Source organism: Carya illinoinensis, chromosome 13, assembly GCF_018687715.1.
Source record: "Carya illinoinensis cultivar Pawnee chromosome 13, C.illinoinensisPawnee_v1, whole genome shotgun sequence".
Classification (NCBI taxonomy): domain Eukaryota; kingdom Viridiplantae; phylum Streptophyta; class Magnoliopsida; order Fagales; family Juglandaceae; genus Carya; species Carya illinoinensis.
In genome coordinates, this window is record NC_056764.1 from 29,405,921 (window position 1) to 29,475,761 (window position 69,841).

Consider the following 69,841-nt stretch of genomic DNA (forward strand, 5'->3'; position numbering starts at 1 on the left):
TGTCGATCTGAACTGTCAATGTGTTGCAGATCATTTTGGGCTAGATCTACGCCAGTTGGAGTCTGATTGCGATGATCAAATGGTGATTACAAACTATTTGGATCATTCCGAACTCATCTGTACGGTGGGAATGTGGAGATTTGCCATCGGTACTGTCGATCTGAACTGTCGAGGTGTTGCAGATCATTTTGGGTTAGATCTGCCGGTTGGAGTTCAATTGTGATGATCAAATAGCACTGACAAACTATTTGCATCATTCTGTACTCATCTGTACGGTGGGAATGTTGAGATTCACCATTGGTACAGTCGATCTGAACTGTCGAGGTGTTGCAGATCATTTTGGGCTAAATCTACGCCGGTTGGAGTTCAATTGTGATGATCAAATAGCACTGACAAACTATTTGGATCATTCCGAACTCACCTGTACGGTGGGAATGTTGAGATTCACCATCGGTACAGTCGATCTGAACTGTCGAGGTGTTGCAGATCATTTTGGGCTAGATCTACGCCCGTTGGAGTTCAATTGTGATGATCAAATAGCACTGACAAACTATTTGGATCATTCCGAACTCATCTGTACGGTGGGAATGTGGAGATTTGCCATCGGTACTGTCGATCTGAACTGTCGAGGTGTTGCAGATCATTTTGGGCTAGATCTGCCGGTTGGAGTTCAATTGTGATGATCAAATAGCACTGACAAACTATTTGGATCATTCCGAACTCATCTGTACGGTGGGAATGTTGAGATTCGCCATCGGTACAGTCGATCTGAATTGTCGAGGTGTTGCAGATCATTTTGGGCTAGATCTACGCCGGTTGGAGTTCAATTGTGATGATCAAATAGCACTGACAAACTATTTGGATCATTCCGAACTCATCTGTAAGGTGGGAATGTGGAGATTCGCCATCGGTACTATCAATCTGAACTGTCGAGGTGTTGCAGATCATTTTGGGCTAGATCTGCCGGTTGGAGTTCAATTGTGATGATCAAATAGCGCTGACAAACTATTTAGATCATTCCGGACTCATCCATACAGTGGGAATGTTGTGATTCGCCATTAGTATATTCGATCTGAACCGTTTACGTGTTGCAGATCATTTTGGGCTAGATCTATGCTAGTTGGAGTTCCATTGTAATGATCAAATAGTGCTGACAAACTATTTAGATCATTCCGGACTCATCGGTACGGTGGGAATGTTGAGATTCGCCATCGGTACTTTCGATCTGAACCGTTCATAGTTGCAGATCAGTTGTGAGTTTGATCGTAACCAGTTGGAGTCATGACGGACTCATTTGCTGTGGGCTTGATCGTAGCCAGTTGGAGTCGAGATAGACTCAGTCCATTTGGGCTTGATTTAAGCCAGTTGGGATCGTGAAATTTAATGGGGCAAATTTCAGATCATTGGACGATGCTGATTAACTTGTTATATCAGTAGGTTTTGGTAGTCATACAACTCATGGAGCATAATGTTATTAAGAGGAGAACCACAACGGATCTCACTGTGGCTTTCTTTGAAAAGCCAATTGCAAATAACAAAGTGTAGATGAAGTTTTGGTGTGGTAGTATGGATACGTACAGTCTAAGGAGGTTCTGTCTAGGAGATTGAAAATTTTAAGTGTGTCCATTGTGACCCTCCAATCTTTCCTGGGAACTGACTTAGTGAGGTACTATTCATTTATACGGTAAATTCATTAAAGCAATGTCAGGAACTAAGGCTTCAAATCTTGTCAGATTTGAGGTGGAGAAACGGTTCAATTTCAGATAAGGCAGAAGGTACTATTGTTGCCCAATAGCATTTGGCGTTGTGATCAAAAGGTTGGGAGGTCATGAGAATGGCTATGAGTAATTCTACAAAGAAGTCGAAGTTGAAATTTCTCAATGTAAGAGATCTTATCCTAGATGAGGAGGTGCGCAGAAGAAATTCTGGCAAGATCTCGAGTTTGTGGCAAGACAGACCACAAGAGACTGCTAAAATCAGGAGAAAACTGAGAATGATGCTGTGAATATGGTGACTGAAGAAATACATGGCGTTGCATTTCTTGCAGTGCACAATGCTGTTAAAGACAGCTTGAAGACAGCAGTCATTCAGTAGTGTTTTCTCAAAAAGGCATGGAAGGTCACGAATGATTCATTGGTCTTGGCTCGTGGTAATGGTCGTGTGAATTAGATGAGAAAGTAAAAGGAACCCAGTTTTACTTTTCTAAAGAAATCTCCCTAGAACACGACATGAAGTACAGGTGTGAAAGATGGGAACAAAACGTCAGATGTTCTAGGGATATCTACACCTAAAGTTGATGATCACATGACTGCCAAGATGATCAGACCTCCATGGTGGTTACTACCTTGAAATATATCCTGCTGAATGAAGGTAGTGAACTACAGTATGAAGAAAAATTTTGCAAGAATGGAGATTATGCAAGTCGGAGACTGCACACAAGATGGGCACATGCGACTGAAGATAGCAGCAGGATGAAGGGTCAGTCACCCAGATCAGAGATGGAGACCTCAGCAACAGGTTATCTGATATGTGTCAAGGTCCGTGCGAGACCATTGATTCCCAGTGCAGTGGGAGATGTGTTGCCCTATATAGATGTATTGATTAAGGGCATTGTACGTGATAAACTAAAGTTATGCATCACTTTAGTTAGTCTTCTAACTTGAAGACATGAGCTGTAAAATTGTAAAAATGATAAGGGATCATGCTGGAAATAGAGGCTGGCATGTTGAGAACCAGTCTCCAAGTTGGAGATTGGTGTGATTGTAGGATTATGGAGCCTGGTTTGAAAGCTGTAAAAGCACCAGGCAGATTGTTTGCTCGGATGTGGCTAGAGCGAAGCTCATTTTGCTCAAGGTGTACATGAGTACGGACTCATGGACTCGAGCAAAAGAAAGAATCCTAGAGAGTTGAGATTGTGCAGTTAGGCACTTGTAAATCTCCTCTGAAGAAAATCCCTTGCAAGCTCCGTGGGTGTAGACGATGCTAATGCATTTGAAGATGCATTTGGAGAAGCATCTGGACATCCATTTGAAGACGTACCTGCAGATGCATTTGATAGCGGATCTCTCATGGCTGACAAGTATTCCAATGAAGGAGTGCAATCATTTGAAGAATGAATCAGTTTGCAAGCAGCCTGGTATGGCACACTTGGGTGGAGGGGGTGATTGTTGAAGTCAACCCAAGTGTGCTCACCCACCCACTGTCTGCAGCCACCACCCACCATCTGCAGCCACCATTTCACCCACCCACTCACTATGATGCAAAGTCATAGAAGGCTGCACCTAATGCATAGATGGTAGGCTGCTCTCTCCTATAAATAGGAGAGAACTCAGTTGCAGAGGGGGTGATTGTTGAAGTCAACCCAAGTGTGCTCACACACCCACTGTCTGCAGCCACCACCCACCATCTGCAGCCACCATTTCACCCACCCACTCACTATGATGCAAAGTCATAGAAGGCTGCACCTAATGCATAGATGGTAGGCTGCTCTCTCCTATAAATAGGAGAGAACTCAGTTGCAGAAAAATTCATCCTCACTGAGGTGAGAGATCGAGGCAGAGGCTTGGGGCGAAATTTGGATTCTGGGGAAACCCAGAACGGAGGCCATTTGAGAGAGATAGAGAGTTATTGATGAGTGTTTGTAAAATTATACAAACATATTGAAAAATTGAATTTCCACTTCAGTGGACGTAGGCAAGTTGCCGAACCACTTAAATACTGTCTTTATCTATTGTGGGTGTGATTTCTGGGCGGCTCGGAGGCGCAACACGTGGCTGCCGCTGCTACCGCCACCTTCACCGTTCGATCCCTACTCGCACTATCTCCATCCTCCTCAACCCTCTGATCCTCACTCCCGCACTTCTCCGCCAAATGTCCCACTGCGCACGAGCACGGGCTCACCTCCTTCTCCTCCCCATCCCACGTCCCTCCGGTCCCCACCTCTCCCACCACCAACAGCCGCGATCTCAGCACCATCCCCGACCGCTGTTGATCACGTAGTTGAGAGGCAGCCGCGAAATATCTGCCGACCGTGATGACTGCTGCAACCATATCGACCGGTCCAAATCGCGCGCACCGGCGATTATCCGGCGACAATATAAAGCCATAATTTGTAATTTTCAACAATTTATGGAACAGGTTTAGAAACTTTTCTCTACGCAAAGAGGGGGAGGGGAGCGAAGGGAGAGAGCCAAAAAATATGCAACGATGTCTCCATAATTTGAGTCTCTTATGGTTATGGTGTCACGTTTGGAGATCAGATGCGCCCAGTTCTAGCGGGAGTGCCGATTCGACGGAAGTTGGGCACTTGCTTGAAAACCAATCAGGTGGCGCAGATTGATGCACACGTGCCGGGATGATGGAGCTCATTTGGTTAAAGAATTTATAAGAAGTTAGGTAGAAGTCAACATAAATTTTGCATAAAACTTTTTATAAAAAAAATTTAATTTTTATATATTTTATGGTGAAATCTACATTTTTTCTAATGGTCTTTATAAAATTTTCATATTTGAAATTTATATATATGAAATTACCAAAATATTCTAAAACATTCAAATATCTATAAATTCTGTACGTCGATCAATTTATTAATTAATATTCATGCAAGGGTGCTACTGGGAACCACTGTAGTGCACAAATCGCACGAATAGCGATGAGATGGATAAGTATAGAAAAATAAAATAAAAAAGTAAAGCAAAACAAGAAAAAATAAAAACGGAATCTTCTTTATGAATTGTTGCATTTCCTCTTTAAAAAATTTAGTTACAAACACAATTATGTACTAATATATATTAATTTAATGTGATTGATCAAAAAATAGATCTTATTGAAAATAATATTAATTTATATTTTAAATATGAAAGAATTAGTATTGATATACAGATTAGTACGTAACTTTATTTGTACATAGCAAAACTCTTTCTCCCTCCTTTTGTACACCTCTTTCATCCTCCCATCCAAGTCCATGAAAACAAATTAAAAAAAAAAAAAAACTTTCTGTCTTGCACTAACGATTCGTCTATCCTCCCACAACATTTTGCACGTTTAAGAGAAGATAATCAGCTCTCTCCCTCTCCCCGATCTGTGTAATACGTGTGTAAGGGAAGGAATTTGTAAACATAATTTTTTAGGTAAAATACGTGTATAAGTGATTTGTAAGCATATATTTTTTAAACAATCCGAGATTACCCCTTTGCATTTTATCTTTATTTGTATATGTACTTAATGATTTTTAACTAAATTTCATTTGTATGTCATGTATACTTCAGGCCTTCTCTTAAAAAATTTGAAAAAAAAAAATGCAGAGCAGCACCCATTACCAAAGTTGACTTGATGGTTTTTGGTTGTGTGGATTTGGTGTGAAATTGGAAAGAAGGAGAAAAAACAGATTTTAGACCAATAGATTAGATAAAAATATATTTCATTTTAGTTTGATAGTGGATAGAGAAAATGTGTTTTATGGATTGGTCTCTAACTTGTAGCGTTATTGGTTATATGATTGTATGAAATAAATGACTAGATTAGTGAGGAGGAGTATTTTTAGTTGAATAGCTCTCTGGGTGAAGAGGATGATAAGACGCAGGAGTATTCGTGTGCTGTTCGAACGTATGTCCTTAGATCGAACGGTGACTAACACCGTTTGAACGTTATGTTAGTCAGTGTTAAAATAATTAATACTTTAAATGCAGGAATTGAATTAAAAATTAATTATTTATAATCTACATTTAATAATAGTTAAATACTTAAAATATTAAAGTAATCAAATAAGAATGAATTAAATTACAAATCATCTAAGATTTAATAATACTTAAATATTTAATAGTTGAATTATTCAACTATAGGTTAATACAGATAGTTTTGTTTTAATAACACAAAAATACTTAATCTTTGAATTAATAAAATGAATTTTAAATAAAATACAAAAATTTAGATTTAATAATACTTAAATACTTAAAAGTTAAAAGTAATCAAATGAATTTGAATTAAAATATAAATTCTGAATTATAATTAATAAAATGAATGTTAATTACAATACAAATAGTTATAATTATTAACTAAAATGTTAATTACAATACAAATAGTTATAATTATTAACTAAAATGTTAATTAAAATACAAATAGTTATAATTAATAAAATATTTTGAAAGATATAAAACAACTATCTAATTATTTAATAATATAAATACCTAATTAACATATCTTGTATTGTTTGTTTGATACATGTTATATTAAAGAATTGGTTGCAAAACAACAAGAGTTAGAGGCTCAATTGGCGAGACAAGGAGACATGGAGATGCCCCTCAAACAACATGAAGAAGAACAAGCAGAGTTCAGGAGAGATATGCAACTCCAAACGCAACAGCTTATGCAACAGTACAAGCCTCCAACCAATTTATGGTTTTTTACGTCTAGCTTATGACATTATCTAATTATGTATGAACAATGCTAGTATCATGGTTATTTATTTCTTCGCACTTATTATAAAACTTTTGTGAGTAATTAAACAGTTCCTAATTTATGTTTTTCAAATATTATGGATGTCTATTTAGTTTTTTTATAATTATTGGTTTTAATAAAAATAATATCCGTTCGAACGACCGTGTCACGTTCGAATATTAATGGGTAGGCCGTTCAAACGATAATGTACCGTTTAAACATTAATGACCAAACCGTTCGAACGATACCAGATGCTCAAAAAACGTTCAAACGCAGGTCATTACCATAACGTTCGAACATTGATCAGCATCGTTCAATCTCTTCTACCGTTCGATCTGTTCCTTTAACGTTCGAACGTAATTCTATTGATCGTTTGAACGTATCTTGATAACCATTCAAAAGATACATTAACGTTCGAACGGTAACTGAGAAGCATTCGAACGCCATTCTGGAACGAATTTTAACCGTGACAAAAAAGGTCATCGTTCGAACGGTATCGATCGGTCAATTTCAAAATCGTTCCAAAAGATATATTTTGGGACGAAATTGTGATTTTCGTCCGAATGTATCTTCTGGGACAGTGATGTTGGGACGAAAAAATTTCGTCCTAAAAAATCTTTTGGAACGAAATCTATATATTTTGGGATGAAAATTTTCGTCCCAAAAAATATTTTTTGTTGTAGTGTAATGACCCGTCAAATATACCCTTGACAAATTGTTTAAGTTCTATGAAGGTAATGGCTTGGTTTAGATTTCTTTTGTGAACCTTATTTTTGTTATTGTTGAAAAACTGAAATTAATTATCTACATTTTTAAATAATCATTAATTTTTATAAAATTAATTTTATAATTTTTATATATTTTATGGTGGAATCTACTTTTTTCTTTTTTTTTAAGTGATCTTTATAAAATTTTCATATTTGAAATTTATATATATGAAATTATCAAAATATTCTAAAACTTTCAAATATCTATAATTTCTGTTAATCAATTTATTAATTAATATTCACGCAAGAGTGCTACTGGGAACCTTGTAGTGCACAAATCGCACGAATAGTGACGAGGTGAATGAGTACAGAAAAAACAAAATAAGAAAAAAAATCAAAATGGAAGCTTCTTCTGTGACTTCTCACATGATTTCTCTCTCCTTTTGTACAGCTCTTTCGTCCTCCCAGGTTCACGAAAACAAACTAATAATAATAAAAAAAAAATCCTTCTCTCTTGCATTAACGATTTGTCCATCCTCTCACAGCATTTCGCGCGTTTAAGAGAAGATAATCACCTCTCTCTCTCTCTCTCTCTCTCTCTCTCTCTCTCTCTCTCTCTCTCTCTCTCTCTCTCTCCTCGATCTGTATAATACATGTGTAAGGGAAGGAATTTGTAAATATATTTTTTTTAGATAAAATATGTGTATAAGTGATCTGTAAATATACCTTTTTTAGACAATTCGAGATTACGCTCTCTGTATTTTATCTTCATTTGTACGTATACTTAGTAATTTTTAACTAAATTGATATTATCGATTTTATTTTCATTTGTATGTATATACTTTAGGCCTTCTACAATTTAAAAATGTTTTTTTAAAAATATGTAGAGCAGCAGCCATGACCAAGATTTGCAGTATTTTTTTCTTAAAGAAATCCTTGTTATGTACATCCTTGAATTTCAAAGTTGACTTGATGGTTTCTGGTTGTATGGATTTGGTGTGAAATTGGAAGGAATGGTAAAAAACAAATTTTAGACCAATGGATTAGATAAAAATATATTTGATTTTAGTTTGGTTTTGGATAGAAAAAATGTGTTTTATGGATTGGTCTCTAACTTGTAGCGTTGTTGGTTATCTAATTGTATGAAATAAATGACTAGAGCACTAAGGAGGAGTATTTTTGGTTAAATAGCTCTCTGGGTGAAGAGAATGATAAGGCGCATGAATATAATGACCCGTCAAGTATACCTTTGACAGATTGTTTGAGCTCTATGAAAGTGATGGCTTAGTTTAGATTTCTTTAGTGAACCTTATTTTTGTTATTGTTGAAAAACTGAAATTAATGCTTTTGCTTTTTATTTAGGCTCATTATGATGTTATGTCAACACAATTTGTTTCACCATTTGTTGGGACACAACCTCCATATGCTCCACCAACTCTTAATGCCCATCCAAATCCCTAGCCTTCCCCTACAAACCCTAATGCCCATCAAAGTCCATATCCTCATCCAACTCCTTGTCCTCCCCATCTTACCCTAATAGGTCCTCCACCCCTCCCCCCGGTGTGCACGACCCCTCCAACTCCTAATGCCCATCCAAATCTCTATCCTTATCCAAGTCCCCACCCTCCCCCTCCAAACCCATATGCTACTCAAAATCCATACACTAATTACAATTTCTGCACGCAACCAAATCCCTATGCTCCACCTCCAAATCCATGTGCTATTCCTATAAATTATAATGCTCTGTTCGCAAGCACACATTACCCCTATATATGGGGTTGTTAGGTGAATATAATACCTTCTTTTATATTATACATTATGCATAAAGTTAATTAATTTATTACCTTCTGTCCATTTTGTAGCCCCCAATTATCCAACTATTTGGTTCATATTGCACGGGTACATCCAAATCCCTGTCCTCAAACATGGTGGACCATTTACTCAATGTCAAAGACCAAGGTCGTGACTTAATGTGTGATCCAAGGCCTTCAAAACAAATAGTTTCCACTAATAGAAGTGTAGAAAAAGGTAAAAAAAAAAAGTCCTCAATCTGATTGTTGTGAGAAGTAAAGGAAGGCTACTAACATGGCAGAAAGTTTCCACGGTTCAAAAGTGTGTAAAAAAGAAGAAAAATAATAGCAAGAAACAAAAAGTTTGAAGCTTTCTTTATGGTTTTTAATTTACTTTGTTACTAGTGTATAGATTTTGTTATATTGACACTTTTGATTTATACCAACCCATCCAATTAAGAGATTGTTTGGATAGTGAGATGAGATGAAATAGTTTTAGATAAAAGTTGAAAGTTGAAGAAAATATTTTTAAAATATTATTTTTTAATATTATTATTATTATTTTGAGATTTAAAAAGTTAAAATGTTTATTATATTTTATGTGAAAATTTGAAAAAGTTGTAATAATAAAATGAGATGAAATAAGATAAATTGAGAGTATTTTTCAATCCAAACGGCCTCTAAGTGGATTAAATGAAATACGACCAACCCCTCCAACTCAAGGTAGCATAGTTTATACGGTATGCTTTTCTATGTTTTTGTACTCCTTACCAACAAATTTTTCCCGTCAACTATATATGTAGGAAGAATGTTCAACGGACTCAACACCCACCAGTGCCTAGTGGAGTAGGTTCTATATTTTTTCCTTCAATTAGTAAAAAATGCTTATTTTAAAAATGCTTATTTTTCACCTGTTAGGCTGGATTCTGAGTTCATAAATTGAACACAAAATTGCAAGGACGGCTATATGGACGAAAACAACTGTGTTCTACATTGTTGACTCCAAAGAAAATTTCTTTGTTTTTTAAGGTTGAGCCTACCTCTAAGGGTCAAGCTCTTGTTGATGATTATGACGTCAAGTTTTTGAAACTGTAAGTGGGCAACAGGCAGTCAAGACATGGAGGAGATTTTCTTCTTAATAGCAAGGGATATTAAGCGCAGGCTTGTAGTTCGAATTTGGATTATGTACTTCATTTCATTAATTAAATATTTTACATGTTGGACGCATTTATATTTGAGGATGAGTACTCTAGTCCACACGAAAGGAAAAGTGTTAATTAATATATAAAATTAATTATAGGTATGTATAAATCTATATATTCCTATCAGCTTATAAAACGTTTGAGATAAGTAATTACTTCACAAATTCCCTCTCTAAAAAATAACTATCTTTAGGTCGTGATCCCAAATCCGGCCACGGCCTTGCTTTGCCTACCGTTTTATTCTTTTTATTATGTTTCTTGCAAGCATCCATAAGCATGTTCCTCTCAAAGAACATTTCTGCATGTCCGGTATGCAAATTTCTTTACGAACCACATCAGATAACTGAGAAGGCAAACATTGCAAGATATTCCATCATTGTGCACGTCTTTATTGTTCATAGGATAGCAGCACACAACAAAAATTACAATGTCAATGGAGAGCAGAGGTTTCTTTGACCAATTTCTGTAAAACTGTAAAAAGATATGGATGATCAGCAAGTAGCCAAAGCCAATAAAATCCAACCCAAATGGGGTCAAATATTGAGGTGAAGGATGAAACCATTAGTTCAAAACACATTAAGAGCATGTGTAACATGATACAAATGGCAAGTAATTCATTTCTTTTTCTCATCTGTTTTGCTGATCAACTTTGTGCATCATGATAACAGGTCGATCATGACATGTAAAATTAAAACACCTAGCTAGCTAGCTCCATATACAGCAGATAGACCAAATGGAAAGTCCAAAGAAGATGAGAAATAAGCTGGAAGAAAGAGAAGAAGCAGCCAAGAATGGATAGAGAAGAACGGGGGTAAGGAAAAAATGGAAATGCGATCCGAGTTTACCGTCGTCCAAAGAAGAAAGGAAGAGACGAGAAAATATCTCCCCAAATTTTATTCCATTAGAATCTGTAAATTCTCTATTGAAGTACAATAGAGACAGTTTAAAAATAAATACTTATATATACTTATGGTACTCGTCGTGGAGATCTTGTTCCTCTTTGGACGAACGAAGAGAAAGCACCATAATCAGGAGTTAGCAATGATGAGGATGAGAGTGTTGGTAATAAAGAAACAGAACTTGGTGGTGTTGAAGAGAGTGGAAGGAGACAAGTTGAAGATATAAAATACAGAAATGTAAAAAAAATGGAGAGAAAGAAAGGCAAAGGGCATGATGTTCCCTTCGCTTTTAGATCAGGATATGATGATCGATCCTTTGGAAGATTTATAGATTAAATGATCTCCCATGCACTAGATAATTTGGTGCTGGTTTAATTATTTAGTCATGTCTAAGGAAATAATAATGTAAAATGTCTATAATTTGCACATTATTTTTATTTAAGAATTAATTATAAATTAGGCCGAAATAACAAGCATTACTTATAATATGCACTAAATTATGTAAACAGATCAAACAAATTAACCAGACCATTAATCCATATGATCCATCAACATTGGATATGACAATATGGCTTACCCAGCCTGCAGCTAGGCCATGCATTAATTCATGTTCAGGTAACTAAAGAAGCCATATATACACAAGATCAAACTAATTTGGAAGTTAAAAAGAATAGTAAACTTGAAAGCATATATATGTATATTAATTATATAGTAGTCTTGTATATATGTCCTGATCCCCCACCAACTTTATTTATTATCTAATATAATATATATTGCCATATATATATATATATATATATATATTTATATATATGTATCCGCTATATATCATACTGAACATTGAAAACTCGGAAGATCGATCGGACTTGGACGGACATCTGCTTCTTTGATCGTCCACAACCAGGCCAGCTAATAACTAATAGCTGCTGGTTGGTTGATTAATATTCATGGCTGCAGTACAACATTGTCTGTCCACAACCTCAATGAGCTTGTTTGCTATGGAACTCGCGTACACGGAAGACCCTTCATATATCTGCACCCAAATGGCCAAATCAATCAAACCACAAACACTCCTTATATATAATGTATGTATATGATCGATGCAGGTAATTTTTATGGCGCGTTGACGACAATGAAGTTGGAGCGCATATATACCGACCTTGGTGTTGAACAAGAAGCTGTAGAAATCGCCGATGTGGCCGCCGGCGACATGATGGAGATCCAGCTGAAGCTCGTCGAGGGCTTTGGATACAAACAGCAAGCAATTGTTTTTCCGCTGAACGAGCTTGATGGTCACCTCGTCGTCGATGATACGAACATCGACCTCGGTGTCTTTAGATTTCCTCTGGAGCCATGAGCTCCTCAAGGATCCATTGTAGGATTGGCCATCATGAGGATCACCAACAGGCTCCGTGTTGCAGTTCTCCACATCCCCTGCCGTGTCTTCTCCTTCAGCTTTGTGCCTCTTCCCCCTCTCTCTCCCACATCTCTTTTTCTCCACCAGCAACTTCAGCTCATTCACCGTCCTCAGAAGCTCTTTGATGTATTCTATTGCATCTCCCACCACAGATGCCCTATCAGCCTTTTTAGTTTTGATTGTCCACCCAAAACAAACGCAGACCCAAGAATCAAATATCGTCATCGAAAGCAAACCAATTACTGCAAATCAATTATCTTTCATCAAATTAAATCAGATAAATATTGTGGAACATTGATACCTTAGTAGGGTTAGGGACAAGGCTTCTCAAGGCCTTGTATTTGTCATTCCAGTTTTGTCTCCTTTCGCGCTCAGTGGTAAAGTGTTTGGTTTCACCATCCCTGCCTTTTCTAATGCAGCCCATGTCCCTGCTGAACTCCAGCACTCCATTCTCAAACTGCCTCACATCCCCATCTTGGTACACACCTCCATTTCCCTCTCTTTCATCCCCTCCCGTGCCAAACAAGGAACCATTCCTTGAGCCTGGCAAGCTGTAGCCATTGGGTAGAGACTGGCCGAACAATTGCCTGAACAAAGGAGGCTGCGGAGGCAGGTTTAGATGGAACAGTGGGTCGTATAAAACGGAGGCGCCAGGGGCGCTGTCCGCCCCAGTTGAAATGTCTCCTAGAAAGCCGAGCTGGGAGCTCTGACAACTAGCGGTAGTCTTCTGTGCCGGGTTTGAGAAGGAGATTGATGAATTGGGGAGTAAAGAGGAGGCTGAGCATCTGGGCAAGTGGAAGAGATTGAGAAGGTCCGGTGTTGGGGGGTAAGGGCTGTTTGATAGTGAAGAATAATCGTAGCTTTGGTGGCCATTTTGAATGTCAATTTGCTGCAACTGTTGTTGCTGATCTTGATGGTGGTGATGATGGTTGAAAGGATCCATCTCATGGACACCGTAAGAGCTATCCACGAGATGGGTATTGCTGTGGTTTTGGCCGTTGTAGGAGCTGTCCATGTTGAATCCCAGATGCTGCTGGAGTTCAATCTCCATGGCAGTGGCTGCAGCAGCAGCAGCATCCTGATCATGAATAGAAGTCTGGTTGTGATGGTTGTGCTGGTAGGAGAGCTCCTCCATGGAAAGTCTCAGATTGTCTTCGAAACTGTTGTGGGTGCAGTTTTGGATCGTTTGGGAAAACCCATCCTCTGCTACCGCTACAGCAACTGCGTCCTCCGACATGGGGTTGGGATCAAAGCAGCCAGTCTCCTCGTACATTTTTTGGACCAGACTGATATTTTGTCTCCTGCCTTTCTGGGTCTCTGTCTGCACAATCAAAGCAAAAAAAAAAAAAAAAAAAAGCCAAAAAGAGAATGATAAGTACAAGGATGTTGAAGAACAGAATATTACACAAGACAATTAAAAGCTCTTGAATTTGGATGAACAATGAGAACCCACTTAAGAAGAAATTTGCAAACAATTTAAGAGCTTACAGGGAAAACCCAGATGAAATCACCAATTTGGGATCATGAACTAAAGAGATCAAGAAAGAGAGAGGAAATGGTGTCTCCGGAATTCCACCCACATATATATATATAGAGAGAGAGAGAGAGAGAGAGAGAGAGAGAACAATACTAAAGCAGCAGCAGTAACCACAACAACAAAAGTGGAGGAGACTGGAGAGGGGTAGATGAAAGGACGGAAACTGCAAACATCTGGTATGGAATTCTTTTTCTATATTTTAAACAAAATTTTATTATTTTCCATTTTTATAAAGGAGAGGTTGTTACTGAGATTCCATTCGGTGGGGACCAGTCATAATCTCCGTATTTTCTGAATCCTGATACTCAACCAGCATGACTTGCTGTGGCGCCCCCCTCTCTTTCTTCCTCTTTTCTTTCTTCACCTTTATGCATGTCTGCGCGTTAGCGTCTTCATGTCTTCTCCGCATCCCTGTAAATAGTATTACTCCAAGCTTTGTATCATGGACAGTTCTACTCAACCCGAGTTTACTGCAATTTTTTTTTTTCTTTCATTTGTTTTCAAAAGATATAAATTTATTAATAGTTCCTTTCTTAATTATTAAATAAAAAAATTAAAAAATAAAAATAAAATACATAAACAGTAGAAGACAAAATCACATGACAAATTTGCATTTTCCTTGTATTATTATGACTACCGGCCAATGTCGTGTTTACAAATGGATTTATAAAATAAAATCATTAAATGTAGGAAAAAACTATAATTTAAGATACTTTTTTTTTCCTATTTGTCTTATAAATTAGTAAATCTTGATAATTTCTATCCTTACTAATATCTGGTTATATATTAAAAGGAAAATGGCAGTAGGAATACTAAATAAGCTCACTAAATGTGTTTACTCATATATTTTTATTTTTTATTTTTTTAATAGTTAAGGAAGTTATTATTAATAAATTTATTTATTTTAATAGTTAAGGATGTTTAAAAAATACTTTAAAAATAAAAATAAAAAAACTTATTTGTACGTACTTCTATGTAGATTTGATGGGCACATTTAGTAGTCACCTTAGCATTGTCCATTTGAAAATCTAAAAGTGCAAATTGACTGTTTTGATCATTTAAGATGCAATTTTTTTCCCAAAAAATAAATAAATAAATAATAGTTTGGAAGTGCATAATTCTTTGTTACTCTAATTATCAATATGTATTATTAATCATTTGGATTATCTCCTATATCATAACTAATCCACGATGAATTAGGATCGATGCATTTAGCCTTCAATGGTATAATATATAGAGAGACATCTAAGAGCATTCGTATTGGGTTTTCTATAAATTTTCTTATAATTAATTTGGCTAAAAAACAATATCATTCTTAAAATTTTCTTCTAAATTTTATTCATCTTTCAAAAATTTCTACATCTCATTCTTTATCTTTTCTCTATTATGTTAAAAATTAAAATAATATTTTTCTATTCTTTCTTCATTATTTTTTTTTTCTCACTTCTATTTACAAACTTTAATTAATTACTCATTCTTTTGTCATTTTCCTTATGTTTTAAACTGTCACCTTCTACTTAATTTTGTAAACATAAATCTGATTTTTTTTCCGGGTATAATAATAGTTTTGAAGTTATTACGGGATTAAAAATAATAAAATTATTTATAAATATATGCATTTCCCAACACAATGATATTTGTAATGGATAAATAAAAATCAAGTTTATGGTTTTGCCTAAGATATAACTGTAATATTTTTTATCCTTTGTCTAACGGTAACTTATGTTGTCATTTATATAATGGTAGTATTTTTTGTTCTTTGTCTAATGGTAAAACATCTTTTCTGAGATATAACATTAATATTTTTTGTCATTTGTCTTACGGTAAAACATTTTCTTTCAGTTGCAATGGTAATATTTTTTCTCTTTTATATAATGGTAATATTTTTTGTCCTATATCAGCGGTAATAATGTTTGGCTTTTTTGCTAACGGCCATATTTTTTAAAAATAGTTAAATTTTTGTGTTTAAATAAGAGGGCTTTTGGTTCCATTCACATCTTCAGCAAAAGTCTCATTTCATCAAGATTAGAAATTTCTCATTCCAATCTTATTTTCCAATTGTCTCTTAAATGACTCGTTCGTTCTTTTGTAAATTACTACTCAACTTATCCTCTGAAAATGAGTTAGAGGTTGTACTTAATGATAATGAAGGATCAAAATCAAATCATCGTGGCAATCGCCAACATTGTAAGTATATTCGGCGTGATCATCATATCGAAGAGCATGAACTGCTATATTGCGACTATTTTACAGAACAATCAACATATCCCTCAAATTTATTTTGAAAGAGATTTCATATGAATCGTCCTTTGTTTCTTCATATTCAACATAAGGTAGGGGCTTATGAGCCCTACCTCATCCAAATAAGAGATAATACTGGAAGACGCAATCTATTTTTCATGCAAAAGATAACTACTGCACTTAAAATGCTTGTGTATATAGTAACTAATGATTTAATACATATAGATTGGAGAAAGCACCGGAATGGAGAGCCTGAAAAAATTTATAACTGCAATCGTAAATGTTTTTTTCAATGAATATTTGCGGTTTCTAAATGCCAATGATATTGCTCAATTGCTCAATGTCTATGAAAAACGTGGATTCTCAGGGATGCTAAGAAGCATTGATCGCATGTATTGAAAGTGAAAAAATTGTCCTTCTACCTGAAAATGTATGTACTCCGACCACGCTGTGAACCAACTATTATATTAAAAGCGGTTGCTGCATATGATATTTAGATATAGCATGTATTTTTTTGGATTACCTGGTTCTCATAAAGACATCAATGTGCTAGAGAGATCTTTAATTTTCATTGAACTTACCCAAAGGCATGCTCCTGTAGTAAATTACTCAATCAATGGCAATGACTATATTATGAGATACTACATTGTCAATGGTATTTATCCAAAGTGGTCAACATTTATAAAGACTATTCCATCTCTACAAGGGAATAATAAGAGATACTTTGTAGCAGTAGATGAATCAACAAGAAATGATGTAGAATGTGCATTTGGAGTCCTTCGACAACACTTTGCAATCCTTAGTGGATCTACTCAAATGTTCAAGATCAGGGATCTAATAAATATAATGAAATCATGTACCAAAGTAATCCAACCAATAAAACTAAACAGCATGCCTAAATCACAGCAGAATACCAAAATCTACCAAAATAATCCAACTAACAAAACCCTTGAGAAGCATGCCAAAATCAAAACAGAACAACCAAAATAAGAAGTTTTAGGTTTAAAGAAGATGCAAGGATGTTCAACATAGATATCTGACATCAAAATAGATGAAATAAGAAACTAATCCAACGAAAAAAAAAATGAATATCACAATTGAATATCAATAATACTAAAGTATTCCAACTATCAAAACTGAACAACATGCCTAAATCATAGCAGAACACCAAATCTATTTATGATAAGCATATAATTAAAAGCCAAGTATTATAAAGAAATTTTTGAAGAGGCTTAGAATGGTTTTATTTATTTACTTATTTATTTTTATTTAGGCATAAGTAAGCACTTAACACAAGCTCGAATGGCTGCAAAATGGTTGCCTTTGTGAAACTTTCACCAAAAATATGACCATTCGAGTTACCCTGCCATATCAACCTCGACTCATTCACGACAATAATGATTTTACACATTTATCATATTCAATTTAACCATCATTACAACCTAATTACATTATATATAAAGCGCCAATGACAACCTCAAGGCAATTACAAAGAAAGTTGTAAAGAACAAAACTATGAATTAGCAACAAAGAAAATAATGAATCAACAAGAAGAACCAAAGATCCAACAAATGACACAAAACATTCATGAATAGATTATAAATGGCACAACACAAGCACATAAGCATGTTAAATTGGATGTAGAATCAAATGTCAAACTAGATTGAATAAATTACACACATATTATGCAAAACAAAAATCAAACACACAGTAGAATCAAATGGCAAAGTCACTGACACGTAAGCATGTGAAATTTGTAATAGAATCAAATGACAGGCTAGATTGAATAAATTACACAAAACACAAATAAAACAAGCAGTAGAATCAAATGGCAAGGTCACTAATTCTACAATTTTTTTTCCTAAATCCGTACGAAAATCTTCGTTGTAGAAACCCTAGAGAAGACAAACCATTTCACGATTCCGGCTAGCGATTCTAGCTAGGGTTTTCGAGATCTAGCTTAAGATTCAACAATGGAGTTACAGAGACCCAGCATGATAGATAATCAAACGAATTTGAGACATTGTGTGTGTAAGAATGAAATGGTTACCTATCATGTTCTGTGTGAGTGCGAGAGAGAGCCGATAACAACTAGGGTGTGAGAGACAGTGACTGTTGGAGGGGAAGAGAGAGAGGGACCAATGAAAATAATAAAATATGTGTTTGAGGATGTATAGTGGACAATAGCACATATAAACAATAACCATAAATTAGAGAATCAATGGGAGGAGCAAATGGAAGTTTTTCCCAAAATTCATCCCAGAATTTGGAGATATAGAGAGCCAATGCTAGTGCTCTAACAATGGTAAGGGGTACATATAATCATGCTTTTTCACCAGTACCATGCTTCTACTTCGTTTCCATATAAGATTGTGCATGTGTGTGTATGTATATATATATATATATATATATTTATATAGTAGCATTTGTTAGCTCCAAAAAGGGAAGAAAAATCACTTAATTTATCTTTCATGATTTCAGCCTAGCTACAAGGGTTCTACGTACCGGACTAGCATTTCTTATTATGAGAGAGAGAGAGAGAGAGAGAGAGAGAGAGAGAGAGAGAGAGAGAGAGAGAGAGAGAGAGAGAGAGAGAATTTATCTTTCATGATTTCAGCCTAGCTACAAGGGTTCTACGTACCGGATTAGCATTTCTTAGTATGAGAGAGAGAGAGAGTGAGAGTGGTTGAGCAAGAGTCCCAACAAGAGAAAATGGGGCATAAGAATTTTTCTTTTCATTTAAATAGTGAAATAGATTGTGTGCATTTCATGTAACACGTACATAAGGTACGTATTTTAGTCAGTTTACGTTATATAGATTGATCACAAATTAGAGAGGCAAAATCATATATAATATAAATCAAACGAGAGATCAATATGAATCAAACTATATATAGTACGTATTTTAATCAGTTTACGGACGTTATATATTAATATTTTTTACTTAACTTCATCTTTTGTCAATTAAGCCCTTGTGAATAAAATGTTTTTTTTTTCTTCATCTAAATGAGATCTACCTCATAATGGTCTACATTATCAACATTAAAGTTTCAAAGATCATTAACACAAACCATAGCTCGCTAGAGTTTAAGAATCAACAAAACATAGCAAAAATTATTTTATTTTTATTTTTATTTTTATTACTAGTGTATACACACTCAAGTAAAAGCGCGCGTACACGCATATGTTATATATATATATATATATGCTTAAAAGACATATATAGGGCAAACTTGATTTGAAGTTAGGTTAGCTTCCATCAAGGGTACATATATATGTCTAATGAAGGAAATAAGTTAGAAAACTTGAGTGGAAAACTATTCTATAACCTTCTAACGTATACAACTCTAATTTTTCCAATTTTGGAGACACAATTATCCGTTTGTACAAAGAGAAGAGACGTATACATCATCATCCAAACAAAATCTTAAACAGAGGATAGAATAATTTGGAAGTAAAAAGGCAAATGGACTAGCTAACTCCTAATTGGGATATATATTTGGTCAAATTTATTGGAAAATTTTCTATCTTTTCTGGTAGGAAAACATTCATATATGTCATAAACATAATCAGAAACAAATTGGTTAAGATTGAAAGGATCTTTTCCAGTACTATAGAATCGTGGTATACTAAAAGGCTCGATGAAATAATGAGAATACTTTCGATTATTGTTGAAGATAATATCGAATTAAGATGATGATCGTAATTTGAAGGATGCGGGCCTGCCCAAGTTTTCTTGTAAATAAAAATCCGAGCCCTTTACATTACTATGATATTAATGATGAGTTTTAAAAGAAGTTTAATGAGAATAAAAATGATGAAGAAAATATTAAAATAAAATGTGAGATTATTTAGATAGACAAGAATGGCATAGAATGTGATTTAAAGCAAGTGCTTCGGATTCATGCAATTCGTGATTTTACTGCAAAAGAGTGTGTTTAATTTAATCAGGTGGGAGCCAACATTTTAAACTACACTACTATCGAGTAGTTAGACTCTCTGTGGGCCCCACATGGCACTAATCCCCGCCATGCAAACCGCCCGACCAAACTAACCAATACAACCGTCTCCTCTTTGACAACATGAATATCTCTGTATATGATATACATATATAAATGATACTTATCGTTATAGTTATGAAGTATGTAAATATTATGTATTTTTTATAAAAAAATTATTATTATTTTTAAATAATATTTTTATTAGAATAATATTATGTATAATCACTTTTATGTATTGCGCGCTTGAGAACTTTATTGATATGATTAATTATATTAATTATTTTTTAATACGTAACTAATCACATCACTAAATTATGTAAAAGAGTACATAAAAATTACTACACATAAAATTTTTGTACTTTTATTAGCCGAGGGGTATCTTGCTGCCTTGCAGCATTGACTAATTAATAGAAGTGTTGTATGATAATTAAAGGGGGGAAGTATCTTTAACAACTATTTTATTTTTTGAATTTTGGAAGTATATCCAGCAAACTCTTAGGGGTTGGTTCAGAGGGTAAGAGCCTTATCTTGGTGGTATGCCTAGTTCAGATTTAAGATCTCACACTTTTCTTTTCTTTTTTTTTCTCTTTTTCTTTTTAAATGATGAAGACTCTTAGAAACCATGCAAATATAAAATATACTTTATCAAGGTAAACCCAAAATCCGTGTATCGCATATTTATCCCACAAATCAAGTAAATCATCACCATTGTACCAATGAGACGTGACCCCTAAAATCTGTTTCCATCGCACCATCTGAGCCCCACCATTTGAACCAACCCCTCTTAGTTGTTGGACTACACTCAGATTAATTGAGTTCAGTCTATTTTAAATTGAGTCTAGTATCCAAACACACAATTATCAAATTATTAAACTCATTTCAATTCAAAATCTTTTTATACGTAAGACTCGTAACATTTTTTAACTTTTTATAAATAGTACTAAACTCATTTTAACGTTTAAATACATATAAACTCATCTTAAATAGGTTCTATAGAACTCACTCAATTATTTTAATTCATTATTATTTATAAAGAATTGAGCTCAGCTCAACATCTAAACTTAGCCTAAGAGTTAAAAAACCGATAAAAGGTCTTCTACTACTATAATATATATTTAATTTTAGAAAATACGATGCAAAATAAAAGTGAAAAACAAACTAGCACTCATTAGTCAGGGATTCAGGAAAGATGGTCTGTGTTATTATGATGTTATCTTATAACCTCTGACCCAAAATATTATCCCAGCTGATTTCCTAGGAAATCCAAAAAATACGAGAAATGCATCATGGTAAAATATTATCATGCTTTCAATGAATCCCTCAAAATTCCCTCACATGAACCATTTCCCATGCCGAGTGAGAACAAGGGGTAGTCAATTCTCATATACACTGCATGCCATGAGAAGCAAGCCTCCGAACCTAGAGACCATGAGTGAGCTTTTACAGCATTGCGAAGGAGATAAACCATGGGGAACTTACAAGCAACTGCTCCAACTTATCACAAGCATCTAACTGCTTCTAGCCTTGCCCCGGCCCCAGGGCTAGCTTTTCCCGGGAAAGAGTAGTCTCCTGTGGAGTAAGGAGTAAAGACCGCGTCAGCAGTAGCACCATTTCAAACTTCATGTTCAAACAAATCTTCTTTGTCCAATCTTCATGTTCAAACAAATCTTCAGGTGGGTCATAGACAACTATATCAGGAAACAGTTCCAAAAAGTCATCGTTTATCTTCTCTCTCAATTCTGGGTATGGAAGGATCCCTTTCAATATCACTCGAAAAGGTAAAAGAGATTGGAGGATCAGGGGATAGTCTCATTTCATCTTATATGTCCATTGCCTCCGAGGGCAACTCGCCATCTAAAAAGGCTCTGATAATGTCCCCTAATGTATGCTGATCAAAGAGAACTTCCTCTTTCTTCAGGTCTTCCCAAACCCGCTTTGCTTCATCAACTTTTTGTTTTTTATAAGCATCATAATCATGTCCCTGTAAAAGTACATGTCTGGCCGGTACCAAATTTCTTTACGAACCACATCGTATAACAAAGAAAGCAAACGATTTAAGATAGTCAATCATTGCACACTGCACATTTGATATGGCTGATTTAAAATTACAGTATCAAAGGGGAAGGGGGAAGTCGGTATCCACTTACTAATAAGCACGTCAAACGTAGTGAAAGCCCAACAGGCCCAAGAATGGGTCTTATGGATATATATATTGAGGATAACAAATAAAACTCCCAACTGATCACGAAGGAGATCATTCTAATTAATATGTAGTTTTCAAGATATATTTTGGAGGTTAGTCATCTTTACCACTCCCCTGTCTCTATAAATAACATTTAAAGATAATATATTTATTCTCTAATTTAGACATCAGAGTTCCACTAGACACTCTGTGTTGCCCTCTTTTTTCATTGTAGATATTCGTACATTTGACAACTGCGTTCTTAACAAAAGGGTAACAAAAAAATCAAGTACCAGATGATGAGCCAAAACTCACGGGTTTCCATAGAGTAATTGTAGAAGGAAAAAAGATTAGCAAAGAGCCAATAAACTCTAACATTTATGTCAACTTCTCTTCTTAAAAAACTGATATGAAGGGTGAAATCTAGAGTTCCAAACCCACCAAGAACATGTCCAACTTACCATTATGATGGGGAAAAAAAGAACAGCACATAATGCTTCGTGGTAACAGGCCATATCATGTTAAAGCACCTAACCCTGGTGCCAAGGTAATACAACAAATAACACGAATAAAAATTGTACAATGTGCTTGCATGGAAGGTTATTCTGTTAGAGATAATGTCAAATCAAGAATTTGATTTGAAATTTTGATATTATCGTGATTTCGTCTACATAATATCAACTGTATAACTAATTCATTATCCTAATCAGGACAGGAGAGAGACATTTAACTTATTCCAATTGTGTAACCGATTCATTACACACTTGGTGAGCTTGCTGGACCCTATGCACTCTCCTAGTGAGGTCAGAGGAGAAAACTCAGAAAATTCAATTTTATTGTGTTTAAAACAGAAAGGTCATAACACAATACAGGTCCCATTTAAAAGGGATTCTGCAGGGGTGGTTTTTATATGTAAGGATTCTCTTTATTTCACTTGACATGAAGGGCATACATTAAATGTAACTCTCCATTTCAAGTAGGCACTCTCAACACTCAAGCTATCAGATTGACTCAAAACCAAGCACTTGTGCTTGACAACCTGACTTCTACCATTTCAACAAATAATGACACTATTACATTCTCAAGTCAGTGTGTAGAGCGCATAATTTACATGATCACTTAAATAATAAAATTTAATTTCTAATATTTAAATTTTAAAATTTATTTATTAAATCAAATTATGTTATATAAACATTTTACTCGGTGTGCTAATCTACACACTGGCTTTAGAATAGGAATTTTCAACTCATAAATATGATTGATGAAAGATGAATATAACAAAATCACTTAAAATTAACATATCAATTATTGTCACCCATGAAAGCTCTATGTGGCAGAGATGAATCTTCAATATCGAAGTACATAGGCTATTAGCCATTCTGTATTCCTAATTGAAACCATCTACAATCCGTAGAAAATGTCAAGCAAATACGTACTAAAAGCTGCCAAAACTAATTCATCCTAAACGTCAAGTCCAGTAATAGTACCCAAGTTCCCTTGACAAATTAAAGATCAGTCCTCACCGCCATCAGGATTAATATTTGGGAAACTACCGGGAAGATGCTCATTAGACTCTTGGCGAAAGCCATCGCTGCTACCATCAAATTGCGATGGCAAACTCATCCACGAAATATCTTGGAATTCACTCGGTTCATTTAGATAGTTAGACCCAAAGACTGTCTGATCTGTGGAATTGTACACCCAGTTGGACATAAACCCAATAGGTGGAACCATCGTGGCAGGAAGAGGAGGAGGACTTGAATAATTCCCACCCACTACTTGGAAGTAGCCATTGGAAGTAGCCCCTATACCGAGAGCATGAGCGTTAGTCCATTGAGCAGCAGATTCTGGCTGCAGGAACCCATTTTGAAAGGTACTAGTGGTGATCTGCATATTATCCCTGGCGCCTATTATTGGTACTTCAACATCAGCAATGGCGGCACCTTCGAGAATTCCACAATTCATCTGATCTACATGCTCATCATCCACCCCATCATGATCATCTTGCAGAGAAGTTGAACCAACCATCGCATGAAAGTCATCTTCAGTTTGCGTTTTTGTTGATTTAACAAATTTTTTATAAATTCTGCATAAGACCCAGTCATCCAACTGCATGGTAAAAGATTTAGTGCTGATCATGGTCAGTTTTTGAGAATAGAAATAAGAATCTTAAAACGAACATAATGATTAGTGAAAGGATGAAAAACTACAAACCCTCATGCCATTTGAGCCCCTTTTTGTACAGGGTGAATCCTCAACTCTAAATTCGTGCATAATCCAGTCGGTCTTGTCACCCTTTGGAGCCTTTCCTATATAAAAAACCAATGACTTCCTATACCCAACTACGGTTTCATTGGATTTGATTTGCCTGTCAGCTCCGGTGGCTTTCCAATATCCATCACCAGCCGCTCGATTTGGCCGGCTTCCATTTCGATACTTTCGATCTCTTGGGGTAAAAATGTATAATTGATCTTCTTGATAATCCTCGTATTTTGCTTTTAATGGAAGAAGTTAAAGTGTTATTTTCATAGTTCAACTTCTGATCTTTAATGTGACATAGTCTTAATTTAAGCTCATTGTATTGAATGTCATGACTGTGTGTATGCACCACATGCAGTGACATGCACTCAAGCAAGATAATTAGTTCCACTTGAAATTTGAATACAGTGAAACACGCAATGCCAATGGATTATTATTGAATTAATTAAAAGCACATTGATCTGGTCTGCGTCTACACACACACACACACACACATATATATATATATATGTAAATTGATATCATGGCTTCATAGAAAACTTTATATATTGAAATATATATAATTTATTTTTAAGGAAAATTCTAAGTACATGACTACAAGAAAAATGCTTATTGCAACATATATTTGCTGCGAAAATACACATTTTACGTATGAGAAATACTTTAGTCATAAATTGATTATATAAAAATAATCTCACAAATTAACGTAGTTTTATGTGATTTGTCAAATTTTAAAATTATTTTTATTATAAAATAAATTTAACAGATCATATAAAATCATATCAATTTATAAAATTACTTTTATATAATCTTTTTTATGGCTATACCATTCATCTTTACATATGCACTCCCATTGCACCCTTGGATACCATAAATCTAACTGGACAGAATAACACTGTGTACGTACAAAAGCACAAGCATAATTGATGCACATCCAGTCAAACGAAATGAAGCGATACCATAAATCTAACTGGACAGAGTAACACTGTGTACAAAAGCACAAGCATAATTAATGCACATCCACTCAGACGAAATGAAGCACTATCCAACGCGATGAATTAAACAAAATTGAAGCTGAACAGTCAGATCAGCTAGCTAGCAAGTTGAGTACCATGAATATTTCTTCAATTTCATTTATTTATTCCCTTCTAGTTTTGCTAAGTGCATTCGACATGGAAAGGAGAAAATGTTTGACATCAGGAAAATTAGTTCCAAGAAAACAAGCACATCAAGAAAAGGTATCTGCAGAATATCTGATCCTATATACTATGATTCTCTAGTTCAGATTAAAAATAATTAGCAAGAAATAAACTTTCCATCATGCGACGTTATGTTCAAACCAATTTCATTGGAAAAGATCCAGTTCCAAACTGCTCAAACCATTAAAGAATACCAAGAAAGAAACAGGATGTTTGAACAAGATCAATACTACCTGCAAGAAAATCTGGGTTATATGCATATAGGTTAACCTCCACGATTTTGTTAAGTGGCAGGGGCTGGTTCAATACTTTCTTCTGCAAGTAAAAAACGATGAGCTCTTCGTCTGTTGGGCAGAATCTGAACCCAGGAGAGAATGTGGAAAGAACTTCTAGTTCCTGAATCTTGCTGTTGCTGTTGAAATTGTTTGACTCATCATCGATATCTGCAGGAAACCCTTGATCATGAGCAGCTGCAATATTATTCGTTGCGATCAATGAACTGTGATTGCTCTCTGGTGTAGTACCGTCGAGGGCTAATTGGGGTTGCTCTCTAGAGTTATTGGCGAATGATTGGGTGGTATTAACAGCATCCATGATAATCGGTTTACGTTCCTTGGCATTCTCAACCTCCATAGCCGGACTCTTCTCTGAAAGAGAAGTCATTGCAGCAGACGCATGTCGAATCACTACTTTTGGTCTGGTCTGCGTCTATTCATAGCTATACATATGAGGTTATTCATATATAAAGTTTAAATTTTAAAAGATAAATCCAAGCAGTCCAAGGATAAGACGGTAACCAACAGACATATATAGAGCTTATCAATAGTTCAATCACTAGATAATGTATTTGTGTATTATACAATCTTCTCCTGTTTTCTCTTCTTCGTCTGACCCCCTCGTTCCTCGATTCCTCCCACGTATCCTCTTCAGACTCACTCCCTATTATCCCCACCGATAATTTCTCACTTTCTTTCTCTTAAACTCACCAAAGATAATTATTCATATCTATAGTACTCATTTTTAAATTCAATAGTATTTATCAATCACTTAGTCACAAAATTAGGAAAAATATAAGTTGATAAAATAAAATAAAAACCATGTGTTTTAATTTGAAAATTAAAAGGCCCTATTAATTGGAACATGATATAATTAATTCAGTTAACTATATTAATTTTATATCGTGTTTTTTTATTCAATAATTTTAATTTTTAACTTAATAAAATCTATATTTTATTTTTATTTGATAATAATATAATGAGACCGCCGTGGATGATGCGACTTCATAAGAATATAACTCCATATTTCAAAAATTATATAATGATCACTGAACTTAGGACATGCCCATGTAGTAGTATTGTATTAAAATTTGTTCTTTTTTAATCTTTTTAAGCATGATTAATTTTTTAAACGTTACCTCATTCAATTATTAACTTATACGATAAAATTAGATATAGAGAAAATAAGATAAAATAGTAAAGCGTGGAGAATATGAAAGTATTCTTGATTACATAACAGTAAAGGCCGGTTAATTACACAAATTATCATCAAGATAACGTTAACAACGACTAATTCAATTTGCAACTATGAAATTTCATTGCAAAAAGTGACAATTTACAATAAGAAAATAATTTCTTACAGTGGATCAACGGACAAAACTAGATTATTTGCAACGATTTTGTTTTCTTGCAAAAGGTTCATCTCTTATAGTCTAAATTTTAAATTTTCATATATTTTGGTATTTATTTACTAAATTTTTAAAATATTTATACTTTGTAATGATCCAGTCTAATAATTTCAAGATCGGAATATTGATAATATTTATGAGCGTAAAAAAAACCGGCAAACTGATAAACCAGACCAGACAGTCCAATACAAGTTTTTCTTTTGCTAAAGTCAGACCAGATCATATGTATATATATATTAATTTTTTATATTGTATATAATTTTTATATATAATATATAATTATATATATATAGTTTTATATTATATGATAAATTACTAATTAATATAATATTAAATTTTAAAATCTTATATCACTATAATTTATTGTATTAATAGTTATACTAATACTATATCATTATATATTATAATATACTATAATATATCACTATATTATATATTATAATATACTACAATATATTATTACTAGAGTATTATATACTATAATATACTATATAATTATAGTATATAATATAGTATATTAAAACCGGAAAGCCGGACCGAACCAGACCGAAAACCAGTAAAATAGAAGTATCGGTTTAAAAGGGTAACCGGTACATAATTGATTTTGAAAAATGTAAAACTGGTTCATACTGGTTCGATCCTAAATTTTATTCAAAATCGGACCAGACCAAACCGGCTACACTACCAATAATATATATTAGACTTAACTTAGTTTTAATGGGAGAATATTTGTAGAAACCCAATTGAAGTTTATTGGGTAATATTTGGATAAGCTCATGAACTATAAATTATTGAAATTGATTAGGCATTTTAATTAGGCTTAATAACTAGGTTGAATTCAATTCATTATTTATTGAACGAGTTAGACTCTTCTAAAATTTAAAGATTAACCATTATAAATCTAATTCAATTTAAAATTATCACTATTAATGGAAGTACTCTACTTAATGTCATCACTACCAATACTACATTAAATAAACTACCAAATGATGTTTTTAAAAAATTCAAATTCTCGTTAATCACTGAGATAGTCCAATTTTTTTTTTAATGAAAAGTCAAACTTGACTTGTAAGTTTATTCCATTGAATTAGAATGTTCGTTACAATCTTTTTCCTTCAAAATTAAAGAAAATACTTGACTAGGACATTCCTCTAGCCATACTTTCTCTTCCCCTATACTTAAGGCTAGCTTTGCAAGTAAATGAGCCATTGAATTAGCTTCTCTATGGACAAACTTAATCTTCCATCTTTTGTTTCAAGCAGCAACTTTCTGAAATCTTCAATCAACACATCATAATTAGTACCTATAGCTTCCTTGTTGTTTATTTCTTTGACTATCGTCTGAGCATCTCCCTCCAAACAAACAGGTGCATACCAAGCTTAATACAGAAATTAACTGCCCTTCTCAGTGCAGCAGCTTTTGCAACTGTAGGTTTAGAGCATTTATAGACCACATCACATAGTAAAGCTAAAACTTCACCTTCTTCATTTCTAATTATAACCCCAATTCATATATGTTTATCCTTTGAATTCACAGCAGCATCACAATTGGTATTCACATACCTGCCTTTTGGTTTCTTCCATCTGGTTTTATGTCTTACTGCATTCTTCTACTGAATAGCATCTTGCAGTTTGTCATAGGCTAATTGGTACTCCATGATGCTTTGTTTTGTTGAGCTAAATCACTATCTTGGATTCTCAAAATGTTCTTCAAATATCAGATAGTTTCTCATCTTCCATAATTTCCTCATCATACAAACCCCCAGTTCAAGTTCAAATAGTTTCAATTTTTCTATGATCTATTGTCATACTGTCCTAAGTTTTGTCCCCATTATTGACAGTTTCTGAATTGACTTATCAGCTTCACACCAAACATCTACTGCAGTAGGGCACTTCCAAAGAACATGAACTATAGATTCCTTTTCTCTCTGGCGTATAGGGCAAAGGTTTGTATCAATCACCTTCATCTTCCATAAATTAAACCTTGTAGGTAGTATTTTATTAACAGCCTTCCACATAAAGTATTTTGTAGCCCCAGGCACCTTAAGATTCCAAATTAATTGCCAATCTAACATATCTTCATAGCAGCTCAAGAACTCACCCTTCTTACCAACCTATTTCTCTATTCATTCTACATGGTAGGCATTTTTAACAATAAAAATTCCTTTTCCACTTGGGCCCCAAATCATCATATCTGTAACCCTAGTCATACTAAGAAGAATGCTTCTAATTACCTTTGCCTCCTTAGTACTAAATATCTCATTGTTGAACCCAAGGTTTCAAGTTTTGTGTAATTATATATCTACATATAGATTTTGATGATAACAAATGAATTCAAAAAATAAATGAGTCTCAAACTCAAGTTGTCTACACAATGGAGTCAAGCACATCAAGGAAATAAGCATGAGCAAGAAGGAAACAAGTTCACATTTAAGTCATAGAGTAATGTTGTAAATCTCTTAAATTCGAAATTAGGATTAAGGCTCAAAATTAATATTTTATCATAAAACATTAAAATACATTTTTCACATGTGCATGAATATTTTGAAAATTAAATCTGAAAATTTTGAAAGATGATTGATTGTCATCTTTCACATGTGCATACCTTGATTAAAGGGTTGAACTTTGAAAATATTAAAGATAATTGATTGTCATCTTTCACATGTGTATGTTTTATTTGAATATTTTCAAAAGTGATTGATGCTTTTTTAGACTTATACAAAAGGTAGATGATTTTGTTTGAAAATTTTGAAAAGTAAAGTGTGCTCCTTTTGTCATATGCAAAAAGTAAAAGATTAGGTTTGAATTTTTGAAAAAGGAAAGTGTGCTCCTTTTGTCATATGCCAAAAGTAAAAGATTAGTTTTGAAGTTTTTGAAAAAAAAAATGAATGATGTTGTCTTTGACAATTGAAAAAGAAAAACCTTTTATTTGAATTTTTTGAAAAAGTGAATGATGTTGTCTTTGACATATGAATCTTTTTAAATTTGAATATGAAATCTCATATGCCTATAAATAGATCATTTGAGAGCTTCACATTCACAATACCAAGAGCATACAACATTCATTCAAAGCTTTCATTCTCTCTTCTCTAAGCATTGAGTCTTAATTCTTGTTCATTTTGAGAGATATAGTTTACGTTGTATTGTTCTTATTTCACTCATTGAGAAGTGTTTTCTGATAACCTACCCACTATCAGCTCTTGTATCAGAAAAATGGTGTGTATAACCCTTGTGCGTGTAGAAAGTATTCTACACGGGGAATAGTTGAATCACCACGTGTAAAGTGATTGCAAGTGTAGAGGGTGTTCTACACAGATCCTTTGTAGCGGTGTTGTTCAAAGGTGTAATAGGTTTCTATCTCCACCTGAAGGAGGTTGAATAGTGAATTTGAAAATTCTCAAGGGGTAGCTTGAGGCGAGGACGTAGGCAGTGGGGCCGAACCTTGTTAACATACTGAGTTTACTTCTCTCTTACCTTTAGTCTTTATATTTATTGTTATTTCATATTTTGTTTATATTTTATATTATATATTTGATTTAGAATTATTATTTTTTTTAATACAACTCAATTCACATCCCCTCTTGTGTTAGTCATCTGGGTAACACTCATTTACTATATTGAGATTCCATTGCCTTGTGTCTTCATTAATTAAGTCACAAACCCTTGCCTCTCTTTCTAGTATATGAATGAGTGAGCAGATTCTTTGATTAAAGGTTATTAGCAACCATTTATTAAACCAGATCTTGGTACTTCTTCTATCTCCAACTCTCTAACACAAACCATCCTTTATTAAATCCATAGCAAACAACATGCTTCTCCACATCAGAGATGGCCTTGCCCCTAACTTGGCTTCAATTAAGTCCACATGTTTAAAGTATTTCTCCTTTAAAACAACTACAACCAAAGATGAGGGATTTTGAATTAGTCTCCAACACTGCTTAGCCAGTAATGCCTTATTAAAGTTATACAAATCTCTAAATCCCAATCCACCATATTTTTTTGATTCTCCCATTTTCTTCCAACCTTTTCAATGGAGCTTTGAGCCATTTTCCTTTAGACCCCACCAAAACCTAGACAACAAGACTGTTATTTCATTACACAACTTATGGGAAAACTTGAAAACACTCATTGAGTAGGTAGGCAAAGCTTGAATGATAGCTTTTATTAATGTTTCCTTCTTGAATGATAGCTTTTATTAATGTTTCCTTCCCTACCTGAGAAAGAAGAGTGTTCCTCCAGCTGTTGATCTTGGTCCAAACTCTATCTTTCAAATGTTTCATAGCTGCCACTTGCTAAAACTCCTAATGTCTCCAGAATTTGTTTTCTTGTAACTTTTGCAGTATTTGAACTAAAAAAGATAGTAGTCTTTTGTTTGTTTTTTGTTCAAAAACTACCCTGATGCCATCTCATACCTGTTCAACAAACATTGGAGCTTTTGCCATTATGTTAAGATTGCCCTTCCAAAGATTATATAATCACCGGGAAATATTAAATGGTTGATTCTAGTACTCCCATTTGTGATAGCAAAACCTTTAGTATCTCCACTTCTGTTAAATGCCTCTATAAGTGAGATTAAGACTTTAGCACACAAGATAAAAAGGTAAGGGGAGATAGGGTCCCCTTGCCTTAAACCTCTTCATGGTTTCAATTTCTCTCTAGGCTGCCCATTCACCATCATAGATAAGTTACAGAAGTCACACACTCTGTGATCAAAGTTATCCATTATTCAGCAAATCTCAGCTTCCTCATAATTGCCTCCAAGAATCTCCACTTAATTCTATCATAAGTTTTTAACATATCAAGTTTAAGAGCCATACTAACTGTCTTATCCTTTTGTCTGCTCTTCATTGTGTGTAAAGTCTCATATGCAAGGATGATATTGTCTGTGATTAGCCTTCCTGGAATGAAGGCACTTTGGCAGCTTGATATGATCAAGGGCAAAATCTTCTTTAACCTATTTACTAGTACTTTTGATGCTATTTTGAAAACTACATTACATAAGTTTATTGGCCTGAATTCACTAACAATAGCAGGACTTTTGATCTTACGTATTAAAACTAAATAAGTAGAATTAATACCAACATCTAATTGCCCCCCATTTAAAAAACTTAAATCAGCTTGACATACCTCATTTCCAACTGCATTCCACTAAGATTGATAAAAACAATCTCCATAGCCATCTTGCCCTGAAGACTTAAGTGGTGACATCTACTTCAAAGCTTCCTCTATCTCTTCTACTGAAAATTCTTTAACCAGATCTTCATTCATACTCATTGAAATTTTCAGTTCAACTGCTTTTAGACAATCTTCAATACATTCTGCAAAAGGCATGGTGGATTTGAAAATTCCCCCCAAAATACATTGTAAGAGCATCTAAAATTTCTTGTTGGTTTGTCACCACTCTGCCTTACTCATCTGAAATCATCTTATCATATTCCTCTTCCTTCTTTGAATAGCACATGCATAAAAGAACTTAGTATTCTTATCTCCCATCTAGTGCCAAGATTGCTTAGCCATTTGCCTCCATTTAACATCTTCTTGCTGAAGTATAAGACCTATCTTCTTTTGTAATTATTTTATAACAGCTACATTATGAGGACCTTAATTCAATTGCTCCCATTTAAGCCTTTCATTTATAGACTTAAGTTCCTCCTCTGCAGTCTACTTCTTAAGTGAATCCCATCAAAATTGAGCCCTTCGACACCACTGAAGTTTTTTCTCAACTACCTTGAATTTGTCTGGGACATCAGCAACCCTTCTCCAAGCCTCTTGCACCACTGCCTCTCCTTCCTCCTCTAATAACCACTTAAAGCATTGGCAATGGCCTCTCCATTGCCCAATGCAAGTCCAAAATTTAGAATGTTGCGGTTATTTTCCTCTGCATCGAACTAGCTATACATGAAAAGTTTAAGACTTCATCTACAGTAAATTCATGCCCCTCACCATACCCGGCGAGCTACTGTGCAGAGATCAAGTCTATATTTTATTATTTTATCTAACTCTCTCACTCGTGCTTGCCTCATTTTTTCTCTTCCTTCATCCCGAAATCACCCAATTTCCTCTTTGTTTCCTTCTTCTCCTGAAAGCATATTTCTCTTCTTCTCCATCGTTCGTTTTTCTTCTTCAACCCGTAAGCCTCCTTCTCTCCATCTTCTCCATCGTGCTGTTATATCTACCTGCAACCTTATATTTCTATTTCACTATTACTGATTGTGGCGCCACCATTATCAAAGCTAGTTTTTCGACAATGAAGCTCGGAATTTCAAATCTCTAGATCCGAAGCAAATTCACCCTCCCTCCAAAAATCACTTTCTTTTTCATTAAAAAAAAAACAAAACAAAAATCTAGGAAAGAAAAGATTAGGAAAAAAAGAAAATCACAGAGAGAGAGAGAGAGAGAGAGAGAGAGAGAGAGAGAGAGAGAGATGAAAGGGAAAAGAGATGTGTATGTTCAATAAAATACCTGGCATTACAGATGTGGGCTGGCAGCAACGTCGTTGTAGATGCCGTCGACTCTGGAGAGCGCTCACTTAGCTCAAATCCGGAGGGGAGGAGACTCGGGAGCAAGGGCACAGTGGAATGCCAAGGTTAAAAATGAAAAAACATACCTCAAATACCTTGGAAGCTACATTTTATGGGAGAGATATCGATATGGGTATGGGCAAATGTTGGGCCTAACACCAAACATCATGTTTGTGCTCCCGTGTGGCTATATCATATTTTGAATAATGTGGATAATGTACATAATTTGTACATGTTATCCGCTTGCTTGTATTCATTGGTGAAATGCAGGGCATTTTTTACAATTTTCTAAACAAAACTAGATGGTGACCATGTAAAATATCTACACCAACAAAACTAGATATTTGTTGGCAACCACGATTTTAAATGTAAATGTTGGATAGAATAAATGTTGGTATGTTTGTATATGTGATTGTTGGATGAATGATTGGCAAAATATATTTATTGAATAATTAGGTTGAGGGAAGAAATAGTTGAAAAATAATAATTTTTTTTAATAAAGTTATTAATTGATATATGAAGTGTACTTGCAAAATATTAAAAAAACAATTATCAAATATTATTAAAATATATAATATTATATTATTATTTAGACTTTAAGAATACTAGTCCAATGTGGACTCATCTAACTAAAACTTGATATTATGGCCAAAAGTCAACATTCTAGCTAAATGTTAGACTTGGCAATGGCCTAGCCATTGCCAATGCTCTTAGCTTCATATCTAAACAACCACCTTCTTCTTCCCTTTTCTATGCATTCTTATTTGATAGTTAATACAAGTGGCTTGTAATCATAACTTCTAGCTTGCATAACTTCTACTTCAGCATTCTTGAACAAATCTGACCATCTAGGATTAACCACACTCTATCTAACCTCTCCTTCGTAAAAGAATTGTCCAAATTTAACTCTACATCACCCTCTCCCAATTTCTTTATATAAGTACTATTTCCTTCCTTGTTAAATCCCCAAGCTACAGCATCAAACTCACGCACACAATCTAGTCTTCCTACCCTCTAATTTTCTTTTTTCATAGCCACCAACCACCTTAAACAACCAAGGAGAACACCCTGAGAAGTAGTCCCATAAACACTAGCCCTTCATGTCACCGCTTGCACAACAACACCACAAGATCATAATCACAAGCACTGCCAACCCATGGGCAAATTAGAAACCCCACAGCCACAAGCCACTACGAGAAGCAACCGCCCAACTGTTAAGATCATTGCACCACCTACGTGAAGCTTCGACCTAGTGCCCAATTCCTAGCATGCACAGACTGAAGCTCAACTGTATGTGCACCGAGATAAGCCTCTGCATACTCTTCTACGTCCAGCCACCCCAAGCCACAGGAAGCTCCTCCACGTCTCCTCCCTTAGCCACATCATACACATGGTAGTACACCATGAACCACTACCCTTCCCATATGCAGTGACCATCATATGGCAAACAGAGCCGTCCTGCAGCCCATGTAAACTATGCCAAATGCACCCCTATTTTTCCACACCAAAATAGAGCACGACTCCTCCACACACCAACCTCAGTCTCATCAAGGCCACCATCGTCTCTTCCTCACTCCTACTCATAACCACCATCACCCCTCCATTGCACCGTAATCCCCATCCTCATGTTGTTCTCTATCTCTCTCTCTCTCCCTCTCTCTCCCTCTCTTTGCCTCTCAGTTATTATACCATGGATCACAGCACACACATTTTTTACTTAAGTCCCTCGGTGTAAGTCATCTAACCATCTATTATTCAGGTCTTATAGAAACTACATTTTAAATTGGAAAGGACAATGCTCTATAAATATTGGATTAGTGGTACGAGGTAAGTAGAATCATTATACCCTTACACGTATGTACGATAAACGGCATGTCTTATATAAAAGTATTATGCATGTACATCTTCCATTGGAAGCCCCTTTTATATAACGAAGTTATCAATAATTTATAAATAACATGATTTTATGCATAGGTTTTGTGTTAGTTACAAGACCTTCATAAAATATTTTATGAAGGTCTTGTAACTAACACAAAACCTATGCATAAAATTTTATGAAAACCCATGATTTATGTGAAGATTTATGCACTAAATTAGTTATGAAAATTCATGATTTTATGAAAGGAGCTATGCATCAAAAGATTAATGGAAAATCATTATTTTATGTGAAGAAACATGTATCATGACATTTATGAAAGAATGTGATTTCATTTTAAATCTATGATATGACAAGTATGTAAATATGATTATGATGAAGTATGAATAATAAGATACGTAACGGCCTATGTTATTATATGAAGACAGTACCATATGTTATGGGCATATTACATTGTCAAGTTGTACATTCTAGTAGTGCACCCATTGTGTCTTTCTTATGTATGGATTTCACAACCCGCAGCCACGAGCGGAATTGAAATCTACTTAGATTCACTAATCCTAACTCACGGGGCTTAACGGTGGATATTAGTCTATGACAAGTGAAGGACAAGTTCATATTCATGTTATTTATGTATGTATTTATGAGTTTGTAATGCCCCAGTCTCGAATGGGTCAAAGAGTTACTACTTCTCATTTAAAATCATATTTCACAATATAGATAAAATATCCAATTTCTCAATTACACATAGATCTCAATGATTTAAACTAACTATTCCAAAATAATTAACTAAACATAGCACAAAGTCTTAATAAAAATGTTAACTTCTCAACATACCACATCATCAGACCACGACAACTTTATTGAATAACATTCTCCAATAACAATGCCATTCTTTTGTGCTTAATCCCCTATATTTAAATAATCTTGCTCCCTAATCTTGATCTTCAATTGAAACACTTAAATAATCTAAAAAATATTATGGAGATAAGGGTGAGTTATCAACAATTCAGTAAGCAAAGAACATATACTGATATGTAAACATGAGTTATTTCAAAGAGTTCAGAATGCATAAACAAAACATTTCATTTTCTGAATGCATATCACAAATACATGTTATCAAAACATCATAGCGACATTTCAACTATTCTTAAAAAACCAATTGTTCATATTCAAAGACCATTTGTCTTAACATGACTGAACATCTTCATCTTATCATATATTTTATATCATATCATATTATATCATATACTATGTTTAACCCTCGTGATGAGGTTGTGATATCCCATGTGGCCAAATCAGGCAATATTAGATTGTAAAACTTTCTCTTATTCATTCTCAGAGCTCCGAGTGTGCACATAGGAAACAAACACGTAGAAAAACCACTTTGTTTTCAAAGTAGGTGCAGTCATATCAAAGATGTTGGTACCAACCATATAACATATCAGAATCGTCATAACAGAACCAGAATTAGAATCAAAACATAATCAGAAAGTCATGCCAAAGATTTTTCAGATGTATATCATATCAAATAGACTGCTAAACATATTCATATCATTTTCACTTATTCAAAATGTATTCATATAATATGTACAAAATTTTCAGATTTCATGCTCGCTCTTTTTGCACATTTCAAAAACATGTCTAAACATTAATCGTGTCTACACTAATCATGTCAAGAAGTATTTTTCTCTTTCATACAAATTTCATGAGTAATGCAGAAATACATAACTGAGGTTTTTTTCACATTTTCTTTTCAAAACATATCATGCACATTTTCAAAAACTAACATCGGTTCATTTTCTTTTTATGCAAAATCTAGCATAAGAACCCCGCTTACCTAGAGCTTTTAGCTTTTCAAAATTTTCTCAAAACAGTGTCAAACGAATATTACTCGTCACCTATAAGATTGTCACGTAACTTCTGTAAATTTCAATTAAACACGTATTTCGATACTTAAAAATACTAAAGTAACCTATCTTTCTCTAAAAATAATTAAATTTCTCGTAACCCTAAAATATCATCATTCCTCAAATTCATCGATTTTCACTTAATTTCTCCAACTATTTAAACTCTAAATTATTTATGAAAATTAAAAGTGTTGGGCTAACACTTATACTCAATAAAAACTAACTCATGTAAAATGCGCCTCCAACTTAATATGCACTTAACATAATCCTAACTCAAAAACAAATTCCAATGAAAGGCCAAGTAAATGACAGGTTGCTCTTAGAATCAAGCAAAATAAACAAGGCCCAACGTAAATTCATAAAATTTATATATATATATATATATATATATATATATACACACACATTTAAAAGAAGAAAACCTAAAACTTATATATATATACACACACATTCTGTTTGGCAAATAATGAGGGCATCATCCTCGTAAATACCTGTAGAAACCCACTAAAACTAGAAACTTATTTCTAAGTTGGAATGTAGGAGGCATTCTTACTTAAAGGAACGAAGGCTGCAACAGAGGCTTACCGATGAAGGAAAATGCGGCGAAGACTTGGGCGGAGCTGGGCGGCTGAGGTGGGTATGCCGGCAATCTGGGCAGCTAAGCATAAATAGAGAGAGAGAGAGAGAGAGAGAGAGAGAGAGAGAGAGAGAGAATGGAAAGGGACACGGCATCGAGGGGAGAGGAAACTCACCATGAGACAGTGAGGAGGTTTGCGATGGTCTGGGGGTGACATGCAGTGCTCAGCTGCACCTTATGTGCATGTGGAGATGAAGTGGAGGGGCTGGCGACGTTGCTAGGCTTCACCGACGTGTCACGGGGTTGAAAAACTAAGATGGGAGAGGTTTTCTTGCTCTGTTTTGGGTTCTTGAAACAAAGGCTTCTGGTGATGGTGAGGCTTGCATGGTGGTTCCTACACGTGGTCTAGGGTTGACTACAGTGGCATGGGTTGGAGGTTTGATATGGTGGCCTGGCGGCTTCTATCATGTAGGAGAGAACTCGGCAGCATTGGGTGGTTTGCGCGTTTACCGTGGACTGTGGCCGTGGGGAGGTGGTTTTCAACAAAAGATTGGTGATGGTGGTTTACGATCTGGGGCTATTGCCATGGTGGAGAGGAGGGTTACGGTGGTTGGCAACACGTGGTTTGGTGGTCACGGTACTGTGGGTGGACTTCACTCAAGACTTGCGTGAGTGAGAGCTCATATATGGATGGTAAAATGGAGAGATTAACTGCTCGGACTCAAGGTTAGTCGGCAGTGGTGGGTGTGGCGAAGCTTGAGAGAAAATCGAGTGGATAAGAGTTGGGTTTACAGCAATCCATTTGGCTCAAACTGTGGTGGTTTTTCTTCTTGTGGCTACTGAAAGTGGAGGAGAGGGTGCCGTGTTTTGGGGTGATTGAAGCTTGAACGTGGGCTGCGTTTTGATGCTCTGAATGTAGAAGGGGAATGAAGGCTCGTGCACCTAACGGTTTCTATATGGTCCTTGACGTGGTGAACGTGGGAGTGCAGGATGTTACCGTTTGTTTGGGTGGCTGCCGGTAATGGAAGGAAGTTAACGTGGTGTTGTGCAATGCATAGTGTACTGTTAAGTACGGTGAATGTGTGTATAGCTACCTGCAGCAATCGGGAAAGAGATTGTTGTTCAGTACTGAAACCCTAGTGGGAGAGGAAGGTAGGAAAAATTCCATATGCATGGTCTGTACGTAGGATGGAAATCAGAATTGGGCTCGCCTAGGCCACCCGAACGGGTTTTGGTCCTTTTTGGGCTTCCTAAATTTTTTAGCCCATTAATCCCATCTCATCACTAACTACTAAACCTTAGCAGGTCTTAAAATATACTTGTTGACTCTCGGGCCTAATTAAAAATCTCGACTAACAAAAAGTTTTAGCTCGTGAGATTATACTAAATTTTTCAATCAATCTCGAATAAGGTTTCCGAAATATTCCACCAAAATAAAAATTTGGACACGTAGCATATCAGTAATTTCTTGTTAAATTCTCAAATGGGCTTCCCATATCATATGGGCCAAATGTATTAACCTAAATAAATTAATAGTACACATGCTCACAAACTGCATGCTTTAATTGCCATATATGTAAAATGTCTATAATTTACACATTATAATTTGTATTTGAGAAGCTAGGATATATGAAAATTCAACGGTGAGCATGAGCAGTTCTTATCCAGAGTAACTTAGTAAGTACTTGGGAGAGAGAGAGAGAGAGAGAGAGAGAGAGAAGAGAGAGAGAGAGATTAACCGAACCAATCCATGGCACTCAGCAACAAATTAATGTAATTAAGCTTGGTTTTCCAAACAATATTGGATATGACTTCATGAACAAAGTAAATTAAGACGTAGGTCAATATATATATAGCTTACCCAGCCTGCAGCTAGGCCATGCATGCAATTCATGTTCAGGTAACTAAAGAAGCCATATATATACACAAAATCAAATTTAATGAGATGATGGTGTTGGTGATGAAGTGGCTGATAACTGGAACATCAAACCTGGAGTTGTAACCAACAATATTGTGCTATACATGGCTTTGCGGGTCAACTACTGGATCAATATTGGATCTAGGTCTTCAAACATTAATGCTCACAACATATCAAAATCTAATAAAAAGTCTCATAGCTAATTATAGAGATATTCCAAATGCATTGATTTGTGACATTATATAATTGAATGATGATAAAAATTTTGTGCAAGGTAAAGCTAGCAAAAGAATAAATATTCCAAAGGATCGAGTTTAGCATTAGCTAAAAGTTCTGATATCACGTAAAATCATCACTTGCCTAGAAAATTTAAACTAATAATTTATTTTATATTTTAATGTGGAAGGTAAAACAGATAGTAAACTTAAAAGCATATTATGTAATTATATTGTAGTCTTCCATATGTCCTCCCCCACCAACCTTATTTATTATATTACCTAATATATATTTTGCCATATATATGTACGTATCCGCTATATATCATACTGAACATTGAAAACTCGGAAGATCGATCGGTATTGGACGGACATCTTCTTCGATCGTCCACGACCAGGCCGCCATGCAGCTAATTAATAGCTGCTGGTTGGTTGATTAATATTCATGGCTGCAGTACAACATTGTCTATCCACAACCTCAATGAGCTTGTTTGCTATGGAACTCGCGTACACAGAAGACCCTTCATATATCTGCACCCAAATAAATCAAACCACAGGCAAACCCTTCTTATATATAACGTATGTATATGATCTCGATCGATGCAGGTAATTTTTATGGAGAGTTGACGACAATGACGTTGGTTTGTTTTCTATATATGTACATATACCGACCTTGGTGTTGAACAAGAAGCTGTAGAAATCGCCAATGTGGCCGCCGGCGACATGATGGAGATCCAGTTGAAGCTCGTCGAGGGCTTTGGATACAAACAGCAAGCAATTGTTCTTCCGCTGAACGAGCTTGATGGTCACCTCGTCGTCGATGATACGAACATCGACCTCGGTGTCTTTGGATTTCCTCTGAAGCCATGAGCTCCTCAAGGATCCATTGTAGGATTGGCCATCGTGAGGGTCACCAACAGGCTTCGTGTCGCAGTTCTCCAAATCCCCTGTCGTGTCTCCTACTTCAGTCTTCTGCCTCTTCCACCTCTCTCTCCCACATCTCTTTTTCTCCACCAGTAACTTCAGCTCATTCACTGTCCTCAGAAGCTCTTTGATGTAATCTATTGCATCTCCCACCACAGATGCCCTATCAGCCTTTTTAGTTTTGATTGTCCACCCAAAGGAAACACAGACCCAAGAATCAAATATTGTCATCGAAAGCAAACCAATTACTGCAAATCATCATTTATATATCTTTCATCAAATTAAATCAGATAAATGTGGAACATTGATACCTTGGTAGGGTTAGGGACAAGGCTTCTCAAGGCCTTGTATTTGTCATTCAAGTTTTGTCTCCTTTCGCGCTCAGTGGCAAAGTGTTTGGTTTCGCCATCCCTGCCTTTTCCAATGCAGCCCATGTCCCTACTGAACTCCAGCACTCCATTCTCAAACTGCCTCACATCCCCATCTTGGTACACACCCGCATTTCCCTCTCTTTCATCCCCTCCCGTGCCAAACAAGGAACCATTCCTTGAGCCTGGCAAGCTGTAGCCATTGGGTAGAGACTGGCCGAACAATTGCCTGAACAAAGGAGGCTGCGGAGGCAGGTTTAGATGGAATAGTGGGTCGTATAAAACGGAGGCGCCAGAGGCGCTGTCCGCCCCAGTTGGAATATCTCCCAGAAAGCCGAGCTGGGAGCTCTGATAACTGGCGGTTGTCTTCTGTGCCGGGTTCGAGAAGGAGATGGATGAATTGGGGAGTAAGGAGGAGGCTGAGCATCTGGGCAAGTGGAAGAGATTAAGGAGGTCCGGTGTTGGGGGGTAAGGACTGTTTGGTAGTGAAGAATAATCGTAGCTTTGGTGGCCATTTTGAATGTCAATTTGCTGCAACTGTTGTTGCTGATCTTGATGGTGGTGATGATGGTTGAAAGGATCCATCTCTTGCATCTCATGGACACCGTAAGAGCTATCCACGAGATGGGTATTGCTGTGGTTGTGACCGTTGTAGGAGCTGTCCATGTTGAATCCCAGATGCTGCTGGAGTTGAATCTCCATGGCAGTGGCTGCAGCAGCCTGATCATGAATAGGAGTCTGGTTGTGGTTGTGGTGCTGGTAGGAGAGCTCCTCCATGGAAAGTCTCAGATTGTCTTCGAAACTGTTGTGGGTACAGTTTAGGACCGTTTGGGAAAACCCATCCTCTGGTACCGCTACAGCAACAGCAACTGCATCCTCCGACATGGGGTTGGGATCAAAGCAGCCAGTCTCCTCGTACATTTTTTGGACCAGACTCTGTCTGCATCAATCAAAGCAAAAAAACCAAAAAGAGACTGATAAGTACAAGGGATATTGTGGAAGAACAGAATATTACACAAAACAATTAAAAGCTCTTGAATTTGGATGACCAATGATAAACAAAGAGAACTCGCTTAAGAAGAAATTTGCAAACAATTTAAAAGCTTACAAGGAAAAGTACCCCAGATGAAACCACCAATTTGGGAATATGAACTAAAGAGATCAAGAAAGAGAGGGGAAATGGTGTCTCCGGAATTCCACCCACATATATATATATATATAGAGAGAGAGAGAGAGAGGGAGAGAGAGAGAGAGCAATACCAAAGCAGCAGCAACAACAACAACAACAAAAGCGAAGGAGACTGGAGAGTGGTAGATGAAAGGACGGAAACTGCAAACATCTGAAAAGGAATTCTTTTTCTATATTTAAAAAAAAAAATTATTATTTTCCATTTTTATAAAGGAGAGGTTGTTACTGAGATTCCCGTCAGTGGGGACCAGTCATAATCTCCGTATTTTCTGAATCCTGATACTCAACCAGCATGACTTGCTGTGGCGCCCCCCTCTTTCTTCCTATTTTCTTTCTTTTTCTTCACCTTTATGCATGTCTGCACGTTACCGGCTTCCTGTCTTCTCTGCATTCCCTGTAATTGTATTTTGTATTATTATGACTACCGGCCAATGTCGTGTTTACAAGTGGGTTTATAAAATTAAATCATAAAATGTAGGAAAAACTATATTTTATGACTTTTTTTTCCCTATTAGTAGTAAATCTTGATAATTTGTATCCGCACTAATAAGTAATGTCTGAATATATATTAAAATTAGTTTAAATAAGGGGATATGTGACATTATTGTAACAATCATACCTTTGATGTATGTGTGTGCCAAAATTTGAAAGTTTAAAAGCGCAAATTGACTATTTTGATCATTTAAGATGTAAATTTCAAATTATGACAACAACGATTAAGATATCTTACAATTTCTAATTATCGGTGTATTAACTAGAAATATTATACATAGAGACATCTAAGAATTATGACAAGGGGTATAAAACTAAAAGATTTTCTCCAATAGTACTATATATATAGTCATACTTTTTCTCCATCCGCTATGCGTTCTACTTCTAGAACATTCACATTGGTTTATGTATATGTATATACAAAATCACATCTTTTGGAGATTCAATTTACCATACAAGCAAAACTTCTACATTGGCCTATGCAAATTTGAGACAAAATAATAATAAAATATTATCATTATTTTTTTTTTTTTTGCTTTTTTTTAATAGGGTTTGATCTTCAAATCTGTAAAATATTTGAGTGAAATATTTTTTTAGGAGTGAATGAGTAAAATATGTAGTAAAATATATAAAAGTAAAATATGTAAAAAGAGAGTGAGATGAGAGAAAAAGAATGAATAAAATATGTTTTAGAGAGTAAATAGTAGATATTCAAACATATAAAGGTATTGTTCATAACTATGCAAATATTTGAAGATGCATAATCTAATGTAAATAAATTTAAGCTCATATTATGCAAATATGACTTTGCATATACATATGCATAGACCAATGTGGATGCTCTTACCATATAAGATTGCATATAAACTAGCATTTGTTATCTCTAAAAAGGGAAGAAAAATTACTTAATTTATCTTTCATGATTTCAGTCTAATAGGTTGATTGGTTGTGCAAGATTCCCAACAAGAGAAAATGGGGCATAAGATCAATTCTTTTCATTTCTAAGTGAAATGGATTGTGTGCATTAATGTTAACATAGAGAGATACATTTATGGCACGTCGGTCTATTCTTCCCCAAATAATAGCCCTTCAATGAGTAAATGACACGTAGGCCTCCCATTTTAGCTCCACTATAACTGCACCATTGAAGCCCTCCCTCCCAAAACACAGAATCATGCAGACCCTCCCAATAGAAATAAAAAGTTCACATCAAACAAAAATGAAAACGATTGATCAGTTAATTCTTTTCAGCAACTGAAGAGCAAGAGCCAGTTATCGTCGTTGCCCACACCTATGACTATCCCTCTCTTCAACCTCGATTTTTCCTCTCTCTCTCTCTCTCTCTCTCTCTGTGTGAGAAATTAAGCTGGCTGAAATGAAATTCAACAAGATGGAGTTGGATTTGTTGTGGGCTATTGCTTGTGCTTTATTATTGGGTGGCTAGGTTTTTATGTCTTGATTTGTGAAGAGAGTGAATAGTGGTATTATATTGGCAGAAATGGCATGCCCTCCTCCAAGTGATATGGGCTTATTCAAAACGGTTGTCCAGTGATTTGTGTTTGTCTCAATTTCTCCTAAGCAAGCAAAAATGAAATGAAAACAAAAACACAAAATTGAGTAATGGAAATCTTGAGAAAGAGCAATAAAAATAAACTCAATATGAAATCAAAGCTAAAGAAAATAGAAATGGAAAAGACGATGGTGATGGATGTTTCAAATTTGACGGAACTTGGCCGCTATATGAATGATGTGGTGTCATGCGATGACAGAAGTTGGTGTCAACACTGTTGTCCGATAGTGGTGGCGATGGAACTTGCTATCGTGTGACAATTTGGAGAGTTTTGCTATAGGCTCACTGTTGTTGAACATTTTTTTTTCTTTCACATGTGATGAGTCTCATTAACTTATCTTATGAAATTTTGATGTGGCAAGTTTTTATTGGAGGCTATTAAACCCCCAAATATGGAATGTCTATTCCAAAGAGGGTCAGTAACACATAAGATATTTTAATCAATTTACTTATTGTTAGGCTAAACTATATAAATATATATATATATATATATATATATATATATATATATATATCAAACGAGAGAAGGATTTAGGAGTTGTTTGGGAATAAAGTTTGTTACATTTCATCTCAAAATTTCTCAGCTCTTCTTGAAATTCCTTATCTCATTTCTTTCTCAAATATCACTCAAATACAAATATTTTTTAATTTTAAATATTCATTTTTTTATTCTAATCATTATCTATAATCATTATAAATTTTTTAAACTTCTAAACAAAACACAAAAAATAATTTAAAATTTTCAAATTCTAAAATAAAAAATATATTAAAAAATTATATTCTAACAATATTTTAACTTTATCATATTTTTATTTAATTTTTTTTCTCTTATTTTACAAAATTCAATAAAGTATCTTAACTCAAATAATTTCACTACTATTTACAAATTTCATATCTCATCTCATTTTCCAAACATTCTCTTAATTTCTTTGAGATCTACTTCATAACAGTGTTCAACATCAACATTAAAGTTGCAGTGATCATTAACACAAACAGCAGAGTTTAAGCATCAACAAAACAAGTCCAAATGATTTCATGTTACCGTACCTGCCAATGTTACAATTGGATCCCTTTATAATTGTTATAAACAACACAAATTTATTTATTGTTAAATTCAAATCAAATTATGCTATGTGAAATTCAAATATTTTTTTTTTTTTTCAAAATAGGTTTCAAATAGAATTATTCTATATATATGGGGGCAAACTTGATTTGAAGTTAGCTTAGCTTCCATCAAGGGTACTACATATATGCCTAATGAAGGAAATAAGTTGAGAAAACTTGAGTTAGAAAACTTGAGTGGAAAACTGTCCTACTCCTGTCTAGCCTTCTAGCTAACGTGTACAACTCTAACTTTTCCAATTTTGGAGACACAAGGATCGGTTGTACAAAGAGAAGAGACGTATACATCATCATCCAAGTAAAATCTTAAACAAAAGAATAAGTTGGAAGTAAAAAGGCAAATGGACAAACCCCTTGTTAATGTCATATTTCACACACCTTTAGGTCAGGCTCTAGCAACTCGGTTCTTTGGTTTTGGGCCTACAAATACAAAGAAAATACAAAAAGACAAAGATCTTGATGGAGACTGGAGAGTCTTCGATGCCTAAGTCAGTATTACCATAACAGTCTGTGCGAGTGAATAGAGAGTTTAAAGAACTTCTTCCTACCTAGGATTAGCTTATATACCAGAGTTATGGGGGTCAACTGCCCATACCCTATGTCAAGGAAACATGTCACTTTAGTTGTTTCCCTTTAATGCGGCATAGCTTTTTATCTTTTCTACCTTGCTACAGGTGCGCTCCATCAGACCCCTTCTTACTTGTTGTCAAAGGATCAAGAGCTCCTCACATTTCTCGCCTACCTGCCTGCACAGGTTCTCAAAGGCTAAGCACCATAAGAGGAGATTAGGGCAACGTGTAGTCTCCTTTCCAGTCCTTTGAGACTTCCTGTACGATGATGGCCACAAGCCGACTTTAGCTTAGTGGCCAGGGGCCCTTAATGGGCCAATGGGTCTCTTGGTTGGCCTGAGTCTTCATGTATTTGGGCCTGCCCCGAGGGGAAAAGTCCCCTTGCACCCCTAATTGGCATATTTCTCTCACATAAATAATGCAAAAAAAAAACAGGATTATAAAGATGAATTATTTGGTCAAATTTATTGGAAATTTTTCTATCTTTTTTAGCAGGAAAACATTCATATATTTCATAAACATCATCAAGAACAAATTAGTAAAGATTGAAAGGATCTTTTTCAGTACTATAGAATCGTGGTGTACTAAAACACTCGATGAAATGATGAGAATACTTCCGAATATTATTGAAGATAATATTAAATTAAGATGAAGATCGAAATTTGAAGGATGCGGGCTGGCCCAAGTTTAGCATGATCCATTTCCAAGATATTAAGAACTATGAAAATGAAAAAGCCCTTAGTATTAGATGAGTTTAAAAAGGAGTTTATTGAGAATAAAAATGATGAAGAAAATATTAAAATTTTATTTAGACCGACAAGAATGGCATAGAATGTAATTTAAAGCATAAGTGCTTCGGATTCATGCAATTCGTGATTTCACTGCAAAAGAGTGTGTTTAGTTTAATTAGGTGGGAGCCAAAATTTTACTACACTATAGTAGTTAGACTCTCTGTGGGCCCCCACATGGCACTAATCCCCGCCATGCAAATCGCCCGACCAAACTAACCAAATACAGCCGTCTCCTCTTTGACAACATGATATATATAAATATATATATATATATATATATATATATATAATATAAATGAATAATATTTACTGATTACATAAATATCGTGTAATATTTAAAAAAAATAAATAAATATAAAATTTATATGAAAAAATTAATTTCTTAATAGTGGACGTTTCACTCAATCTTTTTCAAAAAGAATGTGTAGTATTTATAAAATTTATGACTGTATTTAATATTACTTTATAATATATTATATTTACTTTTTAAAAGATCAAAAAAGCTTTTAAAATGATTTGATTGATGTAAAATATTTTATCAAATAAATCTAACGTATTATATCAAGTAATGACAGCTTGCAAATTCAATTTAATATAATCTTTGTACAGACCTAACACTTAGCAATGTAAATCCAAATAATTTGAGATAACCGAAGTCTCATTTTTATGTATTCTAAAACATAGGACTTTGCGCTTTGGGAACCTTATTTCACCTTATATGCCTACATGGTTTAATGCCAAAAATAGTTATGAGGGGTTTCACAAAACTACATCTCTCCAAAGTCCTACATTGTAACTATGTAGTCTATGTACTAAAGACAATTTTATGCTATGTGCAGTAGCTAGGCAGCTTTAATCTTAATTGGAAGGGTTAAATCATTGTAATTGTAACACTCCAATGGAAGACTCAATACATGGCCTATATCCTAAAAGGACTGGTCAACGATATAATTGAAGTCCCATTAAAACTTTATAAAGAGCAATAACTTCTCCTTTCTAAATAATGTGTGATCTTATAAACCATTTATCCTCAATCTAATCATATGAGGGTATCACAATAATTAAGAGAAACAGTTTTATGTTACACTTTTATTAGCCGAGGGGTATATTGCTGCCTTGCAGCATTGACTAATTAATAGAACTGTTGTATGATAATTAAAGGGGTTACCAAGTATCTTTAACAGCTATTTTCTTTTGAATTTTGGAAGTATATCTAGAACTATTAGAACCCTTAGGGGTTGGTTCAAGTGTAAGGGCATTCGCTTTGGTGGTATACCCATTTTAAATCTAAGGTTTAAACTCTTAGATATAGACAATTTCTAAAGACCATGTCTCATCGGTAAAAAATTAATTAATTAATTTATTTATACGATGAGTATGCGTTACACGATATGGATTTTAACCGAGTTAATGGCATGTTGTGTTTGTGAGATTGAGATTCCTTTTTCTAAAAAAAATTAGGACCTATTGGATCCAAGGCAATTGCCGACTCAATAGTAAGGTTATTTAGGCCATTGCCTAAGGCCTCTAAAAATAAAAATAAAAATGAGGTGTTTTATTTTTAATTTTTTAAAAAAATAAAAACTATTTCATTAAATAAGATTTTAAATAATTTTTATACTTTTCAATATGTGTAAGGCTCCATAATATTAAATTTAATATTTAATATAATGAATTGTTTATATTTTCAAATAAATTTTTTAAAATCTTGCTAAATTAAGATACAAAATTTGCATTGAAGTCTCACTTTAAATTGTTGTATTAAATTTAAATTCAAAAAATTTTATTAAAAATCTTGAAAATATTCCGTATAAAAATTTATATTTTATTATATTATAATTATGAATGACTTACTTAAATTTTACCTTAGACCTTAATTTATATTGAGCCACCTCTAATTGGATCCACTTGAAAAAGCGCTCCGCCGTCTTTCCTTTCCCTTATTTTTTTCCTTCAAACAAGAAAAATGTTGCATTGCAATCCATTTTTGTCTCTTGGTACGTTTTCTCTCAATTAAATGTAAAGCCCAGAGCGCAGTCTTTTACCATTATTCACTCATTCTTGTTGATAGTTCTTTGACAACTAAAACAGTTTTCTTTTTAATCGAGCAATGTTGGAGTAATTGAACCAACCTAATTGATGATTAATACAACAAAAACCAAGACTCTGTTGCTCAATAAACAGGAACTATCATTCTCTCGAGTTGCTAGGCTTTGGCCAACATTGATGCTGACCGAATACTGAATTTTGGGGGTGAATCCCACACTTTCTTTTTTTTTTTAATGATGAAGAATCTTGAAAACCATGCAAATGGAAAATATATGTTACCAAGGTAAACCCAAAATCCGTGTATCCATATTTATCGCACAAATCAAGTAAATCATCGCCATTTTTTTTTTTTTTCAAAAAACAACAATGACTAATCTCATTAAAATCAAAGAACCAAAATAAGAATACAAGGAGAAGAGTCCTCCAGTAGAATAACCTTTTCAGTGAGGAGTAAAGCATCCTGGGCTAGGACATGAGTTACATTGTTTAAATTTCTAGGTACATACATAATAGACCATTGAGGCACTTTCCTTAGAATGAGTTTAATATCCCTGATCATCAACCCTGCAAACCAAGTCTCTTGATGGTTCTTGACAGCATTGACCACCACTTAAGAATCCCCTTCCAGAAACACTTTAGACAATCCCAGTTCATTACACAGCAAAGCCTTTAGTCGAGCAAAAGTTTCCCCTAGTTGAGGGTCTGGAAAGAGGTCAAGGGGAGATCTAAGAATAGCAAAAACCTTACCATCCCAGTCCCTGATCACAACCCAATTCCAACCTTACAATTGATCTTGTCAATGGCAGCATCCCATTTGACCTTGTAATGACCTTGTGGAGGAGATGTCCATTGTTGAACTGAAATGTTATCCTCCATTGGCATGGACCTTGCAACCTAGTTAGCAGCTTGGTAATCAGAAATAAGAAGATGGGCTTACCCTAAGACAAAACAATTTCTTTTTTGCCATAGTTGGTGGGCAGTCACAAGAAACATCTCTAGGTCCTCCCAAAGCAAAGAGGGAAGAAACTACATGAGAAGGCCCAAGAAGGAGAAAACATTTGTAGAGCTCTTTTGCAATTTTCGTAAACAAGAACCCCATACATCCTAGGCTGCCCTGCAATTCCATAGAGAATGACCCATAGATTCATGTTCCACATAGTAGATAGGGCAGTTGAGAGAGTCTACTACTTTCCTCTTGAACAGGTTTAATTTAGTAGGGACGACCTCATGGCTAGCTTTTCATAGGAAGACTTTGATTGCATTTGGAACCTTAAGTTTCCATAGTTTAGACCATAGGCCTGCACTAGGGGTTAGACTCAAGGATTGGCCCATTGTGTTATTAATGAGGTCAAGTTGTAAATGGTAGGCAGTCTTCACAAAGAATTTGTCATTCGAGGCATTCTGGACTATTGATTAGACTAAAAGGCATTCTGCTAATCATCTTAAATTCAAAATTACAAAAGAGTTCTTTCAGTAAGGAGTGATTCCATTACTGAGTATTGGGATCTATAAGGTCCTTGACCAATGTATCTTCATCTAGCATTCTCACAGGAGATTGAATGCTGAATGAAGAAGCCTTTGGTATCCATTTGTGCTTCCATATTTTGACTAACTCCCCATTTCCTATTTTCCAAATCAGACCTTCACTCAAGACCTGTTGAGCTACTAACAAGCTTTTCCATATGAATGATCCATTGTAACTAGCTTTTGCACTTAAGAACACAGACTTGGAAAAATACTTGGCCTTTAGAACTCTTGCTGCTAAAGAATGGGGATGCTAAATTAGTCTCCACCGTTGTTTGGCTACTAAAGCCAGGTTAAATTTCTTGAACTCGTTGAAACCCAAGCCCCCCACACACTTTGTTTTCTCTAGTTGCTACTACTTGAGCCAGTGAATTTTGGATCTGTCATCTTTAAGGCCCAACTAGAAATTTTGCATGATTCTAGTAATATCTTTAATCAATGATTTTGGGACTTTGAATAGGCCCATGCTGTAGGTGGGACTTGCTTGGATTACTAACTTTAGGAGAGTCTCTTTTCTTGCTTAGGACAAGAATTTCAATTTCTAGTTGCACACTTTGCTTCTAATCTTGTCAAGGATGGAGTTGAGAGCCTTGGACTTGTGTCTGCCTCATATGATGGTAAACCTAAATAGGTTTCATAAGAGTTGGAAGCCCTCACACCAGTGGTAGCCAAGAGGATATCTTTCATGCCTGATTCGGTATTACTACTAAAGAAGATGGAGGTTTTCTCTCTATTTAATCTCTGGCCAGAGGCCTGTTCATAGGTTTCAAGAGGCTTGTAAAGCCTGCTCCACTCCAATGAATTTGCTTTGCAAAAAAGAGACTATCATCTGTAAAAAATAAGTGGTTAATACTAAGTGAGCCTCAAGACAATGGAATGTCTTAGATATAACCAAGGGACTCAGCATAATTAAGAATTGAGCTAGCACACAAAATGAACAAATAAGAGGAGAGGGAATCCCCTTATCTGATTAATCTAGAAGGATGAAACTTTTGTTAATGAGCACCATTTATGAGAAGAGCATAGTTTACTAAGAAAATACACTGCATGATTAGAGAGACTCATCTACAATCAAAACCCATCTACTACATAACAGCTTCTAGAAAGTCCAACTCAACTCAATCATATGCTTTGTTCATATCCAATTTTAGAGCCATATATCATTCCTTTCTCTCTTGCATTCTAGTCTTCATTGTGTGAAGAACCTCATAAGCCATAATGACATTATCCGAACTTAGTCTACCAGGAATGAATGCACTTTAAGATTGAGAAACTATCACAAGAATGATCCTCTTCTGCTTGTTTGCTAGCACTTTGGCATTGACTTTGTAGGACACAATGCAAAGGATAATGTGGCAAAATTTTGTAACTAGTTTAGGATTCTATTTCTTGGGAATGAGAGTGATGTAGGTTTCATTTGACACTTCAAGGATTGATCTAAAAGACAACACACCCTTCACTGCACTCACTAGATCTTTACCAACAGTGTTCCAATGGTCTTGATAAAAGATAGCAAGAAAACCATCAAGCCTTGGGAAGCTAAGAAGATTCATTTCAAATGAGACGTGACCCCTAAAATCTATTTCCATCCAAAAGTTCGAACTCTAAATCTAGAGAAAGCACATCACCAATACTAATCTCATATAGAGAAACCAGTCCTTATCACACCATTTGAGCCAACCCCTCTAAGGGTTAAGAAACCCATAGAAGGACTTCTACTATTATAATATATTTAATTTAAGAAATTTGATGCACAGGAAAATTGAAAAACAAACTAGCAACTAGCTCTCATTAGTCAAGGGATTCAAGAAAGTATGGGCCCCATTTGGATAGTACAAGTGTTTCATCTCATCCCATTTCATCATTACAATTTTTTTAAATCTCAAAACAATAATAATATTAAAAAATAATATTTTAATAACATTTTATTCAACTTTTATCTTAACTCAACTCACTACCCAAACAGTACCTAAGTTTGTGTTATTATGATGTTATGTTATAACCTCTAACCCAAAATATCATCCCAGCCTATTTCCCTAGGAAATCCAAAAAATACTATAAATGCATCACGGTAAAATATTATCATGCTTTCAATGAAGCCCTCAAAATTGCATCCCGTGAACCATTTCCCATGTTGAGTGAAATCAAGGGGTAGTCAATTCTCATATTCACTGCATGCCATGAGATAAACCATGGGGAACTCACAAGCAACTGCTTCAACTTATCACCAGCATCTAATTGCTTCTAGCCTTGCCCATGGCTAGCTTTTCCCAGGAAAGAGCAATCTCCCGTGGAGCAAATACGAGTAGTCTCCTGTGGAGCAAATACCGTGTCAGCAGTAGCACCATTTAATCATCCCCAATCTTCTTTCTCCAATCTTCATGTTCAAACAAGTCTTCAGGTGGGTCATAAACAACCATATCAGGAAACAGTTCCAAAAAGTCATCTTTTATCCTCTCTCTCAATTCTGGGTATGGAATGAGCCCTTTCAATATCACTCGAAAAGGCAAAGAGATTGGAGGATCAGGGGATAATCTCATTTCATCATATATGTCCATTGCCTCCGAGGGCAACTCACTATCTAAAAAGGCTCTGATAAGGTCCCCAAATGTATGCTGATCAAAGAGAACTTCCTCTTTCTTCAGGTCTTCCCAAACCCGCTTTGCTTCATCAACCTTTTTGTTTCGTGCAAGCATCATAAGCATGTCCCTGTAAAAGTACATGTCTGGCCGGTACCAAATTTCTTTACGAACCACATCGTATAACTGAGAAAGCAAACGATTTAAGATAGTGAATCATTGCACACTGCACATTTGGTATTACTGATTTAAAATTACAGTATCAAAAGGTAACAAAGTTATCAAGTACCAGAGGAAGAGCCAGAATTCACGGGTTTCCATAAAGTAATTGTAAAAGGAAAAAGATTAGAAAAGAGCCAATAAACTCTAATACGAATGTCAACTTCACCCCTCAAAAAACTGACGTGAAGGGTGAAGTCTAGAGTTCCAAACCCACCAAGAGCGGGTCCAGCTTACCATTATGATGGGGAAAAGAAATAACAACACATAATGTACTCTGCTTCGCGTTAACAGGCCATATGTAAAAGCACCTAACCCTGGTGCTGAGGTAATACAACAAATAACATGAATGAAAATTGTACAACGTGCTTGCAAGGAAGTTTATTTTGTTAGGGATAATATCAAATCAAATTCTCAAATCAAGAATTTGATTTGATATTATCATAATCAAGTTATTTGATTTACATAATATCAAATCAAGAGATTTGATTTTCATAATGATCATAATGTTTACCTTACTTGATCACCATGTAATTTCCCTATAAATAGAGACCTACGCTTCGTATTCAATCAAAATCGAGAATAGTAAAGATTTAGCCCATCAAAGTCTCTCTCCCTCATTCTCCTCCTTCTCTGCTCTATATCAATTTATGTTATATTTTATATTTTCTATCATAGTACCATATATAAGATGAACAAGAGCCCATCCAAGAAAAGTAGATTCATAGTCAAAATGCTCTACCAAGTTCTAACGAGGCTAGGTATAACTACATTTCCATGGAAGAATATATGGAAGATGAAAGCTCCTCTAAAAGCATCATTTTTTGTTTGGACAGCCTCTGAAAAGATTCTTACCACAGATAATCTAACTAAACGTTGGGCAATGATATTGGACTGGTGTTGCATGTGTAAGAAGGATGGTGAATTGGTAGATAACCTTCTTTTACATTGTGAGGTGGCAAGGACCATGTGGGATATTTTTTTGCGAGAATTGAATTATCATGGGTCATGCCTCTTGGTGCATATTTGAAATTGTGGGGGGAAATATTGCTTTTAGCTTAATGCTAAATAGTTGTAGAGCTTAAGCTATTGAAAAGTTAATTAACTTTTTGGTAACCATATGTCCAAAATACTTTCAAACATGTTACATTTGTTTGGAAACAAATTTAAAAAAATGTCTTTTGAGGCATAAATAACAAAAAAGATCATTTGATTTTTTAAAGATTATGATCATATCCTTGATAAAAATCAAATCTTATAAACAAATAACAACAAAAATAGTCTAATAGGACTTTCAATAAGTATAATGAAAAACAATCACTTCAACGATGCATAAGTTAAATAACAATACAATTACGCTTAATATTAATAGAATTTTCACTAGATAACTCTGGTTTTCCATCACGAGTTTCCACAAATAAGATCAAAGGGCAAAACAATAATTATGTATGGGTATGTTCGCCCATTGACAGTTTCATTTAAAATTTTAACTACATTCCACATTACCCAAAAAAGGACGTTTTAGGAAAAACATCATTTTATTATTTTTGTTACATAAATAAGAAGAATTTATTAAACCACGTAATTAGGCAAGGCCAAAGTATACAGGAAGTATAAAGAAGATGAACCTAATTACAAGCTAAGCACTGTCATTTTATCATTAAAGAGCAATACTGTAACATCCAGACCCGAAAAGTGTGATTTTATATTATTATTATTATTATTATTATTATTATTATTATTATTATTATTATTATTATTATTATTATTATTACTATTTTTATTGTTATTTTTATTAGATATGTTTTGAGGTCCAAATTTGTTTTGAATAGGATATCTCTACTGTTAAACCATTCGCCTCTTTTATTTTCTGTTTGGTTTCCGTTTCCTGATTTGAAATTAACTCCAACTCAAACTCTTCAAAAAAAAAAAAAAAAAAAAAAAATCCTCTCAGTGTTTGTATCCTCATAGGAATAGGTTCCTAAAGTCTAGACGACTTCAAACTCTAGCCTAGTCTCCTAATCACTCACGTACTTCCTTTTTTCCCTCTCTATAAAACCCACAAGACCCCTCAACAAAAACAAGGAAACTTTTACACACTAGCCACCATAGCAGCCACAGCAAACAGAGAAAAACCCACCAACTACACCTACCTCGCCGGAAACCACCATAGAGAACATCAACGGAGCCCTATTTCCTCCACCGCGTGCATGACCCACAAGCCCTCGACATCTTTGTTTTTTCCCCACCAAGAATAAAATAGCCCCTGTGTTTTCTCAGCCACTGTCGACCACATCAAGGAACGTCGGACCACCTCCCGGCAACTCAGAAATAGCCAACCAGCCCAACCCCGTCAAACCCACTCCTTTCCAGTAAGTCCCCGACAGGATCTCTCACTCCCCGTGATTTCCAGTTCTCTCTCTCTCTCTCTCTAAACTTTCTCTCTCTTTATGCCTTAACACCATGCTCAGAGGGGACCTCCAGTTGCACCGCCGTGACTTCCAGCCACCCCAAGCTGCTGTTGCATCTCCTTTCTCTCTCGGTGAGTCCATTGCAAGATCCCTCCCCCTCACGAGCTCTATTTTCACCTCGCAGCCTTCTTGTTCCAGAGAGTGTTTTTAGCCTTTTGAACTTAAAGTGGGCTTGCCCATTCGGCCTAGTGTCTTTTTATTTCTAAGAAAGAGCTAACTTCTCACATGGGAGCCTTGGGCTTTCCTATTTTCTAAAGGGGCTGATTTTATAAAATAATATATTGTTTTAAATTGAGCTGGTTGTGTTTACAGAAACTGTTTTAGTAACTTAAATGGGTTGTTTTCTCTAATTGGGGCCGGGCTGAAATTTAAGTCAGACCAAGTTTTGCAACTTGTTTTTATTAGAAAGTATTTAAGGGATTTTAAAGCATAATTTTAAAGTATATTTTTAAGTATCCTTTTTAAACCATTTTTGAGCCTATTATTTAGTTAATATTCCAATTGACTTTTAACTAGATTTTTTATAAAATTATTAAGTTATATTTTTAAATAGAAGTTAAGGAATATGTTATGAGTTTTAAATAATATTATTATGTAGTAATCTTAGTGTAATTAAATTATCTCTATATATGATTTTAAATATTTAGAATGCTACGACGCGTCTTTCTAAAAAAGTTAGTGATGATTATTGCCTCGAATAAGTCACGAGCTACGACATAAGATTGTGGAAGCAACGCTAAGAAGTAATTAGTATGATCATATAATTGCATGCATACTCTAAATGTTCTAATGGTATATGAAAATATGATGTTTGTCAACGCTACGCTATGAGCTAAGTCAAGGTTAGATTCCTTTCACGATCTTTGATGAATTATGACATCATGCTTGTATGAATGAATTTTTTGTTTGCTGGAGTGAATGTTATTAAAATCATATGGAAGCCATGAAATGTTCATGTAGTAATTTAAGTCAAGTATGCCATCTAATAAAATAGCCAGATGATGTATGCCATGTTCATGTAGTACTTAGATCATGTATGCCATGTTCATGTAGTGATTAAATCCTATATGCTATGTAATGTCATGAAGTATTTAGATCAACTATGTTATGTAAAGTTCATATAGAACTTAGATCATGTATGCTATGGAATGTTTATGTTCAGATCACATTCTGCCATGTCATGATATGTTATGCTATGTACAAGTATATGCTATGCTAGAAAAGTTCATGAAGTCCTACAAACTTCTCATGCATTAAGAAAGATAAGATGTTAAGGGTGACACAGACTTAAGCATGTTCACCAAAGGTTATGATAAGAGGGACACGGACCTAAGCGTGTTCATCACAAGTTATAATAAGAGGTGCCACGGACCAAAGCATGGTTCACTATATGTTAAGTGAAACACGGACTTAAGCATGTTTTACTCCATGATATGTTAAAGGGTGACACAGACCAAAGCGTGGTCACCACAAGTTATGATAAGCGGTGTCATGGACCTAAGCGTGGTTCACCATATGTTAAGTGAAATACGGACCTAAACGTGTTTCACTCCATGTTATGTTAAGGGGAAGCGTGGTTCACCATATGTTAGGTGAAACACGGACTCAAGCTTGTTTCACTCCATATTATGACAAGTTATGCGGTGCCACGGACTCAAGCGTGGATCACCATATGATAAGTGAAAGACAAAATAAACAAGTCATGTGTGATTGTTAGAAAATGCAAGAAGTCAGTTATTTATGCATTCACGTTACATGTTTGCCATGATTGTGTATGATTCTACTTATGTTAATGATGACTAGATAAGCTATGTGACAATATATGTATGCATTAAATTAAGTTATGTTTACCGTAAGATTGTGAATCTATGATGATATATGTATGTTATGAAGAGTCTTTCAAAATTAAGTTTATGCTAAGCTAAGTTATATTTTCCGGTATGATGTGCTATTATTGAGTATTCGACTCATTTTTGTTTGTCTCTCTATTTCCTCCTACGTTTAACTGTCACAGATGATGATTGTGAGGACACAGAGCTGGAAGACCAGGAGTAGATCTAGTGCAAGGACATAGTTTTCTTTTATGTTATTTGAATAAAAAGTCACGTATAGGTTTAGTTTATGTTTTTACTTTACGTTTTCAATTTCATGTTTCAAAAACAGTTATGTTCAGTTTAGTTGATATTTTCAATAAATGAGGTATTTCAGGATATGAATCTCTTTACCAAATACTATGCTATGAATGTTAGTAACATCTCTATCTTACGGAAAATGGGTGTTACAAATAGTTAGTGATAGGAATCTAAAACATACTTTTTAACTTATTTGAGATTAAAAAACACTTTAATATGCAACACTCAAACAGCCTAATTTTATGATTAAAGAGCTCTTAAGAATATTTAAGAACTATTTTAAACTCCTAACCAAACCAATAAGCCCTTAGGCTAGTGGATTTCGTAGCAAGCTAGAGAGGTCTCCAAGGTAATCCCCACACACACAAACAGATATATCCCTAACGCACAAAGATATATAATAGGTTTATAATGAAAAAAATCCACAAAACCCTACTCTCTCTCTCTCTCTCTCTCTCTCTCTCTCTCTCTCTCTCTCTCTCTCTCTCTCTCTCTGCCTACCAGGCTTTCACACCTTAATGCCAGTGGCCACGGCCCATAGCCACCATACTAGGACCTTGACTTCTCTCACATTTCTCTTATTCTCCCTCTTCCCTTCTCCTCCTCCTCAAAGCCGGCAGAGATGGAGAACTTCTCTTCATAATGTCGTGATGGGTCATCATAACTTCATTGTCGCATGTAACGGCTGGTAGTTATGACCGTGGGTGACACAGGAGTCCATGACCCCGTGATGGATCTTTGAGTTTAATGACCCACAATCGCGACCAAGGGCCATACAAATCTGCCCACAAACCTCTGAAGACCTATGCAGAGATCTGTACGACCCATGACGTTGCCCGTGGCCCATGGGTAAGTTCTTCGATTTGTTCGATTAGGTCTTTTATTTGATATGCTAGATTTTTCTGATCTGTAAGACCGTAAGTTACTTTAGTTGTAAGCTTAGTTTTTGGTTTTTGTTTGGATTTGTAAGATCTATAATGTTTTGTGCAATTTGGTTATAATTTTTTATTTTGGTTGTAAGCATATTCTGTAAGTCCATGACATTGTGTAACGTAATGTTGGACATGGTGACAAACGGATTGGGGGGCCAATCCGCCCCCCGGCATCCAGACATGGGCACCTGCCCATGGGGGTGGGGGCAGGATAGGGGCACCCCCCCTGTTTGGGGGGTGCAGGTAGCACCCCTAAATGCAAGGAATCAACTAGGTTAGCAAATCTTGTCCTTCAGTACTTCACATGAGCCGAAAAGTAGTAGAAGACTTGCAGATTTGGTCCATTGTCTATGACTTCCAAACTTTTGCAACAGCCTTTGAGGATTTGAAATCCAATCCAACCTTTTACAACAATTTTAAATCCAACATCAAGCTACAGCTGAGTTCTTATTATATCTAACGTCCACCATGTAATTGATACTAAAAAAAATCTAGTTACTTTTTCCTTCCCACACTTTCTCATAGAGCAAAACAGAGGAAAAGTAATTCTGCAAAAATCCAGACTTTTTACCTCGGCCTTCCAAAATTTGGAAATTCTAATAACCAAGCGCAGTATATCAATTTTTTTTATTGTTCCAATGAAACAAACAAACCCAAAGCAATTCGAACTAAGCAAAGACGGTATAAGAACCGAATTTTAGATCAACGAATTCGAGGATCGAATATAAGGAAATTCTGTTTACCCAACGTTCCCACTAACCAAACAGCTAATCAAATTCAAATTGAATAGAAATCACGAACCTTCATGCAGAGTAAGACCTGATCTTGTCTCTGGAACTCAGCGAGCACGGCGAGGAGATCGGATTTGAGCAAGCGGGACACATGAGACCGGATGAACCGGTCCAGGCGCACCTGGTTGAACCGGAGCCTCTTAAGCTCTTTGGCGATGATCAGACCCTCCTTGCCCATCTCCTTCTTTCTTCTCCAAATCGACAAGCTGGGACTGGATGCCGAACCTGAAACATAATGCAGAAAGCATTTTTGTTGATGGTTTTTTGAGAAAGTGTCTTGCAAAAGCAAAGGGAAATTTGGGGAAAAGAGTGAAGAGGGCCGGCGGGTGGCTGTTGAGAATGAGGTTTTTCTGAAGAGATTTTGAGCTTGACGCAGCATTTGGCTTCGTTCGACACTCCCCCTCGTCTCTAGAGAGTAGAGACTGAAATCCTGGGTTCTCGCCGGAAATTAGTACATTTTTATTATTGAGCTTTTCTACATTTTCACACGTGACACTAAATTTTATATTTTTTATATTTTTATATTTTATTTTTTCTAAATTAATTAAATATTTATAGTCATCAATCATATATTATGCATTTGAAAAAATATATATTATATGTGATTTGTGGTACGAGAATATGAACAAAAATTTTCTTTTTGTTTTTTTTTTCCTTAAGCAAGCTTGCATATTATAATATAAGAAATATTACAAACGTTTAAGAAATATCTTTTCCATTGTCAATATATAAAATACTAGTAAGAATAATTTCTAAAAATATGCTACCAAACAAAAAATTTATAGTTGCTCATTGTACAATAGAATGCACAAATCCATTTTGATCAATTTTGTTAAATCTTTAGTCTCTGTAGGATTTCAACGAGTTTGCAATATCATCCAAGATTTTGGGATATTTGTTAAACAGCATCATCTTCATAGATAGATGAAATAACCAACTAGGAGTATCCAACTAGAGTTTTGCTACAAATCAGCCACTATTCACATCACACACCCCACACTTATAGCTTTTTATAGGATGTGGGAGTTTTTTTTATAGGATGTATGGATGTTTTTCATAGGGTGTGGGGTGTGGATGGTGAATAGTGGCTGATGAGAAGAATTATTCATCCAACTAATGAGGTGGAATGAGAGTTGAGATGTTCCGCCATTTTGAAATTCAATTTTGCCGCTAGAGCTTATGTAATCACCGGAGTTATAATGGAATTTTTCTCGGTCCATATTTCGATAATTTCCCCTTCTAAATTTCTACTCACTACCAAGACCAATAAAAAAGAGTTTCTGACATCTACATCAAAAGATATACAAATTTCATTTGTGAAAGATTTTTGCTATTCTTTTTCTATTTTGGTATTGATCTTTTCTTGACATGCTTGTAAACTTTCTTTATATAAGAGGTTCAGCTGCTTTGATGCTTTGTGGAGAGAGAGCTCCTTTTGATTATGAACAAGATCATTTTGAAACCGCCAGATAAAATTTAAAACCAGAGCTATAAAAATTTTGAAATGATATTCTTATTGAGTACTAAGGCCAAGTTTTTGCTTAGGATTTAAAATGAATTGGAACTAATTATTCATTGGATTTATTGCCAAGGAAGAGAGATTTAATGGCCATTTACTTTGACTCCAGAGAATTCTAGTTATGAGGCATTCAATGAAGAGGTAAAGCAAAGTTCCTTCTTTTTCATCACAAAGTGGGCAATTAATTGAGGGAATGTTTAGGATAAATCCTTTTAGACTATCTCTTCTTGGTAAAATATCCCAAATAATTTTCTATAAAAGGAGCTTGTGGCGATCATGAATTCTAAGATTCCAAATCTTTCTCCATGGGATATTTGGAGGGGCTTCCCGGATAGAGTCAACAAGATTGGATGTAAGGCGGTGGGCAATTTTAACTGAGAATCTCCCATTTTAGGTTTTGGTCCAGATTGGACAATCTGAACTTTTAGTGGAATAGGGCCAGAGAAAATTTTAGAATTTCATTGATGCGATTTTGTTGGAAGAGAGATGTTAATATTGGAAGATTCTGGGATCTATTAGCCTGAATAATCAGATCTGGGACTTTGAGAGTAGGCCGGAGATCAGTTGTATGGATTAGAGGAAGAGGCTTGAAATTTCCCATAATTGGTATCCAGGAATCAAGTCAAGTTCTCACAAACAAACCATTAGCAATTTTGAAACACATACATTTTTCCAGCAATGGCCAAGTCTTTAGTATTCCTTTCCAAATATACGAGTCAGTGACCTTTGGGACTAAATTTGCAAAGACGCTTGATTTCTGATATTTCTTTTATAAAAGCTTCTGCCAAATACTATTATTTGGTAGGCTCATTTCCTATCATGTCTTAGCTAACAATGCTACGTTCATGTTTTCCATCAGTCATAATCCCAATCCACCATCTTTTTTTTATTAGCAAATAGTTTTCCATGATTTCAGGCAAAACTTTTGCTTTTGATCTTTCGAGTTTCCTCACCAGAAATTCTTGAAATTGGTATTCAGTGCCTTACAAATAGACTTTGGAAGCATATGCGTTGACATTTGGTACGTGGGGATAAAGCTTGCTACAATTCTGATGAGCATAGTTCTACCAGCTTGAGAAAGTAATTTTGATTTCCAACCTTTCAGTCTTTTGTTTATTTTTTCCAACATTTCTTTGTAGTTCTTTTTTTTGGATCGACTAAAGTTTGTCAGCATTCCCAAATATTTCATTTTTTAGGTTGATTTTTTGTATGGTAGATTCGCCAAGATTACCCTTTTTTTCTTGACTAGTATTTTGTGTAATGAAAATTGAAGATTTGCTTTGATTAATGCGTTGACCTGACCAAGCTTGATATTTCTCCAAAACATTGTTGATGGCCTGAATCGACTTTTCTTTTAATTTTCCAAAAATAATTAAATCATCTATAAAAAGAATGTGAGAAATTTGAGGGCAATCTCTACTAATTTTTATACCTTCCAATTTCCGTAATATTTCTAGTCTATTCAACAATCTTGAGAGTACCTCCATGCACAAGATAAATAGGAATGGTGAGATAGGGTCGCCTTGCCAAAAACCCCTTTGAGTTTTGAAGAAACCTCTTGGGGACCCATTGATGAGAATAGAGAAATAAGCCATCGTAATGCATTCCTTAATGAAATTTATCCCAATCGAGTTAAAATCTATGACTTTTGTGACAACAAAAAGAAAGTTTCATTCAATAAAGTTGAAAGCTTTTTCAATGTCTAGTTTTAAAGCCACCTGACCTTTTTTCTCCTTGTGATGCTTTAGATGATGAAACATCTCATGGGCGATTATGGAATTTTTCTTAATGTTCCGGCCAGGTACAAAGACTGTTTGAAAGTGGAAAATTATGTTCAGAAGGGATTTCTTTAAATGGTTTGTAATGATTTTTATGATGACTTTGTAAATGACATTTGTTAGGCTTACTGATCGAAAGTGTCGAGGGGAGCTTGGACTGAGAACAATGTGGGTATGGTTCATTTGTTTCATAAGTTTTCTGCTTCTAAAAAAATTTTGAACAGCTGTAACCACATCTCTTTTGATGATGTGCCAGTAATGTTTGTAAAAAATGATTGTCATCCTATCTGGTCCTAGAGCTTTATGGTTTGGGATTTGTTTGAGGCCTCCAAAAATCTCAGTTTCCAAAGGCAGAGTTGTTAGGAATTCATTTTCATCCTCTAAGACTTGACTCCCAAAGAGATCCTCAAGATGCTCCTGAAAATTAGAAGTCGTAGAGGTATAAATTGATTGTTGCCCAGATGACTAACATAAGAGGTGGGTAAATTGAGTTGTATTTAAAAAAATAATAATTATAAATTAAATATATAATATAAAATATAAACAAAATACGAAACAACAATATATATAAAGAGTAAGGGTAAGAGAGAAACAAACTCAGTATGTTAACGAGGTTCGGCCCCACTGCCTACGTCCTCGCCTTAAGTTACCCCTTAGCGATCCCCAAATTCACTATTCAACCTCATTCAAGTGAAAATAGAAACCTATTACACTTTTGAACAACACCGCTACTAAGGATCCGTGTAGAACACCATCTACACTTGCAATCACCTTACACGTGGTAATTCAACTATTCCCTATGTAGAACACTTTCTACACGCACAAGGGTTATACACATCTTTTTACTGATAAAGAGCTGATAGCGGGTAGATTATCAGAAAACACTCATCAATGAGTGAAATAAGAACAATGCATCGCAAACTATATTTCTCTCAAAATGAACAAGAATTAAAGCTCAATGCTTAGAGAAAAGAGAATGAAAGCTTTGAATGAATGTTATATGCTCTGAATGTTGTCAATGTGAAACTCTCAAATGATCTATTTATAGGCATATAAGACTTCATGTTCAAATTTAAAAAGATTCACATGTCAAAGACAACATTATTCACTTTTTCAAAAAAATCAAATAAAATATTCTTCTTTTTCAATTGTCAAATACAACATCATTCATTTTTCAAAAATTTCAAACCTAATTTTTTAATTTTAACATATGACAAAAGGAGCACACTTTACTTTTCAAAAAATTTAAATCTAATCTTTTTACTTTTTGCATATGACAAAATGAGCACACTTTACTTTTCAAATATTTCAAATCTAATCTTTTTATTTTTTGCATATGACAAAATGAGCACACTTTACTTTTCAAATATTTCAAACAAAAACATCTACATTTTGCATAAGTCAAAAAAAGTATCAATCACTTTTGAAAATATTCAAATAAAACATGCACATGTGAAAGATGACAATCAATCATCTTTAATATTTTCAAAATTCAATCCTTTAATCAAGGTATACACATGCGAAAGATGACAATCAATCATCTTTCAAAATTTTCAAAATATTTATGCACATGTGGAAAATGTATTTTAATGATTTATGATAAAATATTAATTTTGAGTCTTAATCCTAATTTTGAATTTTTAATAAATTTACAACATTACTCTATGACTTTAATGTGAACTTGTTCCCTTCTTATTTATGATTGTTTCCTTAATGTGCTTGACTCCATTATATAGACAACTTGAATTTGAGACTCTTTTATTTTTTGAATTCATTTGTTATCATCAAAATCCATGTGTAGATATATAATTACACAAAACTTGAAATCTTAGGTTCAACATGGATCTAAAATAATTTATAAATGTAGATTCAATAATATTTAGATCCATTATTCAGTTACCTGGGCTGAGCTTGATGGAATCGATCCCATTGCTTCTTCTACAGATTCTTGTGGACAAACGATAAAACTTTGTATTCATGTCAGTTATGGTGAGCTAGTGTACTCTTGACTTTTGTTTCCAAAGAATTTTCTCATACTTCAGTTGTTCTTGAAGTTTGAGATGAAGAGATTTCTCTCTATGTAAGTTCCATGGGTTTGGTGGATTACTCTGAAGTTTACTTAGCTCCATCTCGAGCCGCTGAATGTTGGTCTAAATTTTTTCGAAATGGATTTTGTTCCAATGCTTGAGTGCCTTTTTTGTTTCCTTGATCTTATTGCAGAGAATAAAGGCTGGATTCCCATATAAATGTTGGAGCCATGCTTCTTGAATTATAACATTGCTAAGTGGTTCTTGAGTCCAAAATTCCTCAAATTTAAAGGGAGAGAGATTCCTCCTTATCTTCATAATGTTAAGTAAAAGAGGATTATGACCTGAGGTCAAAGATATTATGTGTTGAATAGAGGCATCTGGGAAGATTGTGCATTTGCGATACCACGATCCAAACATTCTCTAATCATCACTTTTCCATTCCGATTATTTGTTCAAGTGAAAATGGGTCCCGAGAAACCAATATTAATGAGGCCATGAGAATCTATTAGGCATTGTAAGCTGACTATGGATGAGGATGTTATTGGCCTGCCTCCATATTTATCTTGTTGGCTTAACAAGTCGTTGAAATCGCCTATACAAAGCCATGGACCTAGAAAGAAAATGTGAGTCGAGTTCAGATGAGTCCATAAATTTGCTTTGCATTGCCATTGAGCTAGGGCATAGACAAATGTTGCTAACCAAGGGTGATTGGGGGTAATCAAATTAAAAAAAAATAGAAATAGCTTAGTATTAGCATGAACCGGTTCAATACCCACACCAGCTTGCCATAATAACAAAGGACCTTTTTTTTCCCGAGGTGGAGACGTTTATAAAATGGTAGAAATCTAGTCTATTTACAATAATAGAGGTGCTATCATTAGACACCATGGTTTCTGACAACAAAATAATATCTAGGTTAAACTTGTTAATAAAAGCCCTTATACTTCTGATTACTTTAGGGCATGTTAATCCCCTACAATTCCATACCAAAGACTTCATGCGAGAATTGGAGGCATGGTAGAACCCAACTCATCAGCTTTCTTGAGTTTTTCAGACAATGGTGCCTTTGGTGTAACCCTCCTATAGGGTTTGGATCTTGCAGCTTCCTTAGGTTTTTTGACTTTCCCTGAAAACTTTGATTTGATAGATAAAAGCATGAGTGCCACCTCTTCTCGTCATTGCTGGTTTCTTTGATAATAGTTTCTGATTGCAAGTTTGCTTCCTTTGATATTTTTTGCATTTTTTATCTCTGTGAACTAGTATCCTCAACACAATGAGGAGCAACCCTTTTCGATGGAGCTTAAATCTCAAATATAGGGACTAATGTTATTGAGCTCTCTAAAGGAAATTGAAAAAGAGCGTGGGCTTGTGGTCCATCCGGATTGGAGGATTTATGTTTTGCCACATATCGAATGGTGGGCCCAGGCTTCTTTGTTGGTTTTGGAATAGACTGATGATGGAAATCTAAGTTGGGCGAGCTCAAATGGACTGGCTGATATGTGATGGTAGGAATGAAATTGAAGTTCATGTTTTTCTTTTGCAAGGGGTGATAGGCGTTATAAGGGAGGCCGAATTTCCAATTTCCATGCTGGGTCTGTTCATGCATTTGAGGCAGATCTTCTGATGGGCCTTAACACCTTCGGCATTTGCCAATGGGTCCTGAAAATTTGGCCCAGCCATTTGCTACTACGATGCTCTAAATTCCTTTTGCTGATGAGATGACACAGTCAAACTACTCTACGTATAAGCTACCTCATTGCTCGTCATCCAGCAAGCTACCCCATATTCTGTATTTATCACGTATTGGATTTCTAATTTCTGAGTTGTCGACCCTGTGTAGTTGTTGTAGAGGGGCTGTGGTACAACTGATTGAAAGAAAAGAAGATCTTGAGTGACTGATGGGAAAATGTTCGGTGGAAGAGAGTTAACGATCGGGTTGAATGGGGATTCTCCGGTAGGTGATTAGCCATTAATTTCTTACAAGGAACTAAAGTAATCTACAATAGCTGGAGTCATCTCAACCTTACGATCTATGGGTGCTTGGCGTTCTGGTGTTCCCCCACAAGAGGCTAATGAGTTTAGCAGAAACACCAGTTTAGAAATAATCTTCCTCTACCATGCCGAACTCCGAAAGGTAAGATTGCTATTTTCCATTCTAATGTTATTGTCTTCTTTGGGCTTGAGTCGATTATCCTGAGGATTTGTGTTTGAGATAAGTTCATGATAAGACTTTACTCTAATCGAATGCTGCGAAGGGATTAAAGCTCTAAAATTTGTCTGTCTTTTCTTTAGAAAATTCCCAATTATTCCCCAATCCGCCTCTAACGAAAGGGTTTTCTACCACAGAGGGGTTTTCTTCTTCTAGAATGGCTTTACCTTTCCCAGTCAAAGCTTATGTTAATAATTCTTTCCTTTGTCAATCGGAAGAGACATAGGCACAATCAGGGCCGAAGTTCCAAAGAATCTATTCTCCTCAATCTCAGAGTTTGATTGGGGGGTTTCATAGCTTGTTTTGTCTTCTACAATTTGTTCCATAAGATGCCTAGGAATGATGTCTTGGCCTTGCTGTGGTGGATGGACTGACATAAAGATTGGGGATTTCGCACGAAGCCAAGGCCCAAAAGGCAAGTGTTCTAGGCTAAAGTTTAGGAAATTGCAGAAGATTTTGGAGTGGCCAATCCTACCACAAGCATAACAAAAGTCAGAGAGATGTTCATATTTAAATGATACCCATGTGTCAATACTGTAGTCCCTTGGTTGCTAAAGTCCTTATTTCAATGGTTGGGTAATGTCAGTCTCCACCTTTATTTTGATAAATTTCTTACATGCTAGACTAAATAATGGATCAACGTCCACTCCTAAAAAATTTCCAAGAGCTCTCCCAATTTTAGAGGCATTTTTTTTTTTTTTTGCCATATGATTTTCAGTTAAGTCGTGGATTTGAAATGAAATATTGATGTGTTGAGATTTATCTCTTTTCATATGGATTCTGCAGGACAGCTTTTGAGGATGAGGAGGTGCCCTTTGAAGTTCCAAAGAATTTGGTTTAGTATTCTCTGCTTGTCACTAGCATTTTGGAATGTGAAGAGAAAAAGATTTACATCTAGATCTTCAATGTGGAACTTAAAGATGAAGTTCCAAGCTATTCTGGATGAAGCATGTAAGGATCAAATCCTATTGAGTGGCTGAGTTGCTACAATTCTATCAATGAGTGCTAACTCAGAGTTTCCATTTGCAGGTTCAGTTTCAGGTGAAAGGTTTAAGTCTTCCCAAAAAAGAGCATTTGTTTGATAGGTCCAGCTTCTCCATATCCATAGAGAAGGATTTTTTGGAAACTATTGTGCTTTCTATGGGATTGCAAAAGGAGTTTTGTAAGGGAAAGGAAGAGAGTAAGAGGGCTTGGATTTTTATGGAAAGGTGGTAGGATTAGAGGGGTGGTGATCGGTTTTCACTACTAGGAGCTGTAGAGAGAACTCATCTGGGAGAGAGAGCTGGAAAAAGTGAGATCTCTTGGTCAAAGTTATTTCCTTTAATGAATCACTTTTTATAAAAAAAATTCCTTTTATTAGAGAGGAAAAGGTTTTGAAGTGATCTCTTACCTCGGCATTAGTGTCTATTTTGAAATTTTTTCGAATGTTAAGTTTCTTAATAAGAAAATTTTTATTGGAGATGGATGGTGCATATTTAATAATGTATGTGTATAATATAATTTAATTTAAAATATAAACTTTTATAAATTAAATTTTATTATTTAAATAATATGAATAGTGTGTTCTATGCACCAACTTGAAAATAGAATAATTCTATTCATAAATATTATGTAAATAAATTTATAAACTGACTTGGATTATATAATGGGTCAAATTTGTTTATAAAAATTATAATTTAGAATTTAATAGATCATATTAAATTATGTTAATTTATAAAATTATTTTTATAAAATTTTTATATAGACTAAGGATTGTTTGGATTCAGAGTTGATGTCAACTCATTTCATCTCATCTTATCTAATCAATATATATTTTCAACTTTCAAACAAAATATAATAAATAATTCAAATTTTCAAATTTTTAAATAAAAATAATATTAAAAATAATATTTTAACAATATTTTATTCAACTTTTAACTCTTATATCATCTTATCTCATCTAGAGTGGAGTATGTGAGGAATAAATTTGGTTATGATTGTAGTATTGTGGTGGACAATAGGGGATTAAGTGGAG

The 69,841-nt window shown here is 35.1% G+C and overlaps 5 protein-coding genes and 1 long non-coding RNA gene across 8 annotated transcripts in view; 1 reads left to right on the forward strand and 5 right to left on the reverse strand.

Moving 5' to 3' along the window:
• The window catches only part of LOC122291120 (protein CLT1, chloroplastic-like), a 25,762-nt gene extending 21,712 nt beyond the window's left edge, over window positions 1–4,050 (reverse strand). Inside the window, exon 1 of the mRNA XM_043098766.1 lies at window positions 3,787–4,050. Coding sequence (XP_042954700.1) covers window positions 3,787–4,050 — 264 coding nt within the window. The remainder of the gene's footprint in view (window positions 1–3,786) is intronic.
• Window positions 4,051–11,546: 7,496 nt separating this feature from the next.
• LOC122291641 (transcription factor bHLH91-like) lies at window positions 11,547–14,172 on the reverse strand. The gene is made up of 4 exons (XM_043099462.1): window positions 13,939–14,172; window positions 12,752–13,771; window positions 12,193–12,615; window positions 11,547–12,066 (listed from the first exon to the last, which is right to left on the reverse strand). The coding sequence occupies exons 2-4, from the start codon at window positions 13,721–13,723 to the stop codon at window positions 11,950–11,952; spliced, it is 1,512 nt and encodes a 503-aa protein (XP_042955396.1). The 5' UTR covers window positions 13,724–13,771; window positions 13,939–14,172; the 3' UTR covers window positions 11,547–11,949.
• A 9,556-nt stretch (window positions 14,173–23,728) lies between these two features.
• Window positions 23,729–26,560, reverse strand: LOC122292815 (NAC domain-containing protein 19-like). The gene is made up of 3 exons (XM_043101338.1): window positions 26,103–26,560; window positions 24,626–24,906; window positions 23,729–24,520 (listed from the first exon to the last, which is right to left on the reverse strand). The coding sequence occupies exons 1-3, from the start codon at window positions 26,530–26,532 to the stop codon at window positions 23,924–23,926; spliced, it is 1,308 nt and encodes a 435-aa protein (XP_042957272.1). The 5' UTR covers window positions 26,533–26,560; the 3' UTR covers window positions 23,729–23,923.
• Window positions 26,561–40,650: 14,090 nt separating this feature from the next.
• LOC122292658 (transcription factor bHLH91-like) lies at window positions 40,651–43,095 on the reverse strand. Of its 2 annotated transcripts, none has more exons than XM_043101118.1 (4): window positions 42,982–43,095; window positions 41,805–42,801; window positions 41,242–41,664; window positions 40,651–41,100 (listed from the first exon to the last, which is right to left on the reverse strand). In XM_043101118.1, the coding sequence occupies exons 2-4, from the start codon at window positions 42,780–42,782 to the stop codon at window positions 40,984–40,986; spliced, it is 1,518 nt and encodes a 505-aa protein (XP_042957052.1). In that variant the 5' UTR covers window positions 42,783–42,801; window positions 42,982–43,095; the 3' UTR covers window positions 40,651–40,983. The 2 variants fall into 2 exon arrangements, with proteins under 2 accessions (XP_042957052.1, XP_042957051.1); XM_043101117.1 differs by having other exon boundaries at window positions 42,970–43,035.
• A 9,834-nt stretch (window positions 43,096–52,929) lies between these two features.
• On the reverse strand, window positions 52,930–60,740 carry LOC122292619 (pentatricopeptide repeat-containing protein At1g62350). The gene is made up of 2 exons (XM_043101061.1): window positions 60,302–60,740; window positions 52,930–53,932 (listed from the first exon to the last, which is right to left on the reverse strand). Exons 1-2 carry the CDS (start codon window positions 60,668–60,670, stop codon window positions 53,516–53,518), a joined length of 786 nt encoding a protein of 261 aa, XP_042956995.1. The 5' UTR covers window positions 60,671–60,740; the 3' UTR covers window positions 52,930–53,515.
• A 6,567-nt stretch (window positions 60,741–67,307) lies between these two features.
• The window catches only part of LOC122291491, a 6,453-nt gene continuing 3,919 nt past the window's right edge, over window positions 67,308–69,841 (forward strand). The window contains exons 1-3 of one of the 2 annotated variants that reach the window (XR_006236649.1): window positions 67,308–67,752; window positions 68,614–68,778; window positions 68,857–69,118. This is a non-coding gene — a long non-coding RNA (uncharacterized LOC122291491). Of the gene's footprint in view, window positions 67,753–68,613; window positions 68,779–68,856; window positions 69,215–69,841 lie in introns of those variants that run through there. The other variant, XR_006236648.1, reaches the window with a different exon arrangement.

Coding starts and splice junctions, on each gene's coding strand:
- LOC122292619 (XM_043101061.1), bottom strand. CDS start 60,670: ATGCTGCGTCAAGCTCAAAATCTCTTCAGAAAAACCTCATTCTCAACA. Junction 53,933..60,301: donor AGGTCTTACTCTGCATGAAG/GTTCGTGATTTC, acceptor TTGCTTTCTCAG/TTATACGATGTGGTTCGTAA.
- LOC122292658 (XM_043101118.1), bottom strand. CDS start 42,782: ATGTACGAGGAGACTGGCTGCTTTGATCCCAACCCCATGTCGGAGGAT. Junction 41,665..41,804: donor TTGTCCCTAACCCTACCAAG/GTATCAATGTTC, acceptor AAAACTAAAAAG/GCTGATAGGGCATCTGTGGT. Junction 41,101..41,241: donor GCTTCTTGTTCAACACCAAG/GTCGGTATATGT, acceptor ATTTGGGTGCAG/ATATATGAAGGGTCTTCTGT.
- LOC122291641 (XM_043099462.1), bottom strand. CDS start 13,723: ATGTACGAGGAGACTGGCTGCTTTGATCCCAACCCCATGTCGGAGGAC. Junction 12,616..12,751: donor TTGTCCCTAACCCTACTAAG/GTATCAATGTTC, acceptor AAAACTAAAAAG/GCTGATAGGGCATCTGTGGT. Junction 12,067..12,192: donor GCTTCTTGTTCAACACCAAG/GTCGGTATATAT, acceptor ATTTGGGTGCAG/ATATATGAAGGGTCTTCCGT.
- LOC122292815 (XM_043101338.1), bottom strand. CDS start 26,532: ATGACTTCTCTTTCAGAGAAGAGTCCGGCTATGGAGGTTGAGAATGCC. Junction 24,907..26,102: donor TAACCCAGATTTTCTTGCAG/GTAGTATTGATC, acceptor TTCCATTAAAAG/CAAAATACGAGGATTATCAA. Junction 24,521..24,625: donor GGGGCTCAAATGGCATGAGG/GTTTGTAGTTTT, acceptor TTTACCATGCAG/TTGGATGACTGGGTCTTATG.